Below are 72,089 nucleotides of genomic sequence, written 5' to 3'. Positions count from 1 at the left end.
AAATATTCGTGTTTTAAATGTTAAGAGGTGTGTATTTCGAACGCATCAATGTAGTACAAAAGTCATACCAAAATGGAAACTGCTAATTTGCTATTTATATCATATAAGTACATTTTTTATTTGTCTTTCTTTAACATTGTTTACACTGATTCAGTTTTGCATTTTACTTAAACTGTTCTTCAACTTACGGCATATATTTATACTAGCATGCATCATCATGAGAGTGTCTTATGACTAATGTCCAGTCTTTCCTACACTACAACAACAACAAACAACAGAATAAATTGCATGACCAGACGGGATACGTTTATTTTGAAGAGCAAACGAGTAGCCGGAATACAAACACAATCAATGAAAATTCAAATCATCATACATGAAATACGTACTTTTTCTGTTTGCTAATTTGAAAAATATATATTTGGCCATGCTTAGGTAGTACCATACATCATGCGTAAAACGTCAATGATCACTATAATTTTAATTAATTTTCAGACAGGACAAAAAGCCTCAAACTGCCCTAAGACAGAGCCAAAACTGAAAAATATAAAAATGCGCGATTCGACTCGCCCAGAAAAAAACAGAGATAAAATTTTTTATAAAAAACTCTGGAAACCTGTGTCCGTTTGTCAATGTCGTAACGCTATAATGTTGGACCACATTTTTCATGAATATAATGACTTATGGTACTATTTCGAAAATCAAAATATCGAATGTATATTACAAACAAATCAAAAAAATATTTATAAACAAATGAACATGTATCATACCAAAACGTCATCGCGTTTTTTTGTTTTTTTTTTTTAATCGTTATATAATTCTGATTGTAAACAAAAAGAAAATCGAGATGTGAACAGCTCTGAAACGTCTGGTAGAATGACCAATACACGATATAACTTAAACATTCAATAATTCATTACACGCACGAAAAACCCGTGAACAGCTTAACTTACTTATCACTGTAGTGTATACGAACCGTAAAGACAAACGTTTTACGCTATTCTAAACGAAACGCGTAAAACTAGAAGTCTTTCCTACACTACAACAACAACAAAAAACAGAATAAATTGCATGACCAGACGGGATACGTAGAAACATTAACAAAAGAACGGGCTGGAGTTGCAAAAAATCATAAAAATTGCAAAACAAACTAATGGAGATCGCGCTCCAGCGACAGAAATTTTTACAAGCCTAACTGCTTTGTGACTTCTAACCGGCAGTCTAACGAATCGGCCAAATAGCCATCTTTGCTTCTGTCACCCTTCCATCTGCCATGACGCTTCCAGCATCTATCTCCGACGCCAGCGTTAGCAGCAGCTGTAGCGCCGCCCGATCTGAGAGAATGCAATCCAAAGTCAACATTACCTGCGATTTCACGTAATCTCGAAACTAACGTTTCCCTAGCTCTCGTATAACTAAGCGGCTTATCTTTATAAATCAGTTTTGAAATGCCGCGCGATCTAAAACAAGGTTTAAACAGAAAATGAGAATGAGTTGTAGATAAACCGGATATTTCAAAATAACGTTTGAGCATCAGGTATGGACACCTTTAACAACAACTACGTCACTTCCGTGCCTGTATTGATCAGTCTTACTTTTACAAATGTGAATAGAAAAATGATCATCATAAAAAGTAATGTCATTACAATGTAAATTTCGTATTTCATCGTACCGCAAAAAAGCAGAAAATCCTAATAATATCATACACAAGTCTCTTATTATCAATACATCATTGCTATTTGCATATTTAGAACACAAATCTATTAACAGTTCCGAAGTTACTGGCTGTTTCTTATTCACAGGTTTAGATAAATTCCGTTTAGCTGTATCTAATAAGTTTGTCACAAATGAGTTTTTTGTAGGATCCGGAAAGTTATTTAATGAATGAGCCCATTTAATTCCGTATACAGTTGCAGATATCACGTGATCAGAATATCCTTTATTCATCAAGTCTGTTAAATACAAAGCTACACATACAGGTGATGCTGGTAATGCATGGTCACCTTTAGAAGTTATGAAAGTTTCCCATTTTTTAAAATATGAAAAATACTTGTTTACAGTATTGTCACTTTTCGAATCGACCAGGGTATCCGCCATTTGTGATGCAAGATTCTTCAGCACTGGATCACTGATTCCGGCACTCGTCAGCTCATCATGTATGTCTCAAGCCTGAATAAAATATAATAATAATGTACTCAAATGTTCTCAAATCTGAAAGCAACAAGGCTAAATTTTAAGGATTTGCCGTCAAAGACACCGTTTCTCCCTCTTCCTCGTTTTGTCAATATGCCAGGCTGAAACAGGAAAAAATCAGATATAAAATCAGCTTGTTTTATACCGTCAGGAAACAGTACAGGCCAATACGGAGCAGAACGCCAAGCTGGAACAACAAGCGTACAAGTGCATTTCTCTTTTCTGATTTTATTCAGAGTAGCGAGTATCAACCTCGATGGTGGGACTAGCCAGTTATTTTCACCACTCCATGTGTGTGCAAATGCATCCACTCCTGCTGTACCAGGACACCAGAACCTAGAATTGAATTTCATGCATTTTCTGTTGTAATCATACGCAAAACGATCAAACGAATGTGAGCCCCATTTAACATCAAGTATATCATACACCCAGTCAACGACTGACCAATCGTCACTGTCTGAACATCTACTTAGAAAATCGGCCTCAGAGTTACATGCCCTTGGTATCCAATGAGACACTACTGATATGTCATGCTTGTTGCAATAATAATAAATTTGAACTGAAATATCATGCAATTGTGGCTTTTTGCTACCGATATTCAAAATTGAGCACACATTTTTGTTGTCAGAATTCACAGTAACTCTACGATTTTCTAACGAAGGTACAGTGGAAAACAGAGACTTCGTACAGCTTCAAGCTCACGCCAGGTGGAGCTTAATCTCTTCTCTGATTCGGACCATGAACCTACGACCTGATTATCGTCAAAACCTTCAATAAAACTACCAAACCCAGATCCACTGGCGTCAACAAAGACGTTTGAATTATCATTTCCGTCAACAGAGACGTTTGTGTTAATAACACTTTGAGTTTGTTCAAACTGACAAATATTCAATTTTTCTAAATTTTCTTTCCAAAATAACAGTTCACCGAGTGCATCCGAACACACTCTGACCAGGGCATTCCAGCTTGCCCTAGTTTGAACAGCCTGATAAAGTGATCTCGACTTCAATCGGACAACGGTGCCAAATACACACTGCATTGATAATAAATGACCTATTATACATGCTATTTTTCGAACAGGTATTAATACATGACCGCTGCTAATTTTTGAAACAAGTTCATCTATTAGTTTTTTAGCTCTGTCCAGTCACTCAATTGTAACACTCAAAATACCCAGTTCCATGTCCCAGTTATAACCTAGCCAAACTAAACGTAGACAAGGTTGCCAGTTGCATTTTTCTTCGGCTAGCAGAAACCCGAAATTTATCAAACCTTGTCTCACAAAGACGCTATCTCTTAAAGCGCATTCATAAGAGTTTGCATCGCCTAATCCGTCATCTAAAAATAACACCACCTTTAGCCCCAAACTGCGCCATTTGTCTACAAGTACCTTTAAAACTTTTGTAAAAATATAACCAGCTGTAGAAATACCAAATGGTAAAACGTTAAAAACAAAATATCTTTTCTGACTGTTTTCGGACCATGAAAAACCAAGATAAGTACGGTGTGCAAAATGTATCATAATGTGGTGGTAAGCTCCTTTGATATCAAAGGAGAAGATAAAATCGCCTTTTTCGAAAATTTGCCTGGCGACGGACTGATCCTCAAAACAACATTTGTATTTATATAAATCCAAATTTATATGCCTGCAGTCAAGAACTAGTCTAGGCTTTCCTACACGATTAATAGCAACTGTCAATGGGTTCACCACTTCCGGAGCAGACTGTACCTCGGAAATACACCCTTTGGCTAACAATATTTTTATCTCAGAAGACACAAACTCTAGATTATCTAAAGCAGACTTGTTATTTCTGATTTCAACAGATGAGGGCATGGTTTTAAATGGCAATTTGTACCCCTGAGCAATAACGTCTAGAATATACTCATTTTTACATGTCTTTTCCCAGTGTGCTAAATTATTCTTCAACCTTCCAACCGAACTTGTTATTTCTCTGTTGCTTACCGGACAAGCCACAGACTCGGGCTCAGAGCCCACACTTTTACAACAGTTTGAAAACGCTATACGCTTTTTAACAGTATCTGTGCATTTCATACAAAAAAAGTTACTTATCTGATTAGCATTCCCAGTCTCCGTGCTCTCCACAATGACTTTGCAATCTGCTCGCCAATGACCAGGCTTGCCGCACCTGAAACAGGAACCAGGTTTCCTCGAGCTATTCCATGTTTGCCTGTTCTGTTGTGTAGACTGCCCCGCAGCTGGTGTGCGTTGTACTTCTGGATACGGAAAAAAACGTCTAGACCTGATGCGACGCTCCTGTCTAACTTTTCTATCAGCCTGAATTTGCGCACGTTGAATCTTCTTTTCATCTTCTTCGTTTTCAGCCAACGGGTGCGTCTCGTACTCCTGAACGACTTTCCAGCCATGTTCAGAGGAGTCTGCCAGCTTTATGCATTTCTGTCTATAATTTAAAATGTCAATACCTTCGACAACTTTTTGACGAGCATTCTCAGCAGCTTCTACCGAAGAATCTCTAGCAGCTTCTTGGATGTAGCCGTCAGCTTGGTGTAATTTATCTAGCACTCTGGCGTTCACCTTGTATTGCTGTTCATGCCCTTTCTTCTTAAAAGTGTAACTACCAGCAGCTGCCAGGTTTTCCTGAATTGCAACGATATGCGACTGCGAAAGCTCTCGCTGTGTAGAATTCATGCGTTGTTCAAAAGTCTGAAACTTCGAATCAATTAGTGCCTCCATCCGAGAAAGAAGTTCGTTTTCCCTGGACATATTTTCCGGCTACCACGTGTTCTAAAATTGCTAATAAAATCGAGATGTGAACAGCTCTGAAACGTCTGGTAGAATGACCAATACACGATATAACTTAAACATTTAATAATTCATTACACGCACGAAAAACCCGTGAACAGTTTAACTTACTTATCACTGTAGTGTATACGAACCGTAAAGACAAACGTTTTACGCTATTCTAAACGAAACGCGTAAAACTAGAAGTGTAATCACAAAAGAATGACGGCGCGACGTCTGTAAGCAATCGTACATCAAAACGTTCTGATATTTGTAGCCCCGTTTTGGAAAGCCAATTAACTTCGGTAGAACTATTTATTTCATTTCATTTCATCAAATGCAATCGTTTTAGTACTAATCTGTGTAAAAATGCTTATGTTCATCTTACACATCTGGGTATGAAACATATGGACGTGTTTAGTTTACATATAGTAGTCTTCACACGCGCTTTAAATAAAAATCATTTATTTCATACCAAAATATAAATTTGTAAACCACGATGGTGATGTGTATCTTATAACTACTACTTGAAACATTTAGTCTAATTTTACATATTTTGGGAGTTGCACTTCTCGGGAACCCTACAGCAAATGTATGAATGTGGTGTCACAAAGCATTTTTACCATTGGTCACATCCGGTAACATACACATTTACCATACCGCAATTGTTCCGCCTTTACGTAAACTCGTAGTAATGGTACATAGGTTTATCGTTCATAATGCAGAAGCTATTTTAACATATACTAATGAGGTAGCCTGTCCAAATTGTAATGTACTTTGTTGACTTAGAAAAATATGTAAAAGTACATTTATAAATATTTTGTCTACAGTCATACGAAAGACTAGCACAGTATACCATCTTACTGGTGAAATGCAGTTTGATATAAATATTTTAAAGTCGCCACGCTATAAGAAAACATTAAGCAAGCATACATTTTTTTCTTATTAATTTATATAATAAAATAATGTATCTTTGACGGGTAAAAACACCCCAAAAATGAAATGCAGTAACTTAAAGGAAATCGTTTCAAACATGCGCAAATGTTCATTCATCAGTTAAAAAGTATATTCGAATGAGTAGCTCCCCCCCCCCCACTCCCCGCTTCCCCTCCCCCCCCAAACACACACACAACACACCTTCTTTCCGGATATTTTACCTTATCGGGATGCATTACTTCGTGTCAAAACATTATCTCACATGCCACTTTTAATAATATTCTGCTGCTTAGATGACAGACAAAAAATGCTTCAAAATGGAAAGAAAAAAATGTTGGGGTCACATATAAGAGATATATTTATGAGAAAACTTAAACAAACTGGTGGATTTTGACATGTTTAGTTCTTTATAGTTTTAATTTATACTTTCAAGATAATATAAAGTGCTATGTTGAAAAGTTCTTTTTCAGTTGTACCTTGTCATTATATACGAGGGGTGTTCCAAAAGTAATGTCACTTGCATCGGTTCTCCTATACTGCAAATGTTCTGATCATTTTAACTTGCTCTGCCCTTCAAAATACTCTCCGTCAGCCTGAATACACCTTTTGAGCCGGTCAATCCTCTTTTGGAAGCATTGTTCATACTCTTCTATGGGAACACCCATCAGATACTGATAAACAGCAGATCCAAGGGCATTTCTCGATTTGTATCTCTTTCCAGACAGATGATATTTAAGTTTGGGAAACAGAAAATAGTCGCAGGGGGCCAGGTCTGGCGAAAACGGAGGGTGTGGAAGGACGGTAACCTTGTCTGACTCCAAAAACTCGGTCACAATGCGTGCCTTGTGAGCGAGGTACTTAAGTCCTGTTTTGGGGCGGCGACTTTTGAGTAGTTCTTCAATTGTCTTAGAACAACTTTTTTTTTATAGAATTTTCCTATGACCGTACTGCCTTTTGGTACCGGAATTTGAATGACTAGAATGATTTGAATGATCAGATACTGATAAACAGCAGATTCAAGGGCATTTCTCGATTTGTATCTCTTTCCAGACAGATGATATTTAAGTTTGGGAAACAGAAAATAGTCGCAGGGGGCCAGGTCTTATGAGTGAAAAAATACATACAAAACCTTCTTCACCGTTCGTATTCGTTTGGCAATACTTGGGCGTCTCGCATTTTTGGTGACCCAAATTCGGTTGGAATACTTCCGCTTTGGTTCAAAATAATAAACCCAGGTTTCATTACCAGTAACTATATTATCAAAAACCTTTTTGCTGTATTTTAGGTACATGTTCAGAAGCTTTTTTGCCATTGTTACACGGGTCCTCTTTTGTTCATCTGTTAACAAATGGGGTTTCATTTATTTTTCTAAGTTTTAGGTGTTTCTTCAAAATTCCATGAACTCGTGCTAACGACAAGTTTGTCATTTGGGCCAGTTGCCTTAAGGTGAATCGGGCATCCTTTTTTAGCAAATTGAGGATTTTTTCGATGTTACCTTTCGACGTAGTTGTTGTAGGACGATCTGTGCGAGCAGCATCTTTGAGTTGCTGCTGTCCGGTCCTAAGTTTAGCTACCCACCTACAAATAGTCCTATGAGACATTTGACCCTCCCCATAAATGTCGCACACCTCACGGTGAATATCTACAAGCTTCATGCCGAGTAGCGACCTACATTTTATGTAGGTCCTAATTTCAAGCACAGTTCAGCTTTTTTCCCAGTCATTTTGTGTAAAGTGTAATGAATACGCTATAAAGCAATGTACACTGTACCAAGGCCAGTGAACGTGTGAGCGCGATATTTACCTATGTTACGATTCAGTGATTGTGGCAACGTTAAATGTCGCAACCACCGCTAAATGTCGCAAAATCGCCTGCCGCTAAATGTCGCACCTTTAACGTTAAATGTCGCAAAAATTTTCCCCTCGTTATATGTCGCAACTCCAACGCTAAATGTCGCACAGCAAAATAAGAGTTAAACAGTCTTTACAACTTAGAGATAAGATAAGAGGCAATGCATGCTTGCATGCATCAGTATGCAATGTGTTGATTTGGAAGGGCTGAAATGACCTTTTACTCTAATCTGCACGTTTGCTTTTCAGTGGTCCCGCACCAAACATACGTTATATATTCTATATCTAAAGGTTTGAGCACTAACGTAGTACTCGCCACAGTACCAAATTTATTTCAGGTCTGAACTATGTAATTCTATGGAGTCCTGTTTAGCTCATGAGATATTAAGCTCGCGCTCCGTATTGTCGCGCGTTGTATCACATGTCTTTAGTCGACCTTAATTTCGTTACACAACAGCCCGGGGGCCAGAAATTGTTGATGGAGGAGGGGGTGGGGGTGGAGGGGGGTGGGGGACCAGTTTAAAACAAAAGCGTCATCGGCGACGTGCGGTAGGTACGGGGTTCCTCTATTCGTATTTGTGGGAAAGTTTTTTTATGTACAGGTATGAAATGCTGGCCCGTGGTGCATTTTTGTCTATTTTTTTTTTGAGGTTCCTACTAGAGGGGCACTCCCCTTATTTTAGGTGGTAAGGGTCTTTTCCTATTCACAGTTTTGAAATACAGGTATGGAATGCTGGACTTTTACTGCATTTTTTATTCAAAATTTCGGTGTATGAGAGGGGTTATCCCTGCCATTTCCGAGGGCTCAGCGGCTCTCCCCGGGAACGTTTGAAAAACAGGTATAAAATGGTTGCCTCTGGTGCATTTTTTGTCTTAATTTTAAGGTACTGGAGGGGTATTCCCCTCATTTTAAGGGGTCAAGGGTTCTTCCCCCTGGGGAATTTTGAAATATAAGTATAAAATGTTCGCCTCTGGGGCGGTTTGGGTCTACATTTTGAGAAAATATTATTTCCAAAGTAGTCGGGTGCAACTTAGATGAGTATAAGTCACTACTAAGCCAACAAGGATGGGGTTGGGGGTGGGGGATCGGCTCGGGCCGCGATACGGGCCTGTTACACAACAGGATGTTTAACTACGCGACACGAAGACTGTAACTGTGTTTTGTACCACCTGTAGAAAACGAATATTTTCTATTAATCAGCCATGGATTCTATTTCTTTGTTTGGAGGTTTACATTTCAAATCATAAGGTAACTATCAAGCTTCAATGGCGGAGAAAGATCCTATGTGGCCCTTTGTACATATTTTTAGGTACAGCGGGAATTTTGATATTATTTTACTTTTAGTCTCTTAAAATTGTTTGGTTTAGTCTCATTCCCCTAATTATCCTGCTTTTCCGCCTACCCACACATAACCCCCTCTCTCTCTCCCCCCACCCCCTTCAGAAATGTAAATATTTATATTTTCTATTAATTGTCTTGGTGCTGTGTGTTTGTGTCTTAGATTTCTGTGTCGTTATTCACCCGGTTCCCCACCCATACCCAACCCCCACAAACAAACAGTATCATTACCAAATCGTATTTAGTTAGAAGAAACCTCAGAATATTTCTGTCCTAAAACACTGGTCCTATTACAAACATGGTCAGCTTTTAACGAGAATATTCAAGAATTCTCTCCCTTAATTATTGACTGTGTTAAAGCAATTCCCTTCATATTGGATTGTCTCCCTTAGATTAGCTAAAGCCATGACCCAAGTCAATAATTCTTTGTCATGGATTTTGCATTGATCTAAAATTTTGCTTTGGGTTATACATGGAAATTAAGGTCGCATGTTACTCCATAGAAACTACAAAACATGTAGCCTTTTTTTATAAATCATGTTGTTTATAGATTCATATAGAAACATTATTCTTGTAAAGATATAAAACATTTCTGTAAAAAAAGAAACTATTATGTTAGCTTGTGATATTGCGAAATTCGTGTTGTCATGTAACAGAAAATGAAAACATTATATAATTTCTTTTCCTTTCTTTTCTTATGAAACTCTGAATGTCGCTAAACATTGAAATCCGAGAATTATTTCATAAACGAGCTTTCCCACAAAAACTTGCATAATAGTTTTTCCTCGAGAAAAACGAAACTTGTGTGAAGATACATGTACATGTATTCCGATTTTGTTTGAATGTTCTTGTCCATATAACGGTACTTTTGTTTGACTTTCACGTCTAGAAGTTTACTCTTTAAAACGTGATAAAATAAAGTAATAAACTAAACAATACTGTATTTGACAGGCAATGGCAAAAATTTTTTTTTTTCTTTTTAGAAAACACACATGTTAGTAAAACACGCACACATGTTTTATTAACTGGCCTTGATCCTAGGTTTTCCATAGAAATCAAAGAAAGAAAGAATCTATTAATTATGAATCAAGTTTCTGATTTTCTTATCAGCATTGGTGTATGTGTATCATTGAGATCCGAACTCATCTTTTTTTTTAAATTAGCTCTGATTCACCTTGTTTACTTATCTATAGTGTCTAAGTTACCGTCTTGTATAATCAATGATATACATATATCAAATATGCCATTCAGATATGTGTTTGTACTTACTATACAATGCAATCATGAAATCATATTTATCCGTGAAAACTAAAGTCTTCAGCTGTAAAGGTGGCTATTTTGCATGCTTTCCACGAACAAACTGTGACAAAAATGTAGGTCGTACTAAAGAGATAATCCTACCGTGCAAATTCACGGAAAGCACGCTATTATAATGTTTTTTTTTTTTTTTTTTTTTTTTTCAAGCTTGGTTTTCATTTCTAAAATAGAAATGATATTGCGCGTCTGTTAATTTCATCCTTTCTTTGCAAAGCGTGGAAACCATGCTGTGTCTTTTGTTTAAATAAATGTACACATTCTCTCCCCCACTCACCAGCTTTCAAGGAGCGCCTAATTTGCAAATTACACCATTTCATAAGAAAACTATTCCTTGGCGTAGTTTTTCTCCTGTCGTCGAATGTTTCAATATTCCAAAGATTTTAGCTTTCAGTCAGAAAAACTGTAATCTATGTTGATTCGTATTGTTCTCATAAACAGTTTGGTTAAAAATCAAAGCTCTGTTCTATTCTGTTCTGTTCATTTCTTTTCTATTTTTTGACTATGAGACAATTATGAACATTATTATTTCAAAAGACTATATTGAATCGTACGTCAATTGTTGGTATATGCAGTTCCGTAACTCGTTACATCGTTTAAGTTACATCAGAACTTTAAGAAATCCACAAGTTTTTATTTCTTGATACACTTTGAAGTTAAATGGAAGCAAGAAGCCTTTACCATATTACACTTTTAATTATACTATTGTATTGTTTATAAAGTCACGAATACCTACATATGTGATAATAAATTGTCATACTTTGTAAAATATAATTTATTTGCCTCTAAAGTAAAAGAAATTGAAAAATTTAGTGATTTTCACTATATGTTTAATATAAGTGTGGTGATACTTTTAAACACAATTGGAAGCAAGAAGATGTTAAGTCAGAATAAATATTTTCACATCAAATTGAAGAGAAGAAATTGATGTATACTGTCATATCTGGTAAAATATTCACAAACCAAAACACATATTTGAAATTAATCATTGAATATAAATTTCCTATATAATCTATTGCTCAAAGTAATATCAGCAGGGAAACCAATATTGAATATCGGATAATTTTCAAGGGGGACAACCTACTACGATAAGCCAGTGGAATATAATAAAAGCTGGGGATGATAATAAATATTTTTCTTGCGTGACTGTTCAAACAAGGTGGAACTCAGGTGAACGATCTAGGGCCAACAAGGCCCGCTTGTTGCTATACGTAACAACACTTATCATTAAGATAATTATTTGTATTACATAACCCTGTTAATCTTTCTTCCCTCAAAAAAGTAAATATACACAAGGAATTGATAGTCATAGTGTCATAGTGCGACATTTAGCGTTGGTGTTGCGACATATAACGGTGGGCAAATTTTTGCGACATTTAACGTTAAAGGTGCGACATTTAGCGGCAGACGATTTTGCGACATTTAGCGGTGGTTGCGACATTTAACGTCAACCTTGCGACATATAACGGTGGTTGCGACATTTAGCGGCGTTGCGACATTTAACGTTGCCACAGTGATCATTCTATCGACACGAGGTGGTTTTGTGTACACATGACACGATTTCCGCGAAAAAGAACACAAATGACATTATTTTTGGAACATCCCTCGTATATCAGTCAAAATATATCAGAACCAAACCTGATCTGCTTTAATAGATATTTGAAATTACCGACCACTACACCATTGTACAGTTTACATCAATTTTAGGCAAATGCCACCCAAAACTAAAGGTAAAACAAGTAGGCTTCTTTTAAACAAGAATACCAGGAGAGGTCCAGTGCTGCTTCTTTTAATAAAGTTATATCAGATACATTGTTATCTATGTCTCTGGTTATATGATGGATAAGATAAGATAAGATAAGATAAGATAATATTTATTTTTAGTCGGCAAGACAATTATAAGTAACATAAGCTCTGATGAGCTTTTTAACCGACTATATAACAAGTGTAGGTTAACAAAAGTAAATAGGCTACGAATAAGAAAGGATAATTTACAATATAAAATATATGAGAAACATGCTAATCCTACCAACTTTGGTTTTAAAAATGCTTAAAAGAAGAATTAAGTACAAGGTGACCAGGACTATGGGGCAAAAATGTCATAGTTAAAAAATATCTTAAAAAAATCAGAATATCACTCAAATCCGATTTGAAATGGCCTGATTAGCATCTTTTTCATAGAGTAATTCAATAATCATTAACTGAAGGGCAAATAAGAATTACAGATTTATATATCATGGTTAAAAAGTATTAAAGTTTAATAAATAAACATATAAACACAATCACATATTTAAGCTCTATCATTAGATTTTCAACAGATAGGCAGGGTTGCTTAGCATAAAAGTACTTCACATTCAATGTAAATAGCACACAGTACACAGTTACATGTTAGATTGACTCTATCAAGGTACATGCATATAATCATAATAAACATAAATTAGGCACAGCATGAACTAAAGCAATATATAACATCTAAATGCAAATGAGAGCAGGTGAATACTGGAAGACAAAATCTACATACAGCAAACACAACAGCAGCAAGCAGACTTGCAAAAGTAAAATCAATAGCTTGTATATAAAGCATCTGAACAAAAACAAAATGCTAAGATAAATATAAAAATTAAAAAAAGGCTGTGCTATGGACGAAAAACAGTTTCCCTGTTGCAGGTCACTATGGCCTATTGAGGGTCATCATTCTGCCGGTGATGGCCAACCTTCGTATCAAGTTTAGAGATCCTAGGCCCAAGGTTTCTTTGGTTAAAGTCTGGAAACTGTTTTCCTGGTCCAGGTCACTGTGACCATGACCTAATGACCTCAGAATCAATGCGACCATTTTGCGAGAACCTCACTTGACAGGCTTGTTTGTCAACTGCCCCGTTTGTTTAGGCCCAAGAGAATAACTTCCGAGAAGCTTTAGAAAAACTTGGAAGAAAATCCCAATCAACGGACGTCTGCCGGAAGTGAAAAAATATATCATTCTTTTTTTAAATGTATTTTTTTATTCCGACTATCGGGTGGAAGCCACAGATCTTCTAAAAACCTAAGACGCACAATCGAACATCTCGGAAGAGTAGATTAGTCTAAATCCTCCTAGTTTGAAAGCCAACACTTTGGAGATGTCGTGATAAACCTCTCTAATAAATCGCAACATATAGAATCTATGTGGTTAAATGGTACATCATTAGCTTTATTTTAAATGGCGGATATCCTGAATAAAAAAAACAACAACTCCCGTATGAAAACCTTGTTGTAGTTCCGTCCAGGAATTCCACCAGTTTCCTTACTGTGAATTTGTTGAATAATACCCGAATCTTAATTGACTGGTTTTTCGGAAAGCACCTTTCTCAACCTTTATAGCGTCAGCATTCGTAGTTCTTAAAAGCGGCAAATTGCAACATGCGATTAGACATCAAGTTTTATGTATCATAATGTGAAATTAACGCAAAGCGTTTGAAGCGAACAGTTGAAACACTTTTAGAGTGTGAATACATTTACAATTTTACTAAACTGTTTCCATGAAGCCTTTATGCCATAACAGTATACATTTATTGGATTATTGTTTAGGGAAATGTAAATATTTTGATTATGCAAAATAACAATTTATTATTAAAGGAAAAGGCAACATTATTCTTACATTAATTTAGGATGTCTTAAATCATTTAAAGAAGTGAAAGAATTTTTAAAATATGAGTAAAAAATGAGAAAGTTATGACCATTTAAATATTTGATCAAAATGGCGGCCATTTTTTTCCCGCGGCAACAAAAAACAAAATGGCGGATTTATTTAACCGGTATATACACATTTTAACTGTATTATTTCTTTAAAAAAATAGTTACTAACTGAATAACACTTTAAAGTACATCTGGACTTCTATTTTAAACAAACTTATTGTGTACATTTTTTTGGTTACATAGAAAATTAGACAAAATCCCCAGTGCCCAATGAAAACAGAAATATGCATCAGAGACAACTTCCTATGGGTGAGGGGGCTGGTGGGAGAGAGCTATTATATTAGCGGCGTACACGTCATTTGCAACTATTCATTGCAATTTCCGAAATCGAAACATATTTATATACAGATTTACAATTAATAGAAAAAATAATTTGTGTCGAAAATAAGCTCTCTAACTAATAATAATCCATTTTGTTTTGCAAACGTAAATCTTATAGTACCGTGTGGTGGCTGATCATATCATCCCCATACTTGAAAAAAGTGATGTTCTATTTTCTGGTGATTGTGATCAAGTATATTCATTGAAAACGTACAACAGATTATTTATTCCGTTTACAAGGTGGGGGGGAGGGGGGTGGGGGGAGGCAGAGGTAGGTCGGCTTTAGGTTTATCACTCCTCAGTACCTCTCATCAACTGCTTCATCAACCAGAGTCTGCTATTTTGTTTGGTCAGAGCGATCTTCTTCTTACAGATCACAACATGGGCCTCTTAGTTCCGTGTGGCTGCCGTTTAACTGTTTAAAGTCTCCATGTACTTGGACCTACTGCCTTTATATTCTCAGGTCATTTTGAACCACGGAGCCCATTCAACATTCTTTTTCATACAGTTCCGCTAAAGCCGGTGCTAGGGGGAGTGGGGGTGAGGTGGGGGTGGGGGTTGGGGTAAAGGGTGTTAATCATATGCTTTTACCGGATTTCTTCTAAAGCTGATCTTGTAATGAATATATTTTTGATTGCACCAATGTCACAACATTTATCTGTAATTTGATAGGTGATTATTTAAAGCTTTAAGAAATATCTCAGCGATGTTGTCTGTGTCTACCTCAGATATAAAGATACACTTTTATACAACAACTCAAACATAGAAGTGTCAAGGGACTATTTGATTTTTGTGGTTTCTTATATGAGAGAGAGAGAGAGAGAGAGGGGAGAGAGAGAGAGAGAGAGAGAGAGAGAGAGATTAAATGACAATGTATGTTTATTGTTGATACAATAAGAATGATGCCGGATGACATAACAAAGGGTTCATTACACGTATGTCAACGTCTTCAAATGCCCTTTTAAACAACATAATTAGTTACATCTAAAAGCTTCATTTATTTAAAACACATTTAACTAACAATATATATCAGAACATCAAAACATACTTGTAAATATAAATAGAATATATTGAATGACAATGTATGTTAATTGTTAACAATTATGGCGAATGGCATAACAAAGGGCTCATGGGAAGGGCATTCTCGCATACCAGAGGTCTACCGTGGTTCCCCGGATGAACCTCTGGCACATTTCGCCGATATTTATGGTTTGGTTACATTACAGGTAAAACGTTTCAGCCAATCAGCGTCGTTTCGCGACAAATCGTAGCGAACCAATCAAAATCGTCCGTGAAAAGCGTGACCGCGTCCTGTCCATATACGATGTCCATTTACGACAAATATTATTATTTCTTGATGTAAATCTCTTAACGTCGAATTACAGGAATAAATCTTTATTTATCGCAATCATGGAATACAGCCTTTATTCACCGTAAGCAAGTATCTTGTTTACATATTTTTTGAAGTTTCAATTCGGAGTTCCAAATAATGGCGAACAGTGATTGGCTGAAACCACTCCCGCTAGTAATTACGAGTGCGCATGCTCACCAAGTAAACGATGGAAATAAATCAGAGGTTCGTCTCGGGATTTTGACGAACCTCTGATGGATGAGAATGGGAAGGGCGAAGGGAGATAATTAGTTTAACTCTGGGTTAGTGCAAGTGATATGACATAAGATATATGAACTGTATACTGACTACTACTTACTACATGCTACGTGACTCAACGAGTTTCACGCAAACAGGCCTTTTACCACAGTTATAAATGGAATACACTGGATTATATCTAGGATTCAAGAAGTTTGAAATCAGTTTACATTGTAGTTACATGCTATACTAAAGAGAGAAGATTAGATCATTACATTGTCTGCGATGTCTTTGCTAAACGTTATTCAACCATGTATAGTATGCTAAGATTACGATACATGTGTCCAGAGAAAGTTAGAACAGAAAATGTTTATATTTTCAGCAGTGCTACTTTTTAACAATTTATTTCACTTATATCAACATAAGGTAACACTAGAATCTGTGATAACATTGGACACATAACGCAATCGCCTGTAAACAATTCTTGTTTTATACACGTTAAAATTAACGAATTGTACCAAAATAAATCAAATTTGTATTCAAAAAAGTTGATTGCACTGGCTTGAAAATATGTAATCAGTTTTTTAGGATGATTATTTTAGAAATATCAAAATTAGCTTTCCAAAGGTTTATCTCTCTTCACTAAGAAGACAGATGCTAAACACATGTTATTACTAAGTTAATTTTGCAAACCTGAGTTAATAATGAATTAACTCTCATGAATGTGTAAAGTGTGCACAAAAACGGGTGATTAAAATGATGAAATACACTTGCATTTTTTTTTAAAAGCCAATTTCGTGCGCAAAAACAAATGTTTAAAATTTAATTTTACAACATGTTTTGCTCTTACAAAACGACTGAAAATCATGTTGAGTAAAACTTGCTTTTAAGTTAACAACATTTAATATGCATCTTGAATGTCAACTCTGTCGTGATGTAAGAAGATTTAATTAAGATAAAAGGCACTAATCTTTAGATACATAATACAGGTGTGAAAATATATATTTGGAATTTTTGCATGGAGGTACCGGTGCATGTACTAGTGTGTTATTGTAAACACATGTCAAATACTATTCATTCTGGAAATTTATCAAATAAAGGTTTTATATCTTAACTTTAAATTCGACTTTTTTGGTATTTGACAGAGGAAAGTATGGTGAATTTATATAAAATAAAAACAAAGAATGTCCATAAAATGTTAATTGACCCCCTAGAGTATCCTTAAAATGTCTCCTTAAAATATTAAGATACACATAAAAATAGTGTTTTAATAAAATAAGTAAGTATCTTTCATCAGGCCACAGAGGAATGGAGACTGATCTTAAACCGATACAAGCTAATGTTTTTTTGTGATGATTTTTCAGCATTATAACTAAATTCCCTCGTTTGTTAATTGTAGACATTTATTTGCATTTTGTGACTTAAAATTGCGGTGAGGCCGTAAAATGAATAAGCTGATATCACAGCATCACTAGATGTGTAGCTAAAACAGCCTTCGGTATTTCTAAATATGTGAGCAATTTCAAAAATATGCTGTAGGTAATATGAAAAATAAAATACAAGATATCGAGAAAGCGTAAGAAGTTTCGTTAGCCCTTACCCTGCTAAATTTCTGAAATTGACTTGTCCAATTCAATTTGGGCAGCATCATTAATTATTCAAAGGAGTGTTCACTGAAAATTTACTGACTGAATAGCGAACAGTGCAGACCATGATCAGCTATGGTCTGCACTGGTCGCAAAGGCAAAACCACTTGCCACCAGCAGGCTAAGGGTTAAATTTATACAATACAGCAGAGTAAAAGTACAAAATAATCCACAGGGGCTTACTTGAACCTGGCACACGGGCCCCTGCAGTCTTCAGCGATCTATTCTTTCTTACATACAGTAATAGAATAAAGATTTTGGCTTGCGTTGTTTTATTTACCAAATGAGCCAATTCTTGTTTTTCATGTTAAACTAATTATTATTAATCTTATTTGATTTTTTTTTCAGATTTCACCATTTAGTTTCCTTTTTCGTTATTCTGTTTTCAAGTTTTGGAGTGATTGGTGATTCAATGCGCTTCTTATTTTTATTTATCCTTGTATAACATTGAATACTTTCTGTGGAGTATGGAATAAGGAGATTGATTAGATTTCAGTTGAAATAACTTGTAAGATATTCAATTTGTGAATGCATTGATTTGTAATGTATGCATTTTATACCTTTTTATGTGCACATATGAGACAAAAATAAATTATTAGTCCCCTACTGGTTGAAAACCAGTTTCGGGGACTATAGGAATGCACTTTTTCGTCCGTCATTCCGTCCGTCCGTCCGTCAGTCCGCAATTTCGTGTCCGGTCCATAACTCTGCCATCCATGAAGGGATTTCAATATTACTTGGCACAAATGTTCCCCATGATGAGACGACGTGTCATGCGCAAAACCCCGACGCCTACCTCAAAGGTCAAGATCACAGTTTGAGGTCAAAGGTCAACAGGGCTTTTTTCCTGTCCGGTCCACAACTCTGCCATCCATGAAGGGAACTTGGCACAAATGTCGATGTGTCATGCAAAACTTTTAGACCCCTAGCACAAAGGTCAAGGTCACACTTGGCATTCAAATATTAACATGGCATGAACAGGGTTTCGTGTCCGGTCCATAACTCTGTGATTCATGAAGGGATTTTAATATCACTTGGCAAAGTCACAAATGGGGGTCAAAGGTCAACGGGGCTTTTTTCCTGTCCGATCCATAACTCTGTCATTTATGAAGGGATTTTAATATCATTTGGCACAAATGTTCCCCGTGATGAGACGACATGTCAAGCACAAAACCTGGACCCCTAGCTCAAAGGTCAAGGTCACCGTTGGAGGTCAAAGGTCAATAGGTTTTTTTCCTGTCAGGTCCAGAACTCTGTCATGCATCTAGTTATTACATTATTACTTGGCATAAAAGTTCCCCATGATGAGACGACATGTCATGCCCAACACCCAGGACCCTAGCTTAAAGGTCAAGGTCACACTTGGAGATCAAAGGTCAAATTCGGGAATGACTTTGTCCGGAGCATTTCTTCTTCATGCATGGAGAAATTTTGGTGTAACTTTGCACAAATGTGCACCACCATGAGGCAGCCATTTTTTTTTTAGAATTATCTCCCTTTGTTTTACTATAAATAGATTATATTGTAACATTTTTATTACTGGCCGTAGGGAAAAATCGAGACCACTTTTCCGTGGTACAACATGCATTTAGGTGTTTTTGGACCTATCCGTCTACCTGGTAAAGAGTTTCTTGTGGTCTTGTGGACTTATATTATATAGAATTTTTTTTTTAGGATTAATTTCCCTTTGTTGTTTCTATAAATAACTTATATGATAACTTTTTTATAATCGGCCGAAAAATTCCATACGGAAACAACTGTAGGTTTTTATATATGCAAATTTTAATCCAATTGTTTTGTTATAACATATTGTATATATAGTACAATATTGTTTATACATCATTGACAGATATCAGTTCATTATGTTATACTGCAGTAGAGAAAATTAGGTGCCTTCCAGTAGGGGACTTTGTATTGCATGGCAATACTTCATTCACTTGTTTTAAAAGTTCTAACATAAATTACTGTCTGTGTGACCGTTACATATAAAAGAAATCGAACTTTGAAAAGGTAAAAACCGTATGAATTTAAAGAAAACACGGTTACTAAAAATTTAGCATGTTCTTTAAATCTCATTTTCCTTCATTGATATCTAGATATTTACAATAAATTTAGGATACATTTGCCTACATACAGAATCTCCGCCGTTCTAATTAAGAAAACGTTCTTTTCTTTCAGCTTCATTCTAAATTAAATATCAATTACAGATCGTTTGATAATCTGTTCCTACTATTTAGTGCAGGGGTGTACATGGGCATACGCCGATACGCCTGTGCGTACAATTAAATTCGACACCGGGTAAATGAAAAAGTGTGAAAACATGCAATACCCTTTTTATGTTTTTTTTTTATCTTTCTAATCCATTCATTTTTTTTGTCAGTAGCTTTGTTGTGTTTTTTTTTCAGGAAAACGTTTTTGAGGTCCATTTCCAAAAAAAAAAATCCTTTTATCTGAGGAAATCCCCATATATATATTTAAATATCAAGTAGACTAAGTACATGTTTTTGCTGGAATTCAAAATACGCATTGTTGTATATTATATAAATTTATATTGTAAGGTAGTAGTTGGATGGCTCTCCGACCCCTATTATACCATTTACGGTGATAATAAACGGGGTTGCCATCTGAGCCTTAAAAAAGAAATGCAATTAAAGTAAAGCCTAAAGGGAGTTAGGCAGCTATTTCAAGTTCTTCGTTTAACAATATCACATGCATGAGATTTATCAAATTCGTTTTTGAAATAGATTTATTTGTTCCTGTAATTGTCTTGAAAAAGGTAATGGTATATTCTTTGCAAGCATAAGGCACAGCAAATACAGCCAGAGCCACACATCACCAAATAGGCCCGCCTTAAATAGAAACACAGACACACACATGCACGTACGCACGTACACAAACAGACGGTGATGACAAAAAGAACACTGTTGGCACCGCCAAGGAACGGGCAGTGGTAACAACTTCGATATTTTTCTTTATTCTAAATTATATAAAGAAACAATTATATTCATGAAAGCTGGCCCTAGAGGCCCCGAGTAAAACATTGGTATTCAAACATGCAAAGGAAGAACAAAAAAGGCGCTTAATGTAACGTCAATATCGATGTGCAATTCAGTCTAGATCAGGAAGCAATTTACGCAGTATGACTTTTCGTTTGCAAAAATTAGATGTGGTTAACATTTTGTAGGAAAAGTTTACTTTCGTGTGAGAAAGATATATCAATGGTTATTTGATTAAAACAGATACATTCGCAATTTATGGGTAGACGCAAATATTAAAAAAAAAACCTGTCAAAATGCAGAGGCAGAAGTCATGCACGAAAATTAAACATTGCGATGATTTCAAAATCGGTAACAACAAAAACTAGAACATCCTTACACAATCCAATCGAGACTATCTCTCTCTCTCTCTCTCTCTCTCTCTCTCTCCCCCCCTGTCTCTCTCTCGCTTACCCCTTACTCGCATTTTCGCTGTTTGGCTTATAGTTATACCGGTCGTCTATCTAGCGTACAGTTCAAAATCATCCAGGTACGCCCCTGTAGTGTGACTCTAGAAGACGACAGTTTAGAAAATGTTTATCGGTACTCTAGTCAGTGCCTTACCTGAAATCCAAATAGAATGCACATATACCAAGGGGGTGACTCCTCAACAGTGTACAAAAGTCTAGAATTAGTCCTTGACTCCTTTTTTCTTTCCTGGTGTATATTAGTATTTATTCCAGATGGCTGGTCATTCATATTTTTTTTATGTTAATAGCAAATAATAGAAATGTATTTATTAATCAAATTCACACCCACAAACCCGTTCCGTTAAAATTTATATGTTTCGCTCGATCAACGAAAAAGCAAACGTTTTCAGTAAAACGAAATAGTATTAAAACACGCGTTTACCAATATACTACAAGTTAAATATACACTGTACGATATTCTTTATAATGATTTATTTTATATCGACAGTCACTTATATCAGAACTCCTTGTGAACTGTCAGCCAACGTCAATTAGCAAAGTTCTGGATCATAAATATATACTGTGACAATTAATATCCGTTAACTATCCATGCTTTATTAAATATAAATTGTTTTAGGTAGTTCGTCACCTTCTTCAAAGATGCATTTTAATAATAGGACTTTAACAGGCTGAAAAAAAATCACATTCGAATTTTCAGCAAGGAAGTATATATGACATTCAGACTCAATCCAATATTGCCACCACGCTGTCCTTTATAATTATCAGGATCAGGGCCAACATCTTAATAGGACTAAAATACATTTCTGAAATAAAGTATGTCTCTTTTAATAGAAAAATAGTCGATAGTTGATAACGGAATACATAGTTTTGTATACTGAATTTTGACTGGAAAAGGGGAAAATATCATACAAATATGAATTACTGACAAGACAGAACAAAAATAATATTTTCATTTTTGTTATCATTTTCTTATCGTTCGAATGTAGATTGTAGGAATTCTATTTTATTTTGCAACTATTCTAAATGGATGCATCCGCGCAGTCTGGTCAGGATCCATGCTGTTCGCTTTCAAAGCTTATAGCAATTAGAAAAACCGTTAGCGAACAGCATGGATCCTAACCAGACTGCGCGGATGTGCAGGCAGGTCTGGATCCATGCTGATCGCAAAGCCACTAAGTTGGTTTTCCCATGGCACGGCTCAAATGTGTAACTACTCTCAGGCCCACAAGCACCGGCTTAAGCGGACTTCTGTCACAGTAAAAATAATGTATTCAAGGAACCCAAAGGACTAGAAAAAATAACAGCACTGGGTCCAACAATTGTTGCAACGGACAAATAGAAGAGAATGAAGATTATCAAAAGGTGTTCACGAGCGCAGAGTATCAGAAAAAGTTCGTGCAGAGTTGATGCTTTGGATCCAACAATGTCTTGTCGTCGTAAAAAGTCTTTCATTGGAAGTCGATGATTTATCTACCTACATATCACTCGTTTTATATCATCGCAGACAATTTAGAGATTTAATTATTGTAAAGTGAACAGATGTATGGTAAAGTGACATTAAATATATGCCAACAATGAGAATAACTAACCATTGCTCAAAATAATGTCGAAATTATCATCTGTACCAGAATCACGGAAAAAAGAAAGATATTTGTTCTTCAACACAAATGTGCAGTGACATCGGTAAAAAAGAAAAAAATGAACTGAAATAAATAATGCCGAAAAAGCAAAAAACTAAGAAATGAAATCAAAAGTGACAGACAGCAATTGGAGCTAAAGGGTAAAAGTCCAAAGGAAATGATAAGACCACTGCTGCTGCATATCAGATCCAATTTCCTTGCACAGCTGGACCGTCATCGACAAGTACATTGATATATTTTGGAAGAATCACATATAGACATTACCTTGCCGATCGGTTGAGAAACAAAACATCACTCTTATAGATTTTACATTTATTTTAGTCTCATCTATACAGATTACAATAATAACACATATGTTATAGGTTCTTCTTTAAGTTGAATTTACTATCCAACAATGAATAAAAAGAATGCATAAAATCATGAATTTTACTAAATAAATCATCATATGAAACAAATATGTATATAGATAGATAGATTTTATTCGTACAAAGGCAATATATCAGTACATTATATATGTATACAGTCATTAATATGAAAACATGTCAATGGCATAACATACACATATTATACACATTGTTATAAAAAATTTACCAAATAGTGAGAGGACTTGGTTACTGTTGGTAATGTAACACCTCTTTTTTCGAAACTTTTAAATATATACTTTGCTAGATTTTGACTATCTATATGTTATCAGATTGAAACAAAGTTTAGGGTATTTGGGTTTTTCCAGTAGTATTTTTTTCATATGCATATGTCGAATGTCTTGATACAGTGGGCATTCATATAAAAATGGAATTCGTCTTCCAGTGTATTGCAAAACTTACCTTTTCTCTGGTCAGATGTTTTTTTTTATCTGTCTTATGCCATCTGCCTGATTCTACTTCTAAATAATGTGCAGATACTCTCAGTCTTGTAAAAACATTTCTAAACCTTTTAATATTAACAATATCTAAAGAAGGTATATATCTAAAACATGAAAATAATTTATGTTCTTGCCCTGGTCGAGATGTCTAGCTGGGCGTTCCATTGCTGCAGTCCAGTATCGTGCAGTCTTTGTTTAAATACTTTAAAAAACATTTTTTTGGCAAAACCTTGAAACAGCCACACATAGATAAAACCTAAAGATTTAAATAAATATTTAGTGTGATATACCCATGATTTCTTGGTAGGTAACATCATATTGTACACATTATTTATTTATTTTGTAGTATCACATTCTTATAACTTAAAGCAGTATCTTAATACACATAGCAACCTTTAATTAAGTAAACCTGTACGACCTAACTCTCCATATACAAAACTATTTTGTGTCTGTGTACGTACACCAAGAAGTTGTTAATCCCCCGCCCCTTCCGTCCGTCTGTCCGTAACACTTTCGTGTCCGCTCCATGTCTCCTAAACCTCTTGAAGGATTTTCATGAAACTTAGATCAAATAATCACCTCATCAAGACGATGTGCAGAACTTATGAGCCAGCCTTGTCTGCTAAAAGTCAAGATCACAACTCAAGGTCAAAGGTTTAAGCCTTCCATTTTGTGTCCGCTCTATATCTCCTAAACCCCATGAAGGAATTTTATAAAACTTGGGTCAAATGATCACCTTATCAAAACAATATGCAAAACCTATGAGTCAGCCATGCCAGCTCAAGGTCAAGGTCACAACTTAGGGTCAAAGGTTTGAGCCTTCCAATTTTGTCCGCTCTGTATCTCCTAAACCCCTTGAAGGACTTTTATCAAACTTGGAACAAATGATCACCTCATCAAGGCAATGTGCAGAACTTATAAGTTAGCTATGCCGGCTCAATGTCAAGGTCACAGTTCAGGGTCAAATGTTTGAGCCTTCCATTTTCTGTCCGCTCTGTATCTCCTAATTCCATTGAAGGATTCATATGAAACTTGGGTCAAATGATCACCTATCTAAAACGATATGAACAGTCATGCCGGCTCAAGGTCAAGGTCACAACTCAAGGTCAAAGGTTTTCATTTCGTGTCCGCTCTATATCTCCTAAACCTCTGGAAGGATTTTCATCAAACTTGTGTCAAATAATCACCTCATCAAGACAATTTGCAGAACTTATGTGTCAACCTTGCTAGCTCAAGGTCAATGTCACAACTTAGAGTGAAAGGTTTGAGTCTATCATTTTGTGTCCGCTCTGTATCTCCTAAACCTCTTCAAGGATTTTCATCAAACTTGGGTCAAATGATCACCTCATCAAGAAATCATGAGTCAGCCGTGTCAACTCAAGGTCAAGGTCACAACTCAAGGTCAAAGTTCTGAGCTCCGTATCTCCTTAACCCCTTGAAGAATTTTCATGTAACTTAAATCAAATGATCACCTCATAAATACGTGCAGAATTTATGAGTCAGTCATGGCAGATCAAGGTCAAGGTCACAGCTAAAGGTCAAAGGTTTACCCTTTCACTAGCCATAAATAGCGGGGGATCTAGCTGTCTTTCAGACTACCATGTTTACAATACTGTGGTGTATTCCTTCTTTAACATTTATTTCCCTAAATCCCTATATTTCACACCCGTAACATAAAATAGGGACATTTAACTTGTCAAAAAGTCTAGGGAATGGAAATCACCAATATTAGTGAATTTTACTAAATAGTATCTTAGTTTGTATATAACCTTTAACGCCCGCCAGTGCCTCGTGAATTGCACAGTAAATGAGCCACCTGTGGTAAATGTAACTCATAAATATGTATAACATTTAACAATATCTACAATTTTACCATTCTATGTAAAATTAAAATTTCTGCTGTTTGTTCAACCTTTTCTGAAAACCGTCACTTTAGTTTTGCCTACATTAACCGTTAGCTTCAATTCTATACAGAAATCAAATTACATATCAAAACCCATTTGTAAGCTAGATTCCGTTCCAGAAAGAATAACAGTATCATCAGCGTACAGTAAAAGAAAAAGTTTAAACATGTCTAAGTTTACGCCCTCCAATCCATTTAAGATAAAATGTTCTTCAATGTCATTTAAGTACATTGTAAATAAAAAGGTGAAAGACACTCACCTTGACGTACGCCTAACATTCACATGAAATCTTCACTTATTGTATTCATATGCTTAACTCTAGTCTTTACATTACTATACATTTATCTAATAACATTTAACAATTTACCTCTTACTCCTTACTTCAGCAGCTTATACGAAATTATGTCAAGTACAACAAAATCAAAAGCCTTCATAAAATCAATAAAGGCTAACATTTTTTAGTTTTTTATTTGCATTAAGCATAATTATGGTTAATACGTCCATAAAAAGTATTATAAAGGTGAAAAACTAGGTTTAGATTTGTGAAACTAAAGCAACCATTGATTTTATTAGCTCATGTTTTAATAAATGTATTGATTAAATCATAATAGAGCTGTGTTGTCAATACCGTTTTGATAAGAACAGTGCGTAACTGATGCAAGCTCTTTCTCCTAATTGCTGGTCTGAGCTTTATTTTCCCTTGCCTTTAAAAATGACGGACATATTGGAAAATATCTTAACGTGGAAATGTTATTTAGTCTTTCCTGTATAAATGGAAGCCAATACACATTTTGTTTGGTAATTTGTGTTTCCGTGGTTGTAATATCTTTCCTCAGCAAGGCGATGATACCCCTCTCTTCAAGTGTGCCTATACACAAAGCAACAATGCATTTAGTGATACATGGAGGCAAAACAAGACTTGACTGAAATCACGAAAGTATCGTGTATTTACAAATATATATGACAATTAATTGTTGGATGTACACTTGGTTTGTTGTCTTATCATGCAATCAATAAATGCGGATAATTTCCAACAACAGATACATGTGACAAATGATATGTTTACCAAAGTTGTCATCAATAAAATTTTGTTGATACAATAACAAACTTGCGTTTTACAAAGAATACGTCATCACAATAACTTGAGCTGATAACGCCAAGGAAATACCTCCATACAAATCGGGTGTTTTACGTTAATTATATGTTTTTATGATGGTTTAATTAATATATATTCTCTCTTTATAATTTCAGAATCATTATCATTAAGTTCTGCTTCAGATTTTCGAACTAAGTCTTGTGTATTTTACAATTACGCTCTGAGGTATATTCAAAACACAACGAACTTTTGTAGCAATAAAAAGGGCTGGTCTACCGTACATACCTTGAATAGTGTTGTCAAGTACAAAAGCGACAAGAGCACCAACCAACATGTTTGTTCCAAGCAACACAGACAATATCTGATCTGCAACTTCACTACCTGGAATAACCGTGATACATAAAGATATAGTACTAGAGATAAACCAGACACAAATAAGAATCCTACCTTGTATTTATCAATACACCTGTATGAGACAAATTGAAAAGAACAACGAAGGAACTGTATGGTTAAAACTTAGTGATAACTTATTTCATTGTTATATCAATTTTCATGTTAAATAATGAAGAGGTTATTTCTTGTTTTCATATAATGATGTGTGATAGTGGATCTGAATTTTAGCATATATTTGACAACTGTTTTTGCATCGAGAAATAAATAAAATAAATAAATTCCACCCATAATAATCCAGTTATAATTGTTTAAAATGACTGAATAGGTAGGATTATCTGCATGGACGTCTACAGGGAAACTTAATAAGACATTTCAGACTTCTTAAACACAATGCTTCAAAACGATTAAGTCAAAACTGACATTTTATACATGGTCTTAAATGTTATATATAAGCAATGAACATTGTTTTAAATTGTGTTTTCACAGTTAAAATTTTTAGATACTATCTGTAATACATCTATACTTTCGGCCGTTTAAATTCTTGACTCTTTTGAAATGTACTCTGTATATATTTGATTATCAGATAACAATGTCGTTTTATTAAGAATTTGCAAATTTTTATTTTACAAAATGTTTAAATGTGTCGAAGATATTAAACAAGAGAGTCATTAATCGTGAAGGGCTTGTATAAGAGGCTTCAAGCGTGTATCAGATGTTTGTATAAAGAAACGTTTCGAGATAAAATACAGAGTTACATGCCACACTCAGGGGCGTTGCCACTTTTGAATCTAGGGCAATAAATTGAAGAATTAAACTACAGGGTCAAACCTTTACATCAAATGCCAAGTATCGAGACTCTACCTATTATGGAGATTTTCAAAGTGTCTTATATATAAGCCTATATTAATTTCATGTCACACACATGGGCGCAGAAATTTTTGATCCCGGGACAATAATTTTAATACATACGGTAGAGAATTAAACCCTTATATTTTATGCCAAATATCAAAGTGCTAGCTATTATGTCTTCAGAGGAAGATTTTTAAAAGTTTCTTATATATAAGTTTATAGTATTACATGCCTCACACAGGGGTTTGCTCTTTGTGACCCTAGGGCAATAATTTGAACAATTACGATAGAGTCAAACCCTTATATCACAAACCAATTACAAAGGCTCTAGACTAGCAATTATAATTAAAGAAGAAGAGAAGAAGCTTCTTTTTTAAATTTTGATAGCCTAAAACCCATTCAAACCATAGTGATCCATATGTGAAATGAACCGAAACCATTTGAACAAATTTAAAAGAGGGCTACCTAGAGATCATTTGTGTAAAGTTTTATCAAAATGCATTAAGTGGTTTTAGGGGATATGTTGATTTTTTTCACTGACGCACGTGCGACGGTCGAAGGACACAGCGTGATCACAGTAGATCACCTTGAACACGAAGCTTAGGTGAGCTTAAACAGAGAGAAAAAGAAGCGAAATCAAATCACGGGTTTAGCGCAAAACGGTTGTAACCCCTTCTTCGTTTCATATACAACCGTTTTGCGCTAAGCCCACTTAGTATGTAACGGAATATTATTTCATATTTTACGAAAGATGGATTTGGATTTGACATAAATCAAATATGTTTATAAAGTCAACAAATAAACGTTTTTTGTCCCACCTGTATTGATGGCGTTCGGATTCTCCTTCATCCAGACAGGTATACTCAGACCAAGGAATAAAGACACACCGACGATAAAGATATTCCGAGGTGAATTCAAGTCTACATGCTGCAGATTGGAAAGCCCTACTCCCGTTATCATACCTAGGCATTGAGAAATTTAGGGATTAATCGGCAGCTCCTTTATCATACCTTAATATAGATAAATACATGTAAATTACTTAATTATTATTATAACACATTGAAGTCTTCTTCTCTTGTTAAATTACCTAAATATAGGGACATATAGGGTTTAATTAGCATAGAGAAAACTCCTGCTCCTGTTATACCTAAATACATGTATAGATAAATGTATGGTTTGACTAAGTGTTGTTATATTTTCTGATCCTTTATTATCATGGAGTGCATTCATTTTAACTGTAATAGAATTCCTTTTAAGGCATTGGCTAGGGGATGGAAGGGTGCTGCTCATTCCATTACCTCTCATGAACAGTCTCAATCAAATCAAGTCTGCTAATATGTTGCTTGGTGGTTGACTTCTATGCTTCCACAGGATCTTTTCACCAATTTTATTAATTAGCAAAAAAAATGGGTTAATTTGAAAACAGGAGAATACTGCCCATGTCATCATACATTAATGTAGATAAATAATTAAGTTATTGGCAAAAGGAAACATTGGTTGAAAATTCAAACAAGTATAAATTATGTGAAATGTTGTTACTGAATGTTGGGGGATTGGTTGAAAAATGTGTAGGGAAACCTGTAAGTTTGAGTTAGGCATTAGCTTTTTGGTTAAAAGTAGGTTTCCTTAGATCACGATCATACGCCCATATAGTAATGGTATTTCTTTGTGTCTGAAAGGCTATTTGACAGGGGAAATGACACCTCATGAGTCAACGAATTTTTTTAAGGGGACCTACAGTCATCTCTTTTCAGTTACTCATGGGGTACCTTTTGTGCAATATATAGTTAAATTCGATTATAAAATGTTTATATATACTTGGTTGTTTAAACTGGAATTGAATGAGGCACGGCACAAGACCTTATTTTTACGGACTTTGTTTATGAAGTATAGAGGTTTTTATATAAATTGTTTTTAGAAAATTACAAAAAAGTCGAAAGACAGACAGAAAAACATTCACATATAAATGCTGATATTTTAAAAAAATACTGCTTCACCTGCAATATCTCATTACAGTATGGTATACATCTGCAATACTGACGTCACGTTACATTATTTGGAACCATGCAGGCTCCCGAAAAGAGTGGTGACATATTTGATCTGCTATAATAATTAATCCGTGGGACGTGTAACCCCCTCTCCCTGTAATAATATTATTTAAACGCAGTCTAGCTGACGTCACATCGACCAACATTTTAGCGCTGTAGATGAGCCAGAATTGTGCTTCTTTATTCCATCCTCTTTTTTACGCAAAACAAATGTTATTCGAATCGAGATAATTCAATATAGGTCATTAACAAGCATTAATTTACGAGAAATTAGTTACGTACCAAATGTTACCATGAACAGTCCACCAACGATAGGTTCTGGTATAGAAGCAAACACAGCACCAAACTTTCCAAGACAGCCAAGTGCTATCATGATACATGCTGCAACCTGGAACACGAGTCTGCTACCAACCTGAAATATATTGTGGACTTTCTTTCCTAGGTACCAAAGTCTATTCTAACACGATCCGATTCATTTTCCTATTAAACAAAGAAGGAAGAAAGCAATGAATTATCATACAACAAATCACTGTTCTGACGTCACATTTATTAGGCCTACGTCACGGCGTCAAGCGGCATAGCGGCGCGCTGGAAAAGAAACCGATTGAAAACGGGCAAATATTTAATGCATGTCTTCAAGGATGTACTTTAAAATCCTTTATAATGTGTTAGAATCGAAATAATATATCTCATTTAGTGATTTGCTCTTGAATAAATCACTGCTTGTCGTTCAGATGCGTATTATTATATCACTCGGGCTACGCCCTCGTGATATAATTCCTTCGCATCTGAACTCCAAGCAGTGATTTATTCAACGACAAATCACTGGATGAGATATATAATTTCTTAAGTAAATAAACGTTGATGCAATTGTTTGTTCAATTATCAGACCGTTGTAGATATACGCTTCTACTTCCACTGTCGGGCTTTGCAATAAATGTTTACTTAAGCCTACCTTTCAGAGTCGCGCAATTATAGTATACCACGTTATGGTATTTATTTATTTAAATCAGAAATATAAAATAATAACTTGTAGACGTACGAACAGCAATGTCACAAAGGACAAAAGTAAAAATAGTAATAAGGACAACGATTGTCCGATACATAACACCATTCCGAGAAAAGGAAATATTCTTTACCTTAGTGATACCAATAACTCCAATATTTTGACTAAACGAAGATGTGCCTTGTCCTGTTCCCCATAGTCCAGCTAAAAGGTTTCCTAGCCCCTCCACTAGAATAGCCCTATTAATTGCATACGCAGGAGGAGGTGGAGCTCCCGATACATTTGCACACGCGTAATAATCACCAATTGATTTAAACATGGCTGCTAGAACTCCTGCAAGAACTCCAAATACGCTTGCAACGGTAACTGTAGGTAAGCCCCATTGACCTTTAAAATGTGATTTGATGTCGATTTGTTTAAAGTGTAGACTTTTATTTTGCACATATCGATTAAACTGGCTAAAGCAATGTATTACCCAAAACAATGTAACAGGCCAACGTAATATAAATAATATTTAACATTGTGTCCATTCAACATTTAACACCGTAACTCAGACACTGACTTTGTCACATACTGATTTTTATATGTGTTCCCCTTTGTTTCTTTCAACATTGACTTTTAGTACATTTAAAACATAACCTGCTACATATATGTCTGTTACCTTCATTTAATATCTGCCTCTTACCTGGATAAGGAAACCGAAAGAATTTAGCATTTCTCAAAACATGTAATCTTATATCAATCCTTGCAGCATAGCCCCACTCTCCGGGATTTTCTGACAGAGCACCTGCGGCTGTCAAAACAGCACAGACACCCCATGATATCAAGGTCGCTAACATCACCTAAACGATACTAAATCATATACATTTTATACTTGTGGATTTTCTATCATATGTGAAAAGCTAAGTTTTAGACTGATATGTTATTTACGTATCCGTTAGATAATGACTCGGTTTAAAAAAAAAAGATGTTAAAAAAGAAAAAATGAATAAAAAAAAGAAACAGAACGGACAAACTAGCGTGGAGTAGAGTCATCTATCAAATGCTTAAAATACTAATATGTTGGTAACTGATGGAATAGGCTGTTATTTTGTTGTTTTAGCTGTTAACTTCAAATTTGTGTAAGTTGTTATTGCTTAAAGATTTCATGATAAAAATATATTTTTGATTAAATGGAAAATATTGTATTGTGAGCTTCATCTGCATTTTAAGGATTGTGAAAGGAAAACGTGCATAAGCAACTCGTGAAGTTTGGTCCAAGGAACGTCAGCTCTAAAAGGCATTCGTTAGTATACCATGTATTAGGGACCCATGAACCAGATATTTACAAAAATAACGTTTATAAATTTTAATTTGACGTCAGAACACCTGGTTTTGTAGTTGATTGAGAAAGTTATGTATATAGACTTAAATACACTGAACTAATTTTAAAATGCGTCAATAGTTAAATTTAGAAAACAATTCTTAAATTTAAGTAGCTTTCACTTGTCACACAAAGCATAAATATCGCCCGTGAAGTTTTATATTCCGATATGCAGAGATGAAATATCTATTAAAGCTGTGACACCATTAAAGGGTACCTAGTTATTCTGGTAAAAGAATGTACTAAACGGTAAAACAAGAGGGCCAAGATGGCCCTAGGTCGCTCACCTGAGAAACACACCATAACACAAAATAACAGTGTAAACATGTTCGACCTAGTGACTTCATGGAAATAAATATTCTGACCAATTATCATTAAAATGGGAGCTAAAATCTTCAGTATAAGTGAGTATTTACTGTGATTTGTACGGTGCCCCTAAAGTGACATGTTACACACATTTTTTCCAATTAGGTAATGTGAGACTTTTTTTATTTCGTTTAAACGAAATCATTTCGTTTAAACGAAATAATCATTTCGTTTAAACGAAATAAGTTATTTCGTTTAAACGAAATAAAAAAAGTCTCACATTACCTAATTGGAAAAAAAGTGTGTAACATGTCACTTTAGGGGCACCGTAGATTTGACCTAGTGATCTAGTATTTGACCCCAAATGAAATTTGGTCAGAATAATTGCATTGATGAAATATAGGTCAAATTCAAATATAGGTTATCTGGGATGAAGATCAAATGAAAAATACAGCCTCTATCGCATACACAAGGTTTTTCTTTGATTTGACCTAGTGACCTAATTTTTGACCCAAGATGACCCTTTTTCCAAATCGGCCTAGATTTCATCAAAGATATCATTCTGACCAAAATTCATGATGATTAGTTGAAAAATACAGCTTCTATCACATATACAAGCTTTTTCTTTGATCTGACCTAGTGACCTACTTTTTAACCCAAAATGATCCATATTCAAACTCGACCTAGATTTCATCAAGGCAATCATTCTGACCAAAATTCATGAAGATTAATTGAAAAATACAGCCTATATGGCATACACAAGGTTTTCCTATGATCTGACCTAGTGACCTACTTTTTAACCCCAGATGACCCATATTCAAACTCGACCTAGATTTCATCAAGACAATCATCCTGACCAAAATTCATGAAGATTAATTGAAAAATACAGCCTCTGGCGCATACACAAGGTTTTTCTTTAATTTGACCTAGTGACCTAGTTTTTGACCCCTGATGACCCTTTTTCGAACTCGGCCTAGATTTCATCAAGATAATCATTCTGACCAAAATTCATGAAGATTAAATGGAAAATACAGCCTCTATCGTATACACAAGGTTTTTCTTTGATTTGACCTAGTGACCTAGTTTTTGACCCCAGATGACCCATTTTCGAACTCGACCTAGATTTCATCAAGGTAATCATTCTGACCAAAATTCATGAAGATTAATTGAAAAATACAGCCTCTATCGCATACAAAATGTTTTTCTTTGATTTGACCTAGTGACCTACTTTTTGACCCCAAATGACCCATATTCAAACTCGACCTAGATTTTATTAAGGCAATCATTCTGACTAAAATTCATGAAGATTAATTGAAAAATACAGCCTCTAGTGCATACACAAGGTTTTTCTTTGATTTGATCTAGTGACCTACTTTTTGATCCCAGATAACCCATATTCGAACTTGATCTAGATTTCATCAAGTCAATCATTCTGATCAAAATTCATGAAGATTAATTGAAAAATACAGCCTCTAGAGCATACACAATGTTTTTCTTTGATTTGACCTAGTGACCTAGTTTTTGACTCCAGCTAGCCCCTTTTCGAACTTGGCCTAGATTCTATCAAGATAATCATTCTGACCAAAATTCATGAAGATTAATTGGAAAATACAGCCTCTAGCGCATACACAAGGTTTTTCTTTGATTTGACCTTGTGACCTAGTTTTTGATTCCAGATGACCCCTTTTCGAACTCGGCCTAGATGTCATCTAGGTAATCATTCTGACCAAAATTCATGAAGATTAATTGAAAAATTCAGCCTCTATAGCATACAAAATGTTTTTCTTTGATTTGACCTAGTGACCTAGTTTTTGACCCCAGATGATCCCTTTTCAAACTCAGCCTAGATTTCATCAAGATAATCATTCTGATCAAGTTTCATGAAGATCAGTTGAAAAATACAGCCTCTATCGCATACACAAGCTAAATGTTGACAGACAGACGACAGACGACAGACGACGGACGCCGGACATCGAGCGATCAGAAAAACTCACCTGAGCATTGCTCAGGTGAGCTAAAAACGTACCAAATCATGGCAGCCATTAAGGAAAACGTATTTATTCGTAGTAAAAGCGTCACACTAATCGATCTGCTTAATGCTAGACCTGACAGTACGTAGTAAAACGTTTTGGAAACTTACAAGAACCCTAGGTAAATAGTAAAATCTCCAAAACGGTACAAAACGTTTGCAATCTGTAGCGATATGAAACGTAGTAATACTTAGCCGAAATACCTGAAAGTGCGACTGGGGCTTTAAGCAATACAATATTTTGTTTCATTATACATACCGGGAACAGTGTGAATAGTGGCAACTTGAAACGCGTCTCGCTGTTTTCATTCCCACAGGAAAAGCAAGGCATCTTGGCATTTGTGAAATACTGACTGAATATGGTTATAAGCAGGATCGTCCTAATATAATGTTTGAATGATCAATCACGTATAATATATGTTTACATGTTGATGTGATATAAAAAACAAAAATGAATGTGTGCCAACTAGCATTTACAATGTACAAATTCCATTTATCAGTAGTTTTGTTTTGGGTTTAACGCCGCTTTTCAACAGTATTTCAGTTAGGTAACGGCGGGCAGTTAACCTAAACTGTGATCCCTGATTTTGTACCAGTACAAACCTGTTCTTCGCAAGTACCTCGACTTCCCCACAGAAACTAAAATGAATCAGAGGTGGAAGACGAATGATTTCAGACACACATTATCAAATCGTCAGGGAGGACATACGCCTCACCCGAGGATCAAACTCACGACCCCGCGAGTCGTAGATCTGCGCTCTCTCTATTGAGCTAAGTTGGCTGGAACTACAGGAAAAAGTAATACGGTCATTGGATCTTGAAAAAAATATGTAAAATATTAGCTGTAACAGCAAACACGACAGCTTAATGGAATATTTAGCTTAGACAATAACTGATTATTTCTAAATATGTTTTACAAAACCAACATAAAAATGATCAGGCTTCGAGTTTTACAGGCTTTCTTGTAATTGTTAGACTCGTTATTTTGAAATCCATTTGAATAGAGACCATTACAGGCGAGAAGTACTTGAGCTAACATTTCTTTTAAACTGACTAAAATGTTACTGAAATAGTATTGTTTAGTCTGTTATTAAGGAACATATATACTGTCGGAAGTCGCAACATTAAACATTAGAAGCATGTACTCGAATCCTATCTTACATTAAAGCTATCCACCACTGCTGCGATGCCATTTCAACTCCAGTTCGGAAAAGTGATAAACCAACCAAAGTCACTGTCGGTGTTATAACTAGAGGACCGATGTATCGCAGTACGAACCCCATAACACCGGTGAATCCGATGACCATTTGAAACAATGAAGCGACAATTAAGGCTCCTTGGATCTAAAAAAGAAAAAATGGAAACTCCACAGGTCACTCAAGACGACAAAAATGAAAATGTTATTGAAAAGCGAAACCATAGAAACAACAAAACATAATAATGAGACACTGTAATCAGAAAACGTGAAAGCTCTGTTTTTTTGTTTACACATCTTCTAGGTGCCTGAAAGTGTAAAATAAAACAGTTTTTAAATGTATAAATCAGTATCAGCCTGGTTTCTTAGCCTGCTGGCGGCAAGTGACTCTGCCTTTGCGACCAGTGCAGTGCACTCTCCGCTATTCAGTCAGTAATTTTCAGTGAAGACCCCTTCGAATAATAGATGGTATTGCCCAGCTTGAATGATGGACCAGTGCATTTTATAAATTTATCAGGATAAAGGTTAACAAATTAAATATGTATTGCTTTCACCTCTCGAATTCGTTTATGCCAGATTTCTTGATGCTCCGGACTGCCAACGGCTGGTAATCCTGCGTCAGTAAATGTCACGTTCTCACCATCTGAAAAAAAAATCCAACACCGTTAGAAGATTTTAAATTGTTCATAAATAGTTGAAAAAGGTAACAAGTGAATTGTAAAGGTGTATCCAACTTTAAGTTTAACAAAATTAAAAGCACCGATGCATTAGGCCCTGACGCTTTAAACATCATTTTGAATTCCCATTGTACAAAGTTTCTTTTCAAGTTCATGGGCAAATTTCTTATAACCTTATCATGCAACATGTGTATGTAATGATGATTAAAACGTTTTTTTTTCTATCCTACAAACAGGTTTATGAATCTGTTTCTGGAAAAATGAATCATAATATATGATAAAATCTATAAGCAGATTTGCAAGCATATATTAATGCAAAGAAGCCAAACAGTGAGAGACACAGTTTGAACGAATATTTTCTTGAGAAGAAATGAAATATGCAAGAACCCTCAAATCCTAGCACAGTATTAGGCGGACCTCTATAAAAGATTACAGAAGGCAATAAATAACAGCAAAAACTTCCCAAATAGGAGATGCATTTTTACAGCTGCCACATGGTACTTAAATATAGTTGTTACAGTAAATAAAACAACAAAGATGATCATTCGGAAGCATATAATTCAGAAAGGAAAATAATACAAGACTAAGTTGGACTGAGTCTGTTAACGAGATGTAATCTTAAAAACTTCTGTAGTAATATTAGTATGCTCATTTACATGCAAACACCTTTTTATTTAGACATATTTGAAAAGTCCAGGCATACTTTTTCTAAATATAATAGACGCAAGGCCGCTACAGCAAATTATGTACATAACTTTATTTGCACTTGACTATAAAGCATAATCAAATACACGCCTTTTCACTTTAGATGTAGCTTACATTTGTTCCTCGCTTCTGTGTATGGACATTTCCATTGTGGGTGGCTCAGTATAGAAATAACAGAAGTCAAAACACTTATAGAGGTACCCTGTAGTATTGGTAATCTAAAATTAAAAATCCAATACATTGTATTTACAAATCAAATAAACAATGTGCACAGAACATAAAGTTTGAGATGAAATGCAAAGTAAACGTTACAAGATAAGTCGTAGCTGCAATTAGTTGATGTTTCGTCTGTTAAGGTACATTTTAAGTGATGCATATAATAAAAACGAATATTTACCTGATACCAAAAGTAGTTTGCATGAAAGTAACAATGCCAGAGACGAAGAAGACTGTACAAAGAATTTCACTGAGAGCAACATAGTCATTGTCCATACAGTAAAATTTGCTCAGTAGAATTGGCAGTGAAATAAGACTTCCAAGAGCAGTTAAAAGGTGCTGAAAAAATAACATTTTAAGTAATTTGTATTAATATATTCATTCATTAACGAAGAGCTGAAAAACAAGCTCTGATACATGTTAAACAACATTTCCTATTTTGCAACTAGGTTAAAAGTTACTGAAAGCGCATTTCTTAAATTAAGGGGACAGTTTTAATGTATTTTTGTGACTTTTCAAAGATGGGTTGAAGTCGTAAAAGGCGCGAATTTATATGACCACGGTGAGTGTGCGTACACCGGATATTGCCATTTTGTGATAAGGTATTTTTCGAAAAGGTGACAAGGTAAATAAAAATCTAATTTACTATAGTGGACGCAACTTGACACCGATGGTTGACCTTTGTATTATAATACATAATGAGGCACAACCTATTATTGAAAAGGAGTGTACGTAAAACACGAGCTGCATGAGAAAGTGGAAATATAAATTTGTGCAATTATAAATTAGTGTATTGGAAAGTTTTAACTGATCAAATGCAAGTATACATACTTTGATACTGCACTGGATACAAACATATACATGGCTACCCTCATCACCCTTTATTTCTACAATGAAATATTCGATATGAATAATCAGCCGAAGGTCAACCATCGCGGTCAAGTTGCGACTACTATACACAGAAAAAAGGGATTTTATTTTTAGATACCAACTTCTGTGTATATGTTCTCACAAGCGTAAAATGAATACAAAGAAAACATGTACAAAATTTCAGCTTTGTAAATATTCAATGGAGAAATCGGTCATAAATGAGCGTCGTTGGTGTACTGTGTATTGCAAATATATGTACTGTGTATTGACCTGTATCACATTTTACTGTACTGTGTAATGTTGACATTATCACTGTGTTTTATAGAATAAATCTTACAAAATGTACATTATCATTTCCTTTTCAAAGTTCAAAACAGTAATTTCTTTAGCCCTGAAGATACGTACTGATTTTACATTGATATTTATAACGTTTACTCTGTTGTAATTTATGTAATAAACTCTAAATCGTAACTCACAGTCACAATAGTGCAAGAGTGGGCAATAATGTTTGTTATGCTTACCAGTTGTAAATGTATATTCTATTCTTACACTACGTGATGTTGAGCATTGTGTAAGTTGGTATTACACGAATTATCACAAAAACAGTTAAAGGCATCTTTTTAAATTCGGCATTGGTATGTCACTGAAGTCTTACTCTCAATGTCTTGCAGAAAGCCCCTCCTTACTAATAAATACTATATTGTGAGTTTGTTTCGCTGTAGATTCAAATTATTTATGTGTGTTTATAGGTTGAAGAACGAGTTTAAGATCATTGTATGTCATTTTGTTGAACATCACCCAAATGACGAAAATACTATAGCACCCTAACGACCAAAATCGCAAAAAAATAAATTACAAGATAACACCAGAAATATGCAGAGAAAAAAGCGGAAAAAGTACTGTTGATTCAGAAACTATTTAAATACAATTAAAAAAAAAAAGAGAACCCGCTTACAAAAGGGACCAATTTCCAACAAAAAGGTTGTAAAGACAAATTTGTGAGGGGCCTGTTCACGTACGGCAGTGGAAATGCATGCTACCTACCTCGTCCTCTAGTAGAAATCAACATCTACACATGCTGCCAGTACCAAAATATAAATTTAGAGACACCAAATCGGCGGTGTACATGGAACGTTCAATGATACACAGAGTGCAATTCCAAGGAAAGTTTCCTTTAAATGATATAAATTTCTGTATTTCTTGACGTCGCAAGATGTTTTCCATCGACAACCTGGTTAATATAAGGTTTAGTGAAGACTGCAAGTTGTTTTGAAGAACAGGCTTAAAAGTCTTCCGGGGATTTTACAATTATACAACTGATTGCATAACAGATACGACATTTCGGACGCTCAATTAGGAGGAAAGAGAAAAACAAGACAGACGGATACTTAATGACATTAAAAGAAGCAGGTAGGTACTGCATAAATGTGAAGAGAGTACATTACTCCCACATAAAAAACTGGGCATTGATACTGAAATAGGTTCTCTTGTGACAGATATGTTTTACCAAACATTATTTGATAAGCAATATTTTAAAAGCCATGTTTTACTTTGATAAAGAACAAATAGTCTTGTTCATTGAAATATTTATTAAACAAACTTAAACGTAAATGCAAACTCATAAAATAACACAGATCATAAACATTTTACATTTAAGAGTATGAATACATACAAAATTCGGAATGATCTCCAAGTCAGTTCTTTATCTTTTGTTATTGTTCAAAATTGACCTTGACAAAAATATACTAGTACTATTTTAACCATTTGAACAGGAAAATTGATCACATAAAAGTAATACCGAACTGTTTTAAAAAACAAATTGCTCAGTGCATTTGACACCTAATTTATTTCGTATGAAGCAAGTGGTGAGCTTATTACCTTTCAGAACATTACACTTAAAGCATTAAAAATAGCATGGACTATATTATTTTAAGAAATTTTCCAGTAGAACTAGTTCGAAGGTTCTATGTCAGATGAGTCATATAATATTGAGGAGAAACCAGTTTAAAAGTTCGAAACCCCTACGACCATGACCTTTGAACTATTGACACCAAAATCAATAGGGGTCATCTATTGACCAAGGTTTATGTCTCTTTGAAGTTTAAAGGCAACAGGATTACATGTTCAATTTCATGTTTGCTCTTCTTATAAGGGAAACCTTTTCCACAGTTATCGTCATCATATCGTGTGTTACATTATAATAAAACTTCACGGGTGTACTTGTGACCGGGCCTGTACTCGGAAATGGCTAGTCTTTAGACAGTTACTCGGAGTGACTATTAGCGTGCCGCTGTAATTGTAAGTTGTAATTTCAGTGTTTAAACTGGTGCTTGTTATTTTCGCTGTGAAGTCTAATGTCAGCTGCAAACAGAAAAAGACATTCCATCATTTGGGCCAATGCCATTACATGCCTTGACTATTTAATGACCATCAATGCTGAAAATATGCACAATTTTCAAAATCAATACTCAGTACACGAAACTGCAATACACAATACAAATATTACTTTGAAAAACTCAATACACAGTACACCATCGACGCTTATTTATCACCGATTTCTCCCTCATTTGATTATTTACAAAGCTGAAATTTTGCACATTTTTATTTTGTATGTAACTAAATAAATCTTACGATTCTGATTTCCAAAGAATGCAAATAGGTGATGTTATCGGGACAAATGTGTCCACGACGTGCATTAATCAAATTATTAACTTGTCATTTTATCACGAATTTTAGAGTTTCTACTTAAGATTGACTCATTTTACGCTTGTGAGGGCATATAAACGGTATCTGGTTATTAAAAATAATGCTCTTTTCTTTTTTTCTATAGCAGTATAATTCAATAGTAAATCGGGGTTTTACTTACCTTGTTGACGAAAAATAATCACGTTTTCGGAAAATATCTTATCACTAAATGGCAGCATCCGGTGTACGCATCCTCATCACGATGACAGCATAATCTGATTTTGTTGAAATTGTGAAAACTTATCAAAAGCATATCTTTTAAGCGTAGACTAAATTTCAAAATTGTACGTTTACCCGTTTGAAATAACTGGCAAAAGAACTAACTGCGGTTTAGCTGCTACATTCAGTACAGTATAAAGCGATACATGCAAAAGTAAGGAAAATATTCATAGTTTACAACAATGATGTAACAAGAAATTGATGAACCCCTGCGTAAGGACATTTTCAAAAATTAAACGGATTGCAAGCCAATACAATGTCCTCTTCAAATAACGGGGCAACATACTAAAAACAAGAGCACCGCCTTGCTGATGCAGACGCTCATCTGATTTTTTTTGTCTCTGTATAATAGAAATATTGTCCTACCCATGATTTTCTATGTCCAGAAAGAGCCATAATTCTTGCAAAAAGCAATGTAGAGTTATGGTACTTTCTGTGCAGAGTCAGCTTTAAATGGCGAATAACTGCTCCAAGTTTTAAAGCAATAGCTTTGATAGTTTAGGAGAAAAGCTGACCTAAACACAAAACTTAACCAAGAAATCTGTTTTCTTAAGTCTAAGAGGGGCCACAATTCTTACAAAAAGCAGGATGGAGATATGTTTCTTGCTGTACAGAGTCAGGTATTGATGTTGAATAAGACAAGAAGTGTTCCAAGTATTAAGGCAATAGCTTTGATAGTTTCGGAGAAAAGCTGACCTAAACATAAATCTTAACCAGGCAACGCCGACGCAGACGCCGACGACGACGACGATCAAGTGATGACAATAACTGTTCTTTTTTCTTTCAAATATGCAGGTGAGCTAATGACTCTGAAAACATCTGAAAATCTTTCTAATATTAATATCTGTATTTTAAAGACTTGATGTGATTTTGTTTCAAAACTGGTTAAACATAGAACAAAATGTAATGAAATACTTTATATGTATTATATTTCAGAGAAGTAATAAATAAAAAAATTAACATTTATTTGAGCCGCACCATGAGAAAACCAACATAGTACATTTGCGATCAGCATGGATCCAGACCAGCCTGTGCATCCGCGCAGTCTGGTCAGAATCCATGCTGTTCGCTAACGGTTTCTTTAATTGCAGTAGGCTTTGAAAGCGAACAGCATGGATCCTGACCAGACTGCGCAGACTGGTCTGGATCCATGCCGGTCGCAAACGCATTATGTTGGTTTTCTCATGGTGCGGCTCATTTGTATATTGAGCTAACTAATGCATTAAAATCATGATAAGTTATATCTATAGGTCGACCACGTCTTTTGAGCCATGACTAATTTATGCAGGACAGTTGTTATTATTATACCAGATTTGTTGAGCGCCCTTTTCATATGAAATATACCTTCAAGGGCGCTTTACAATTAAACATGTGACATTTCGCAGATATGTAGAAAAATCACAAAACATGACATATGCAATCATAAAACTGAAACTGAAACTGAATGATTTGATTAAACGCCTAATTTTATAAATGATATATTCAGTGGCGTTGTACATAATAATAATAATAGTTATGATAACAATATTAATAATGACAATGATAATAATTACAGTCTTATTGTAACAAACAGTCATGACCGCACCCCTCCCCTTCAGGTCATTTTTACCCCTATTGCCAATACCAGTACTTAAAGCATCTGGTACGCCGAGAAGAGCTGCATATAGAGGTTCAAAGTCCCCGGCTAATGAAGCCATCATATACTGTATTAGAAAGAAATACCAAACACTTCAAGTGAAACTCAAGTCTTGCAAAACACACACATAGAATGTTATAACCCTTAAAATGTGACATGATGAAATAAATTTTGAATGAATTTAGTGATGAGTCTTTTCTGAGATTGTCAGGGTGAGAATTCCATAGTTTTGCGGCGGCAACTCTGAAATTTCTATCACCATAGGAAACCAGTCGACTTTTTTGTGGCACAAGGGTTGTTGCTGCACTTGCTGATCTCAGATTTCTAGTTGGCACGTAAACCTCAAGTAAGTCTCTCATATACACTGGCGACTGTCCATGCAAGGCCTTGAATGTTTAAATGAGAATTTTGTATTTGATTCTTTCTTGTATTTGAAGCCAATGAAGATCTTTAAGGATTGGTGTTATATGTTCAAAACGGGTTGTTTTCGTAATAAGACGTGCAGCTGTGTTTTGAGCATTTTGCAGTTTGCTTGTTGTTGATTTTGGCACGCCATACAAAAGAGCATTGCAGTAATCTAATCGTGAGGTCACAAGCGAGTTATAAGGGTTTTGGTGGCATCAGTTTCAAATATGGTCGAATGTAACCAATTTGTCGTATTTGGCCATAGCATGTTCGAGTCACAGAATTAACATGATGGTCCATGTGCATGTTCGAATCAAGCGTAGCACCAAGGTTTCGAACAGATTTTGATGGCCTTATGCACGAATCGCCAACTTTCAGTTCTAGATTTTCAACATGCTTGGAGTGTTTTTGACTCGAAAAAGAAATTACTTCAGTTTTGTCTTCATTCAATTTTAACCTTGTTTGAATTCATCCATGAGAGGATTTCTGTTAGGCATTGTTCAACTCGCGTGATTGTGGCTGCCTTTGATGATTGGTCAACTGGTTTAAACGATAGATAGAGTTGGGAGTCATCTGCATAAAAATGGTGGTTTAGACCGTGGTTACTACAGATGGACCCGACTGGCTTTGTGTACATCGTGTAGAATTTTGGGCCTAGAACAGATCCTTGAGGAACACTGAATTTCATAAGGACTGGTTCAGAGAGTTTGCCATCGATGCATACTGTTTGGAAGCGGTCTGTTAGATATGATGCCACCCATTGAAGAGGTTTATCGGCGAATCCAAAGTTAAATTCGAGTCTGAGAAGAAGGGTGTTATGGTCAATGGTGTCGAATGCAGCCGACAGGTCCAACATCACAAGTATTGTGACGTCACCTTTGTCTAGGGATTCGAGAAAGTCGTTCTGAACTTTTAACAATGCGGTTTCAGTTGAATGAAAAATTCTGTATGCTGACTGGTTTATTTCATGTAATTGGATGTGTGTCAAATGTTCCTTAATTCTTCTGTTTACCACTTTTTCGAGGATTTTTGAGAGGAATGGCAGATTGGAAACAGGTCTGTAATTCTTGAGTGTGCTCTGGTCAAAACTTAGGCTTTTTTAACAATGGTCTTATTCGTGATGTTTTAAATGATTTTGACACGATTGCACTTTGTAGAGAGATGTTAACAATTTTCGTCAATATTGGGAGAAGTTCCTTTATACACGATTTCAAGAGTCATGTAGGAAGTGGGTCTAAATCACATGACTTATTAGCTGACTGTTGAACAAGCTTTTTCACCTCCTCCTCTGTTGCTGGACTGAAGCTAGCCAAACGCGCAGTATCACATAGTTCTATGCGTCCGTCTTCTGGAGTTACTGATTCACTCTGATCCTGGGATGCAATATTAGTTCTGATTGTTTCTATTTTATCTATGAAGAAATCGCTGAACTCCTGTGCTAGTACTTCTGGGTTCTTGCCTGATGGAAGTGCAACTTTGCTTGGACCGTTCAATAAATGTTATTTTGAACAAACGTTTTTGGTCTCGTTCACTTGATTCTACTTTTTCTGAGTAATAATCAATTCATTTGCTAACGATTGCGCATTGGTTCCTATACATTAAGTGGTCAACGGTGAGTCCTGAAGTCTGCCATTTACGTTCTAGTTTACGCTTCAAATGTTTGGCATCGTGGAGCTCCTCCGAGAACCAGGGACAAGATGGTTTTTAAAAAGAGTCTTCAATAAAGGATTCTTGAATAAAATAAAATAGAAATAATGTTTACTAGAGAAAAAATACGGCAGTAATCTGTGCGCTTGAACCCGCACCTCACGATTTGTAATAATTACGCTCTACCAATTGCGCCAGCAATATAATCAAGTTCATGGTAAACATAAACTCGCGGTCGAACTATACCTTTATACACAATAATTCGCAACTTATGCCTTCGTTTGCATTTCAGAAAACATACAACTATTATGGCTTGTTTAATCTACTAATATAACTACGTACTTTTAACAGTATTATAAGTCGGAAAAATGATGAAAAACGCAGATGTAATGTATTTTATCATACAAAAGGGGGAAAAGTACCAACAAAACAGTTAACTTGCGTACCTTCCGTTGCCATTGACCTGTTATGCAAAGTAAGTTACAGACCAGACAAAACAATACATTTGTATTACCAAATCTCTTTGTGACATGAATCTTTGAGCCAGGGGTCTGCTGCACTTACAAATGATATATCATCTTGTTATGGTGACTGTTAGTGCCATCCATCCGTCCATCCAAGTTTTAGACCGGATGAAAAAATATCTATTGTCTTTGTCTAATGTCATACACATTCTTTTTAATTTTAATAAGTGAGTGTCAACGTGGTTTTTAAATAGTATTTTTTATATATAGCTATAACACCTAAGCTACTGGTCCAATTTGTTCGCATGAGATCTTTTAGTATACAAACAGCGTAAAACCTTGGAAGCACAAAACGCAAGCAAGCAACGTAATAGAAGACTCGGTTAATAGTTTGTTTTTGATTGCTTCGGAATTGTGGGTGGTAGTGTGTAAAAATAATTAAATACCGACAAAGCCAACCAACGGGTACCTTTAACACTCCTAAACGCTAAGGTATAAGAAAACTGGGTCACTAAACACCACTTTTATAAATCTGCAATAAAAGCGAACCAGTCCTTACCTGAAATCCGATGAGAATGCACAAATACCAAGGTGGCGACTCCTGAACTGTGTACAGTAGTACAGAATTGGTCCTTGAATAAGTATTTCTCTCCCTATTTAATTCAGAATTTACTACACCTTGTTTATCATCCATATTTGTCGTTATGCTACGTGGATTATATATTGATTACTTTAATATATCAGACGAAGTGAGAATGTCATATGCTTTCATGCAATAAGCGCTGACGATGTGCAAATCATCATCATCTTCTTAAGTCATGAACAAACAAAAAATAATGGTGGGGGGGGGGGGGGGGGTTGATATAAATCATAATTAATATGTTAGAAACGGGACAGTTAGTTTTGATTATACATACACACTTTTTCTCAGAAAGTATATATTACTTAACCAGTTTTATATTGGTAGAGGTTATGTTTCCCACTGAAGTCATGTCACAAAGTCTCAACTAGAAAGTATCATGCTACTTGTTTTTGTTCTTGTTGGGTTTAAAGTCGCACCGACACAAATATAGGTCATATGACGACTTTCCAGCTTTAATGGTGGCGGAAGATCCCAGGTGCCCCTCCGTGCATTATTTCATCACGAGCGGGCACCTGGGTAGAACCACCGACCTTCCGTCAGCCAACTGGATGGCTTCCTCACTTGAAGAATTCAACGCCTCGAATGAGGCTCGAACCCACATCGGTGAGGGGCAAGTGATTTAAAGTCACTTTAACCACTCGGCCACGGAGGCCCCTGTATCATGCTACACCACTAAAACTGTTATCTACGCCAAATAATGTGTTAAACTACATTTGCTAGGTACTGTTCAAGTGTTTCTTACAATAAAAAATTTGCAATATATTTTCTAGATTTTTTGTATTGTTTTAACTCGTCCAGAAGTAAACGCCCACACAGTCTACATTGCGACTATAACTGGATCAGGACAAGGCCAAAACCAAAGGTCAGATTTTAACGATCCGTTCAATATATTTAGCTGTCTTGGTATTTCTTGTAAAAACTGATAAATGATATTGATTTATATACCCCTTTTTCAGACTTTAAGATAATTATTGGTTTTAAAAATTAGTATAGAGAGAAGAAATGGAAGAAGCGTGGAATTTGGTCTTGAACTCTCATTTTGACACAATAAGTGCCTATAAAAAAAGGGAAGAATGCAATAGTAATAACTTTATCTTTTATGATATTTGATTAATGTCAGTGGATATGAATTCTGATGAGGTACACAGTAGAGTAGTGGTTAGCAGGTCGGACTACCCCACCAACAATATGAGGTCGATTTTCAGTCGCAACTATATCCTAACTAATGTTCAGTGTTGAATAATTTACTTAGATTAGGATTGTTTCCAGCAGTACCGGCAGAGATGGGATGCTGGGGTGTTAAACATGACATCTGTTCCTGAGGACTTTCTTCGACAAGAAAAGAACCATTTACATGATAGCATACCACACCGTAAATGCTTGTTAAATTCTATAAAACGTATCAGTCAGTATATAATTAATCGATTTCCTTATACTGCAAAACACCGATGAGTATTATATACAAAGTCTTAAATTTCTAATACCTTCGGTTATAGTTTGTAAGATCGCCTTAACACATCCCAGTTGTTCGCTAATTTATTTGATATTGATATCATATATGTACTGTTTAATAAACATAATCAGAAATACGCATGCCAACGCGTGAGGTTTTGAATTAATGACATGAGATATGGACGGTGAGATTTTAAAGTGATCTTAGAGACCTCAAATGTTACAATTTGATAAATATATGTTTTCATTGTCATGATAAAGATTATAATGTAAACGAACTATATTTTGAGGATGCGGTAGGAAATGATGTGGATGCTCATGCTAACGATAGTAGATTGTTATATTATGATGTTATTTGATGAAGACGTGTTTATTTACACCAATACATGTTTCTAGTCATCTCCCCTAACATTTTTTCTAGAGAGTCACATTCCACATCTTTTAAAATCGTCGTAGGTAGTCATGGTATTTCTAAGAGAACGAGTACAATTGTCGGACTGAGTTATTTCTTCTGTTTCCAACAATGTACATGTACAAATCTTTTCACTAACCTTCTTTTTATAGAGCACATATCTATTAACAGAGTCCGCTTTCAAGCCAATGTATTACTACAAGAGTTATTAAAAAGAAACTGCCAAATGTGGTTATTACGTACCTTACCGTTAAACTGGTTACTAGTCACATTCGAAGGTTATTCCGTGTGTATATTTATATTAACTTAAGACGGCCCCCAAAATATCTCCAGTATTTTACTTCTATTCTGATTTGGTTAAAGTGATTCTTTTCAGGCATATGTCACCATTTTGTCGTTATGCTACGCCAATTAATCAAACATATTTGTTGCTAGTTCAATATTTTCTTCATTCGATATGTGTATGATGCAACTAATTTATAGATAGTATAGTTGCACGTATTTTCTTCTTTGTCGTGCGTTCGAAGAAATGACGATATCACTCTAAAACAACAACATAAAAGGTCGCCAAACCGACAGATTCTTTTTGTAGCGGTTATAAAAAAATTGTGTTGGTGCCCTTTATTTGCCCAGCTGTCGTGTTGTCGTCATTTGTCCCGCAAAAATGTTAGTACAACAGAACAACACTTTGAGTGTATATGGAGTTGCCGTGTTGGCTTGTTGTCAAGACAGTTCTATAACCCGACAGATTACATACGACATTACGATAATGAGATCACAAACTGCTGTCACGATTTCGAGATGATTGGTATAAACATGTATTTATTGCGTCTCTATATTGACCTTTCCATGACGAAACCTGTTTTAGTGACAAAAAATTCAAAATTGAGATAACAAAATATCTATGAATGATATTCTTTTACCTTTCAAATCTAAAAAGTTGAAGAAATTATCTTCACTGTTTCAAAAAAGAAAGGTAAGGGTAGATTTCTCGGAAGCACAGAGCACCACAAACACAGCCACAGAGCCACGCATTTGAAAAGTTGACCCACAACAAAAAGAAGCTGTAATGGAAACGTATTATACACGAGTTGCTTCAAAAATCCAACAAGTACATTTTAATTGTATGCTAAATATAGAAAAAGGGGGAGGAAGGGGTAGGAAAAGGATAGGATGGGATAGAAGGGGAAAGTGGAACATGGATGAATATTCAAATGGGAATGCTATGTTCCTTAATCACAGTTACCCTACAACGTAAACCACAACATCGCAGACACTCACGTACAAAAGACACACACCCACCCACCCACAAAACTAACTTACAAAGATAAACAAACAGACAAGTAAGATATAACAACACTGTAGAGTACTGCCTTAGACACACAAGCACACACATAAGCAGGAAAAGATCAACAATAAGGCACCGCCTAAGGATTAAGGCAGCCAAAATTAAGATGGACACGATAACTTGCTCATATTTAAAGGAGAGGGGATGCAAATGCAGGAGAAAGGATGAGAGGGGGTGATTTGGGGAGAGAGAAGAAGAGGAGCAACATACGCAACACAAAATACAAGACGGACAGAAAACAAGTTGAAAATAGGGACACCGCCTTGGAACGGTCAGTTATCTATATAAAGGAAACTGGGGGTTTAAACGCTTTTAGGGCATACCAACCTCGCACTTACCCTATTTTGAACAAGTTAGACAGCACAATGTAAATAAAATCAATCCCCGCTGAGAAAGGCTCTAACTTTAGTGAAAAAATACCAGATCATATTAAGTAAAACATGAAATTATGGTCAATCTTAGGTATAATTACACCAATGTACTTCAAAGCTTTTAAGTTAGTCACCGAACTTATGACCGAAGACATTAAGAGACGTGATGTTCGGAAAGCCATGAAAGCAGTATGAAAAACAAAATAACCGTATATATTCGATTTCATCACGGACCATTTAGTTATACACCTATATACTATCATCGTGCATGAATGCATGGCATTTTCGGTTGTTATGAAAAAAAAAAACCATTTATTTTTGTGAAATATGGTAGAATCTTATATACCTTAGGTAATTGAATTGCAATATACTAGTTTCTACTTTCTGCATGAACATAAAAAACTTTGATTCCCCGATTATTTTAAAGTGTTTATTTATATCATGTCACTAATACACGTTTTCTCAAGAAGTAGCACATTTGTCAAGCTGCGATATCGTCGTGTCTTCGTCCCGCCGATATGATAGAGCAACACTTCCAATATTTTTTCGTGTCGTCGGTCCTACTGTCGTTAAGTCGTGCATTCTCCCTACCGGAGACAATGGAAATGATAGTTAAAGTACTTAAGTAAATTAGATAAAGTTCTATCAGCTTGTCCTGTCAGGAAAAATAATTCCTTGTTAATAAAAATAAATGATTTTTTTTTATGAAATTAACAGATCATGAACGGCGAAATCATTCTACACCATTTGAACTTCTAAATGGAATAGAAATTAATGGGGTGATAAATCAAAATATATAGTCAACTATATATTTGTCTGTCCTGCGTGTTTCTAACCAGAAACCTTGCCAGACTGACTGAGGGTTCAAGTGTTATGGAGTTCATGCATTCATACCGAGAGTTGAGCTTGTTTTAGACTTTGCACAGCCGAATCAAGGAAGGTTTACAAAACCTAACCGAAGGTTAAGCGTGCTACGGAGTCAACACAACCTACCTGGGTTGGCGTGTTATGGACTTTACACAGAAACACCGAGTGTTGAGCGTGCACAGACATACCGAGCTGTGATCGTGCCATGTAATTTACACAGCCATACTCGTGCAAGGCTTCAATTTTATTTGAGATCACGTTGTGATACGTTCATGAAAAGCACGGGCAAAATGTTCCTTTAACTACTAGTATATGTCTAAGATTTTTTCACGGAATTTTTCCTGAAATGCTTAGAGAATGCACAAATACCAAGGTGGCGATTCCTCATTATTTAAAGTTTATTTAACTCAAGAACCTCTCCCCGAATGATTGTTTCTTTCCTTATTCGAGTATATAAAAAGCAAAGACAAATATCAAACAGGGAATGCCACGCACCAAAAACGCAGCCTCCTCAAAACGAAACCCACAGCACGCAGACGCGTGCACCACACACACACACACACACACACACACACAGCCAACACATTAGGACAAAACGAACAAATAAAGGAACACACACACACACAAAGCCAACACATCAGGACAAAACGAACAAACAAAGGAACACAGTGGGGCACCGCCTTGGAACGGTCAGTGGCAAAAACACCACTGGGGAGCTTAAACCGGTTTATTGTGCGCACCCACCGCACTCTTATCCCCACCATGTTCCAAAGACACGGGACAGTGTAAATAAAAGTAATCCCCTCCAGGTGAATTTCTTACAAACGTAATGGAAACAAAAAGGCATGGCATGTAAAACACAAAAATGCTCGTGTATAAATATACAAGAGGGCCATGATGGCCCTATATCGCTCACCTGTTATCATTGCACTTAAGGACAAGTCTTCAAGGTCAAAAGATCATAATAGAAATCAATCAAAAGAATTATGAGAAAATATAGTTGAAATTTTCTTTAAGTAACTTTAAAAACAAGATTTGAAAACTTTTTGTAGAGGTCCACTAGGCAATGCTACATGTCAAATATCTAAGCTCTTCTGGTTTATTTTTAGAAAATTTTGAAGATTTTTCTATGTACAATCAAGTAACCCCATGGGGTAGGGTCAATTTGACCCCAGGGGTCATGATTTGAATAAACTTTGTAAAAGTCTACTAGGCAATGCTACATGTCAAATATCTAAGATCTAGGCCTTCTGGTTTATTTTTAGATTTTTTTTTTAAGATTTTCCTATGTAAAATCAAGTGACCCCTAGGGCGGAGTCAATTTTGACCCCGGGGGACAAGGTTTGAAAAATTTTTTGTAGAGGTCCACTAGGCAATGCTACATGTCAAATATCTAAGATCTAGGCCTTCTGGTTTATTTTCAGATTTTTTTTTTAAGATTTTCCTATGTAAAATCAAGTGACCCCTAGGGCGGAGTCAATTTTGACCCCGGGGGACAAGGTTTGAACAAATTTTGTAGAGGTCCACTAGGCAATGCTACATGTCAAATATCTAGTCTCTAGTCCTTCTAGTTTATTTTTAGAAATTTTTTGAACATTTTCCTATGTAAAATCAAGTGACCCCTGGGGCGGGGTCAATTTTGACCCAGGGGGGGTCATGGTATGAACAAATTTTGTAGAGGTCCACTAGGTAATGCTACATGTGAAATATCTAAGCCCTAGGCCTTCTGGTTTATTTTTAGAAAACTTTTGAAGATTTTCCTATGTAAAGTTAAGTGACCCCTAGGGCGGGGTCAATTTTGACCCCCGGGTCATAATTTGAAAAACTTTACTAGAGGTCCACTAGGCAATGCTACATGTCAAATATCTAATCTCTAGGGCTTCTGGTTTTTGAGAAGAAGATTTTTTAAATATTTTCCTATGTAAAATCAAGTGACCCCTGGGGCGGGGTCAATTTTGACCCCTGGGGGCCATGGTTTGAACAAATTTTGTAGAGGTCCACTAGGCAATGCTACATGTGAAATATCTAAGCTCTAGGTCTTCTGGTTTATTTTTAGAAATTTTTTGAAGATTTTCCTATGTAAAATCAAGTGACCCCTGGGGAGGGGTCAATTTTGACCCCGGGGTCATGATTTGAACAATTTTAGTAGAGGTCCACTAGGCAATGCTACATGTCAAATATCTAAGCTCTAAGGCTTCTTGTTTTTGAGAAGAAGATTTTTTAAGATTTTCTTATGTAAAATCAAGTGACCCCTGGGGCGGGGTCAATTTTAACCCCGGGGTGATGATTTGAACAAACTTAGTAGAGGTCTACTAGGCAATGCTTCACACCAAATATCTAAGCTCTAGGGCTTCTGGTTTTTGAGAAGAAGATTTTTAAAGTTTTTCCTTTCGGTTGCCATGGCAACCAGTGTTCTGCATGGAATTCAATTCTTTGAATAATTTTGAAAGGGGGCCATCCAAGGAACATCCCTGTGAAGTTTCATCAAAATTGGCCTGTTGGTTTAGGAGGAGATGTTGTTTAAAGGAAAGTGTGGACGGACGGACGGACGGACGGAAGGACGCCGGACGGTGAGCGATCACAATACCTCACCCTGAGCACTTCGTGCTCAGGTGAGCTAATAAAAAGCAAACCTTAAGAACCAAAAACGTATGTACTCAATGCCTTTTCAGAAGACAGAGCAACAAGAGAAACACCCTTAAGGGCCCGACGGAACAGGCCAGAAGACAAATATCAAAACAGTTCAGTCCTGGTAGGATTTATAAACTGCTTATCATAGAGTCCTCCCCCTCTTCCGTCAGACACAATCAAAGAGGGAAGCGTAGTGTCCAACTGTAAACGGATTGAACACTAAACATGCGGTATGTCTCAAAAGAGTTGGGTCGTAACCTCTTTTAATAAAACGTTTTATAATTTTACCAAATACATTTGGAAAATTACCATGACCCAATATCTTACGAAGTTGGTAAACCACATCCCCATAAAAAACGGGTTTAGAAATACCTTCTCGCAGAAGTGTCTTTAAATTACTATTGAATTTTAAAACTAAATCAGAATTACGATTGTAAAATTTAGCAAAATATTTACGCAATTTGTAATAACGGTAGCCTTGCTAAAGAAGTTTACTGGTAATATATTGATTACGTTCATTGAAATGCTTGACACAACTATAATCCAATGTTTTTGTCGTCCATTTTTATCCTATTGAACCTCCTACATTCCATTGCAAATACGTCATCTGATAAGAATTGCTTCTCTCCTAGGTATCTCTTGTAGACGCGTGCGTGTATTTGTTATATTTTAACAGTATTCTCGAGACAAAATTTATCGAGAATCAGTAGGAAAAAGACTGCATCTAAAATACATTTTGCTTTCAAATCAGCTACAATTATTTAGTTTGATTTAGTTAATTAAAATGTAAATGTATATCATACATGCATATAACGAACTGCTAATTAATAAAATTATTTCATGTTCTGTTCAGAAACATTGAAATATATTTCAGAGAAGATTTCATTATTAGTTTTATCTACTGAACATTAATGATAGTGAATTTGTCTTTTGGGAGATCCAACGGTTATACTCTCCGCCGACGAAATACATACAGGTAGGAAAAACTCTCTTTGAAGGTGCTTTGTTCAAACTCTCCACCTGCCCTCCTCCCTATCTAAAAGGCAAGGTAAGTTCATAATCTATGTCATTTGTAATAGAAATGCAGTAACGTCTTTTCAATGAACAGAATATAAAAATCTTCAAAATTATAAGCACAATTGTGCGTACAAAAATCACCCATTTGGTTGTACTGAAATTAAGTGTTTGCAAACGGTAGAATAAAAATAGATTACCTTTAGTCATCTTTAATTTACTATGATAGGATCATACACTGGCCATAATTTTTAAAAGGCCACCTCAGTTTTAGTAATACATTTCAAAAGATTTTAAAGATAGCGGAACCATCTTCTTGCACAATGTAAGTGATATCTCCTGAAAAGTCCGCTGCAGAATACGAGACAAAACCAGAATTATACTGTTTAGAAATAATCTCAAAACCAGCACAATACTTTTAATTAAAAACGTATAAGATATAATCAAAATAACAAATGATAAGTTACTGTTATGCTCAGGAGTGAGAGCGAATTAAATGATTTCTAACATGAATGTTTGTACCGCAATGTTTATTTAATCATCCCAACAAACACAAGTATATGCGGGTTACCGTCCACGAACAGGCTCAATCAAACCGAGCCTGCAACATTTTCGTTTCTGTCGTGTTGAGAGACCTGTGAAGTTTCCACTTTTCTCTATTTTACGGACATTTCTTTGATTTATGGAGATGTGTTTTATTGAAATATCTTTGGGTATGTGTTTTCAATCACATTCGTGTATCAAGATCTATGTCCAAATCAAAAGTTTTATTGTCAACACCACTGAGATCGGAATCTCGCATGTCTGACACGGACTGTTTTTGTTCAATACTACTTTGAGTTGTACTTTCCTTTTCTTTTGAAAATGACGGACATATTGGAAAATATTTTAAAGCAGAAATATTATCAAGTCCTTTCTGTATCAGTGGAAGTCCATACACTCTTTTCCTATTCACGATGGTCTCTGTGTTTGTAGTACCTTCTTGAAGCCAGGCGATGATACCTCGCTCTTCAAGTGTACCTATATTCCAAAACAACACTGTAATTAGCATAAAAAGCAAGCAAGCGGTTATGACTAACATAAAACGTATTGTCAAATAAGAGGGAATCTCCATAAAACAATATATGACGATTGTTACACATATATATATGTAATACGTTTATATACGTATATCTTGCAAAGAAAGAAACGCATATCTTTATACATTATGCATTTAAATGGTACACTCTTGTAGCAGGTGAAATATTTATCACATAATATGCCGATGCGTTTTTTTCTGTAAGTTACGAAATCATATCGTATATCATACTCGATTTATATAGCACTTTTTTCATGATAAACATGTTCAGATGTACTTTACATGAAACGGCAGCAGTTACACAGGGCGCCAAATTCATCCTACAGAGCAATCTGACCAAAGGGAAATGGCGAGAAAAAACCCATGAACAGAGAGAAAATTTTTTTAGAGACATATCCGATAACGTAGCTTAACTCCTTGCAAATCGATAGTCTGTGTCTTTAACGTATCCGGTGTACAATACAGATAGATATACGCAAAGCCCCTTTTCCTGGGAAGAACCAGAACACTCAACTTAAAGCATCTCAGAAATATCAGGTGCCTGGACAGGGATCCGAACCCTTACGTAAGGATGCATAGTTAAGTGTGTTACTACTAATCACCGCGCCACCTAAAAAGGCATTAGAAACAATTTATACGTGGATGTTTTCTGGTTTAGATTATTTTTGTTGGGTTTAACGTCACACCGATAGAGTTATAGATCATATGGCAACTTTCCAGCTTATCATGGTTGTGGAAGATTTCAGGTGCCACTCGGAATTATTTCAGGGAACGACAGGTACCTGGGAAAACCACCGATCTTCCAGGGGCGTTCTCAGATGAAACAATTCTTCACCTCAAGCGAGGGGATGAACCTATAACAACGAGGGGTAATTGATTTGAAGCAAACAGCTGTAACAATAAGGCTTTTGGCTCGGAATATCATTTACAATAAGTGTGAGTAATACAAAATATGCTAACATGTACCAACTTGTAGACAACCGAAAACGAAGGAACCACTTTCGTCTTTCCTTTCAATACAATTTTACAAACACTGATTTGATTGCAACTTGCTAGGATCCGAACACATTTTGAAATTTGCAGATATTGTAACATTATTTAGTGAGCATAACAGTCCACAAGCTCAGTTTGAAAACCTTAATTCTTACTTAATAAAAAGGGAACTTGAGATGATAACAATAAAGCTAGAAAAAAAACTGCCTAATTTTAATCATGAATGATGTTGAAATGACACACTTCTGAAAAAGTTAACAACTAAAGTGATCTTGGAAACTTTCATCGAGTGGATCCTTAGAGTCATATTTCCATAGATTTAGAATCGAGAAGTTCTGGTTTTATTATAAATTAGAGATTTGAATTAAGCATCATAAACAATTACGTACTCGAGAAATATAACTGACCACAGAACTATCATGATGTATATTCGGTAACACCATAGTGCGGCAAATAGGATAATGTGTTCATCATTAAAAGATAGAAAGCATAAAAATATCAACGCCGCAGTACATACCTGGAACAGTATTATCAAGTATAAAGGCAACAGTAGCACCAACAAACATGTTTGTACCGAGTAACACAGACAGAATCTGGTCTGCAACATCGCTCCCTGCAATAGCAAAATATACCACCTTCGCAATTGCATGTAATATGCGAAAATCCATAACATTGACCTTTCAGTGCTCAGCGCTTTCATACTTGATTTTTTTTCCGTTTTTGATTTATACGTTTTCGCTTTACTAGAGAACAGGGTAATCTTTTTTACAGTATATCTTTCATTAGACTGTTCTTCAAATTATCTAAAATTTCGCACCACATATACATAAGTTTACCTTGTAAGGATCTTATTCCTACAACATACCTTCATAACACAAGTTTCTACATGTACTATAAAAATATGAATAACTAATATAGAACTTCGCTTCATGTTTTTACAGAGGAATAATTTTGATGTATTAAACATTCAAACGATTTTTTTATTATGACAATAAGTAGAACTTGTTTTATGTCTTACCTGTGTTAATGGCGTCAGGGTGTCCCTTCATCCAGACAGGTAAACTGAGACCAAAGAATATAGACAGACCCACAATGTAGATATTCCGAGGTGAATTCAAGTTTACATACTGCAGATTGGAAAGTCCTACCCCTGTTATCATACCTGAATACAGAATTGATAATAAAGATATTAGATTTATATGTTTCATATACATAAATATGATATAAACTTTCCTCCTTGTCTTGCGTAAAAGAGATGCAGTTAAGGTAAAGAAACGTGCAATGCCCCTGACGCTCACTAGCTTCGGTTTAAGTGGAAATCTATTATAGTAAAAGCGAATGTACCCCATGGTTTCAAAGAACCAAACAATATACCAAAAATGAGTCCAAGTAAGGGGAGACTTTTTACAGCCACCAGATGGCACTTTAATACTACTGTTATAGTACATAGAATCTGTGAAAGATCGTTTGGAAACATAGAACGTAATCAATCATCATAATAACAGACTCGGTTTGAATGAGTCTGTTTATTAGATAGAGAATGAATGAAATGTGCAACACCCCTCATGCACTTCCCCCCGCCCCTACTCCCCCCCCCCGTCAAACACCGATTTAAGTAGTATTTTAAACCCTATGCTTTCTAACTAGAACCAGTTCAACATTAAGTGCTTCAAACTACGTAATTTATCTACAGTTATCTTTTTCTACTTATTCTATAGCTAACAAATAGATAAGAGTATTGGAAACTTTCTTCTGTTCACACAAATTATTTATTTCAATAAAGCCGTGAAGCCATGATACAATATTACATAGAAACATATGTAAATTGGGCATCAGCACTAGACTTATATTGGCATAAGTAGAGATGAATTGTAAATCTGAAAGTCTTTTAATCATTATAACATTCTTTAACACATTCACGGCCTGGTGACCATTGGCAACCTCTGTGATCATAACGTAATGTTATACACGATGATATATAATTTATTTGCAAAATGGAAAATGTCTCCTCATATTATCGTAGTTGAGAATGCTGCGACACTTCAGTATAAATAACAATGTAACTTGTTTTAGCTCGACTATTTATGGAATAGGTAGACCTGTTGTACTCGTCCAGTCGTCGGCGTGTGGGAATGAATTGAAACTTCACACATTTATTCACTGTGATAATCTGACATGCAGAGCACTTGACCCATAACTCTACTTTGCATGTTTTACAAAATCATGCCCCTTTATTACTTAGAATTTTTTTGCTAAGCTTTTGTAGGTAAGCTGGTATCTCAGGACCAACTAAAGATAATGACTTGAAACTTCATACACTTGTCCTGTGTGGTGACCTGACTCACACTGTACATGATCTAAAACTCTTTTTTGTATATTAGAAAATTATGCCCATTCTATAGTTACGCTTTTGTATGTAAGCTACTTTTTCAGTACTCACTAATAGACATTTCTAACGTAAACGTAAATCGGAAACGGATTACTGAATCCGTAAATGTTATTTGCAAATAATGGTCTAAGGGAGATACTATTGCATTACTATTGGATGAAATTGTCTCCCATAGACCACAAATTAGCCTAAAATTTTACGGATTCAGTATTCCGTTTCGTAATTACGTTTACGTTAGAAAGGTCTAATGGGAATGAATTAAAACAGATATATTTGTATGCTGAAATAACGATGAAATATCATCAACCTACCAAATGTTACCATAAACACTCCTCCAACAATTGGCTGTGGTATAGAAGCAAATACTGCCCCAAATTTCCCGAAACAACCAAGTACTATCATTATGCAGGCTGCAATCTGAACAACAATTCTGCTTCCGACCTAAAACAAACGCCCAAAACCACATAATTTATATAAACAAGGAAAATACCTTATCGGTTGTAATTTCAATGAAAACATTATCCTTGTTTATATTGACAACATGATGAGGATTGTGTAGTGTAACATTTTATAGATACACAGACTTTTGGAGTTCTGTAATGTCTTTTGGGGGTTTTAAGGTAGTTTGATCAAAGCCTTTACATTTCTTGGTCTTCATTTTTCTTTATCTTCCCTTACACACCTATATATCAGTTTTATTATCATTGTGTATCGATGTTATGGTATTTAAAGCATACTTTCTGTTATATCTTTCCGCTGAAGGTGGAAACATTTCAAAAGGATTCGAAGATAATAAAGAAAATGGTATTTGCCTTAGTGATACCAATAGTTCCAGTATTCTGTCCAAATGATGTTGTTCCTTGTCCTGTACCCCATATTCCAGCAAGAAAACACCCGAATCCCTCTACCAGAATGGCCCTGATTATTGCATGGGCTGGAGGAGGTGGGGCTCCAGATAATTTTGCGCATGCGTAATAGTCCCCAATGGACTCCAACATAGCTGCCAAAACTCCTGCTAAGACTCCAAATACACTTGCAACGGTAACTGTTGGTAAGCCCCATTGACCTAACCGGATATTTAATTTGAAATAGAGCTGTTAAATGTATACACTTTCCAAATTTTATAGACTAACTACAAGACCATATGCAAATAAATACATAACCTGTTACCCTGATAAATCGCAAATAAAACAATATTGATCATATAAACAGCGTTTTCAATCATTCAATAACATTCATAAATAATACCAACGTTTTTACAGATGAAGTATTATAATTTCGAGCGTTAGAATATTAACAGCTTTGCATAAACATCAATTCGTCAATATACTAACATACTGTTTCCAAAACGGAACGGACATTCGCTTTTGCATATTGTCTAAACATATTCATTATTAATGCAATATTGACATCTGTTTAATGTTTGTCTTTTACCTGGATATGGGAACCTAAAAAAATCAGCGTTTCTCAAAACTTGTAAACTTCTATCAGTCCTGGCAGCGTAGCCCCATTCCCCGGGGTTTTCTGGTAGAACCCCTGTCGCTGTTAATATAGCACATACTCCCCACGATATCAACATCGCCATCAATACCTAGAAATGTCGTTAATAGTACTGCGATTTAAGTTATAACTCAGTTTGTGATTTTCTTTCTTATTTCAAAGGTATATTAAATGTGAATTTAATGCGTCTTAATGCTAGTAATTACCATAAACTCAACCAAGAAATTTACACGACTTTTGTACATGACGTTTGATTGGGCGTACGATCATTTTCAAAAAATGTATCGCAGACAAGCTTGCGCCGAAACTTCTGAGTATCAGTCAAATAAACTGCTTTTTTAAAGACAAAACGTTAGATTTTATCTACTGTTATACGAACTGTATTCCGATCTAGAAGGCTGAGTAGATATTAAAGATTTTTTATCATAATCTCTTGTTTATTTTGATAGAAAATTGTTGTCTCCAAGCACTAAACTCACATTACCGGTGTTAAATCATTTAACTATCAGTCTTGAGTAGTTTCATCTACCTTTTGTTGATATCTTCAAAATGTTGACTATTGTCAGACTGAGACCAAATACAAGAGTTTAGGTTGAGATATCATATTAGCAAAGTTGCAAACAAACCGCAGTTAACATTTTATTATACACAATGTTCAGTTTACCAAGAACAATAAGATTACTTTTCTGATATTTCATTATAATTACCGGGAACAATGTAAACACCGGCAACTTCAAAGGTGTTTCATTCCTCTTATTCCAGCAGGGAAAGCAAGGCATTTCGACTTTCCTAAGATACTGGCTAAATATGGTAATGAGCAGCATTGTCCTAGTAAAATGTTAAAATCATTAATCGCGTGCCTTTATACATGTATGCTGACATAATTATGGAACAATAATTGTAATATATTTGGTTAAATAGTATTCACAAAATATGAGTAATATTGAGAATATGTGAAACTATATGGAATAAAGAAGTATTGGCCATGTATTCAAACTGTATAGAACTTAATTATTTACGTGGAGCATATATGTGTTGAAAAAAGATACATGAAAATCAGGATGAACTCGGAAGCAAAAGTCTTCAAGCATGAACTAACACCTAACCTTGTAAACCATTTTAATATACTGTATATGATGTTCAACCTTTTTCATTCAAGTATTCTTGACAACCTTCATTTTAAACTTGATAATACCTCCATAGAAATGGAGTTCTGATATTATAATCAGGAAATGAGCCGTGCCATGAGAAAACCAACATAGTGGGTTTGCGACCAGCATGGATCCAGACCAGCCTGCGCATCCGCGCAGTCTGGTCAGGATCCATGCTGTTCGCTAACAGTTTCTCTAATTGCTATAGGCTTTGAAAGCGAACAGCATGGATCCTGACCAGACTGCGCGGATGCGCAGGCTGGTCTGGATCCATGCTGGTCGCAAACCCACTATGTTGGTTTTCTCATGGCACGGCTCAAATATCTCTATAAGAGTAAAGGTTAGCACTTACATTAAAGCAATCCACCATTGTTGGGATGCCAGGACAGCCCCAGTTTGGAAAAGGGATAAACCAACCAAAACCAGTGTCGGTGTTATAACCAGAGGACCGAAGAAACGCAGAGCAAAACCCATCACACCGGTGAAGCCGATTACGATTTGAAACAAAGACGCTACTATTATAGCTCCTTGGACCTTGGACAATGCAATAATAAAATCAAACCGATAATATTTTTTAACCATAAAGCACAATGTAGCACGTAACAGTAAATTCTGTTTAATTAAGTCTTTATAAATAGCCGCCGGTTTCTTTTTGCCACGCCGGTATTTGGCAAATTCAGCCCATATTTATACGCGCTTTACAAAAATGAAAATTGCCTTAAATTGTTACATTAACCCACCTATTTTAAAGTTAGTATGTTTTGATATGATATCATTACTAGTTTTTTGTAAATCAGTACGAGAAAATTACATTTGCCATGGCAAAAGCGGTTTTGCCATTGCAAATCGGTCTTTTGCCATGGCAAAATAATGGCAAATTCGTGATTTTGCCATGGCAATTTTTTTTTTCATTTTTCTTAAAAACTGATTTTAACTATTTTCAAACAAATGTATTGGTAGAAATATGTTGTTTCATATCGATAACTCAGTTTTTTTTTATTTTGCCATGGCAAAAACATATTTCTACCAATACCTTCGTTTGCAGATAGTTAAAATCACTTTTTATGAAAAATTAAAAAACAAATGTAGCAGTGAGCACAATGCCCAACTTTATAGTGCTGCCTCACTAGAATATCACTCCGTAAAAACGTGATTTGATACCCCACCCAGTAACATTATACTGACACCGGGCTGACAAGTCCTAGGACTACCGTCTTGAGTGCCAAGTGAGGAAACTTCTTGTACCATTGTTACGTCTTTGGTATGACGCGACCGGGTATCGAACCTATAACCGGTTCCGCTGGTGTGTGACTTTCTACGGGTTTTGCAAAATGCTCATTTTTGTAACATAGCATATGTTGCACAAACCTATGTGCAAGGGAAAATCTGATACACACTTTTCCTATTCTTCATTAAAATCGCTGTATTCACAACCATGTCTTGAATGCTTAAGTACCTTAATGCAGAACAAGAATATAAAATCATTAAAGCGCTAAACATTTTTGTTCGGATATTTTTTTCTATTTTTGCGCGGCTTACAAGTCCTAAGACTACCGTCTTGAGCGCCGAGTGAGGAAGTTTCTAGTACCATTTTTACGTCTTTGGTATGACGCGACCGGCATCGAACCTATAACCGGTTCCGCTGGTGTGGGACTTTCTATGGGTTTTTGTTACATAGCATATGTTGCACAAACCTATGTGCAAGGGAAAATCTGATACACATTTTTCCTATTCGTCATTAAAATCGCTGTATGATGTCTTGAATGCTTAAGTACCTCAATGCAGATCAAGAATATAAAAAAACCTTAAAGCGCTAAACAGTTTTGTTCGGATATTTTTTTTTTCTATTTTTGCGCGGCTTAGATTATCCAAGCCTGATAAAATTCTCGAGTCATATATAACATCAAAGATCAAGATACTATGATAATAAGTAATATCGTATTTCATAAACGAAAAAAACTTACTTATTTGATGAATAGGTATGTTCTGTAATTTAAGTAATATTTGTATTGTTCTAAATAGAAAAATATATGGCACACGAGGACCGTTATGTAATATTACAAATACATTTCACACATTTTCATTCATTAAAACAAGGATATAAAAACTACTTCTTGCCGCTGAAAATCAATCAGCATTTATCCCAGTAATGGTGAAACAATCTATATAGCAAGATTCTGTGCTTGCTGATTTAAATGTGCCAACACAAGAAATCTAAAATCTTCTCTTTTCCTGCCAGTATTGTATTTCATAATCACTAAAATTATCAAACTTCCTTTAAAATATTTGAAAAAATAAATTAATTGCCATGGCAAAATCTTGCCATGGCAAACTTACCATGGTAAAATCTTGCCATGGCAAAGTTGCCATGGCAGAATCTTGCCATGGCAAAGTTGCCATTGCAGAAACTTGCCCTGGCAAAATTGCCATGGCCAGTTTTTGCCATGGCAAAATAAAAAATACCGAGTTATCGATATGAAACAACATATTTCTACCAATACATTCGTTTGGAAATAGTTAAAATCACTTTTTAAGAAAAATGAAAAAAAAATTGCCATGGCAATTTTGCCATGGTAAAATCACGAATTTTCTTGCCATGGCAAAATTATTTGCCATGGCAAAAGACCGATTTGCAATGGCAAAACCGCTTTTGCAATGGCAAATGTAATTTTCTCGTACTGATTTACAAAAAAATAGTAATGATATCATATCAAAACATACTAACTTTAAAATAGGTGGGTTAATGTAACAATTTAAGGCAATTTTCATTTTTGTAAAGCGCGTATAAATATGGGCTGAATTTGCCAAATACCGGCGTGGCAAAAAGAAACCGGCGGCTATTTATATAAAATTTGCAACACCCCATACACCCTCTAACATCGGCTGGAACCTTATAAAACGGTTATATTAAATGGATTCCTTGATCCAAAATGATCATAAGATATGACAGCGTCGAGTCCAAGACTGTTGTTACGGTAGTAAATAAAATACTTAAGAATATTCTTTGAAAGTATGAACGCAAAGGAGCAGACGAATAGCAAACTCCGTTAAGTCCAGTCTGTTCATTGAAGGTTTGAACATGTCGAAAATTATCATGCCTCGGCTTGATCCATGTACGATGAGACATTAATGCAAGATTAATGCAATTTGAATTCAGAATGTCCCAGAACACTTTCATATGACATTGTCTTTGCAGGAAGAACCACTTAATATCTTTATAGGTTGCAAGTAAACTGTATGCAGCTGTGGAAATTAATAATAACTTTGTAGACATCTTATTATAGATAAATGTTACACCTTTTACTAATCGATCTGATCCCATATCATAACACCTGTATATAAATTCGACATTTTAATACGACTGTATATCTAATTTTATTTGTAAATTGAAAGCAGTCAAAGATCAATTTCTCAGCTTTAAAAAATCAAAGGAGCTTTATTTTAATCCTGATAGACTTTACCTCTCGAATTCGTTTATGCCAGATTTCTTGATGTCCAGTACTACCAACAGCTGGCAATCCTACGTCTGTGAATGTCACATTTGCCCCATCTGAAAAATAAAGTATATTTAAAAAGAGGAACTGAGTCGTAAATGTTGAAAGACACAGAAAGCTTAATTCATATGCTGCATTTAAGGGTGAAGAACATTGACTATAGATTTTTTTCCAGTCCATGGTCGTTTAAAGTTACAGTTTGATCCTGCCTTTCGGTAATATGGCTTTCGTTGATTCCTCTTTAAAGGTAAGATAATACCATTAATTTCATACTTCATTCAAATGAACTCTGAGGTCCGTAATACATGCAGGAACCTTTTAAATTTTCGTGATTAGAATTTTCTATTGTAACTTTCAGCTCTTCAGACACCAAAACAATGACAAAATTCAATGTGAATAAATTAAAACAACTTTTCATAAAAGAAATTGTAAAATTTCTAATCTTGTTTTCAGAATTGTGATTTTATCCGACTTTTACACAGGGGAAAAATTACATTACTGGCCATAAGATTGAAATTATGAAAGATATTTTCAGTTTATAAAATATCCTACTATCACCTTCAAAAACAATTTTAGAACGATGTTTTGATTATATTTCAATCTTGCAAAATTAAGCCACAGTTTACAAACCCCTTGTTACATTAAAGGTGGATCAAAGTGAAGATAAGTGGAGTTTTCATGAAAGATTGACTAGGGGAAATAATTTTACTGGGGTCTGACATCAAGTTTTATATCTCAGTCATGCCATTGGCATAATTTAAGAAGCCAGAACAGCCACAAACTCTAAAATACAAGAAGAAATAAGATTTCTAAAATCTTGCTAAATTAATCAGACAATTCTAGACAAACTATGACAATGATAAGACATCTAATGACACTAAAACTTGGTCGTCATATATCAGTGACCTTCTTCTGTTTTTTCTAATTTTCATTGCAGGCTTACATTTTTCCCTCGCTTCTGTGTATGGACATTTCCACTGCGGCTGATTCAGTATTGAAATAATTGGAGTCAAAAAACTTGCAGACACACCCTGTAGTATTGGTAACCTGAATGAAGAAAAGGTTAAAGATAAGAAAACAACGTTAATAAAAAATAACCTTTGACTAAATAGTTGTTGTAAGTATTTATAAGGAAGCCACAACTGCAATTATATGAAAAAGTTAATTTCAGTAAATTCATTTAAAGTATGGCTTTTTTCCTCGAAGGTTAACATGCTATGGACTTTACAGCGAAAAAAAAAAGAAATTCTCTGTACTGGAAAATAATATTTTGTAAAATGAGTTTCAGATTTCAATTTGTGTTATGGACGAGACAATTACAGTGCACGCTATGATAGGATACATGTCTCTCATTTAGTGTAATACTACGATATCGGTTGCAAGTAAAGCGTTGTAAAGTCAAATACTTACCTGATACCAAACGTAGTTTGCAGGAGTGTTACGATACCAGAGACAAAAAAGACAGTACTGATTATTTCACTGAGAGCATTGTAGTCATTATCCATACAGTAAAATTTGCTTAGTAGAATGGGCAGTGATATAAGACTTCCAGAAGCTGTCAGAAAATGCTGCAAAATCACAATAGTTTAAGACGATTTGTATCGATTTAAATATTCATTTAAAATATAAACAAGACTTCTTGCATGTAAAAATTACCATAACTTGACGTTTTTTTTGTGAATGATCAGCATTCATTTACTGCCAAACACACTAATTTTGTACTTTAAGTACCTATTATGCGATGCAGTCTCAATTCACACGGATTAACTGCTTTAGGTTGTTTCTTCGGTAATGGCACGAGAAAATTAAGATGTAAAATAACCTAACGCTTTTAACCTTTACCATGCTAAATTTCTAAAATGAACTAGTTCATCTTTCAATTTAGGCAGTACCACATACTATTCAAAGGGGTGTTCACTGAAAATTTACTGACTGAATAACGAACAGTGCAGACCATGATTAGCCTGCACGGATGATCTTGGTCTGCACTGGTTGCAAAGGCAGAATCACTTGCCACCAGCAGGCTAAAAACAGGGGTACAAAACACATGTTGAGGAAAGGGGTTCTCTGTTTTCAAAAGCATTGTTTGCATTGAAATAATACCGTCCTCATCTTTTATTTACGTAACTCTTTAAATATTAACCTTTTCGTTTTTTGCTTCATTATAACTCGTCCATAAAAGAGTTTAGATGCAAGTTTGTTGATAAATGTGATTTAATTAAACATTTACATACGAGTTGAAATTGTGAAAAATATATTAGTCACAGATTATAACACTTTTAGATTACATTTATCAATTTACATAGATCAGTAACTCCCTCTTAATCCGCTTGACTGGTAAAATGTACATACATCGTTTGCATAGTGATTTGGTAGCGTGGGAAAGAAATGTTTTGCAGCTAATACAAAAATAAAAATACGTATATCATTTTCAATGGATTTATATGTCAGTTATTTATTTTTCATTCATTTCGCTGTCGTCACTGAAGCTGATACAAAATGATAAAAATATTTGTATGTAAATTGGCTATAAAATGTATGTTTGTTCTGTGTGAAGATTCTGTCATATTTGAATCTTAACCAAGGAGAAAAAGTCCCTGTGCATACTTTTCAAGCAATTCATATCATATACAGTTGAACCTCTCCGGAGCGGCCCTCTCTTAAACAAGAGGGCCATGATGGCCCTATATCGCTCACCTGTTATCATTGCACTTAAGGACAAGTCTTCAAGGTCAAAAGATCATATTAATAGAAATCAATCAAAAGAATTATGAGAAAATATAGTTGAAATTTTCTTTAAGTAACTTTAAAAACAAGATTTGAAAACTTGTTGTAGAGGTCCACTAGGCAATGCTACATGTCAAATATCTAAGCTCTTCTGGTTTATTTTTAGAAAGTTTTGAAGATTTTTCTATGTACAATCAAGTAACCCCATGGGGCAGGGTCAATTTGACCCCAGGGTCATGATTTGAATAAACTTTGTAAAAGTCTAATAGGCAATGCTACATGTCAAATATCTAAGATCTAGGCCTTCTGGTTTATTTTTAGAATTTTTTTTAAAGATTTTCCTATGTAAAACCAAGTGACCCCTGGGGCGGGGTCAATTTTGACCCAGGGGGTCATGATATGAACAAATTTTGTAGAGGTCCACTAGGTAATGCTACATGTGAAATATCTAAGCTCTAGGCCTTCTGGTTTATTTTTAGATTTTTTTTGAAGATTTTCCTATGTTAAGTCAAGTGACCCCTAGGGCGGGGTCAATTTTGACTCCCGGGTAATAATTTGAATAACTTTACTAAAGGTCCACTAGGCAATGCTACATGTCAAATATCTAAGCTCTAGGACTTCTGGTTTTTGAGAAGAAGATTTTTTAAATATTTTCCTATGTAAAATCAAGTGACCCCTGGGGCGGCGTCAATTTTGACCCCGGGGGCCATGATTTGAACAAATTTTGTAAAGGTCCACTAGGCAATGGTACATGTGAAATATCTAAGCTCAAGGTCTTCTGGTTTATTTTTAGATTTTTTTTGAAGATTTTCCTATGTAAAATCAAGTGACCCCTGGGGCGGGGTCAATTTAGACCCCGGGGTCATGATTTGAACAATTTTAGTAGAGGTCCACTAGGCAATGCCACATGTCAAATATCTAAGCTCTAAGGCTTCTGGTTTTTGAGAAGATTTTTTAAGATTTTCTTATGTAAAATAAAGTGACCCTTGGGGCGGGGTCAATTTTGATCCCAGGGTCATGATTTGAACAAATTTGGTAGAGGTCTACTAGGCAATGCTTCACACCAAATATCTAAGCTCTAGGGCTTCTGGTTTTTGAGAAGAAGATTTTTAAAGTTTTTCCTTTTGGTTGCCATGGCAACCAGTGTTCTGCATGGAATTCAATTCTTTGAATAATTTTGAAAGAGGGCCATCCAAGGAACATCCCTGTGAAGTTTCATCAAAATTGGCCTGTTGGTTTAGGAGGAGATGTTGTTTAAAGGAAAGTGTGGACGGACGGACGGACGGACAGACGGACAGACGGACGGACGGACGGACGGACGCCGGACGGTGAGCGATCACAATACCTCACCCTGAGCACTTTGTGCTCAGGTGAGCTAAAAACCCTCTCTATAACAACATCATCATCAAAATTTCCCTAAACTAAAATAAACAACCTCTACATAACAGTCATTATATTTGTATTTTCGAAAGGGTGTTGCTCTACAGAGATTGTGCTGTACGTGTAGTTACCTTCTGTATAGTGTTTCAAACAGATCCAGTGTTGTTACATTTAGGCGAGAAAGAAAGACCAAATCGTCAAATTCTGGCGGTTATTGAGATATTGAATGTTCAAGAACTGTATGTATGTGACCTTTGTATATAACAGTACATTTAGAATTTAGATATTCAATTACAAACCTATGTTATAATTCTTAAAAGATGTACAATAATATTAAAACGTATCTATCCTTATGTCGTGCCGTTTTATAAGCCAGTCTACTATTTTGTTCTACTTATATATTATTTCATGACACTTTAAAACCGATTAAAAGGGACATCCCATCCAGACACCATTCATAGTACAAAACGCGACTGTTTTTTGCCATATTAAGTTTGCTGGTATGTTTAATTTAAACGTAATTTGAACGGTTTGGTATCTAGAAATCTTAAGTATGGTAGGTGATGCAGCAAAAGTTATATACCTAAGCTATGGGTTTAATGTAACTCGTATGCATAGCTAGGGGATTTCCTGCCTTCAAGGCTAAATAGTTTTCTATTTTCATCATGAAATATTTTAACCCCAGATAAACACTAATCGAACCTGACCTAGATCTCATAAAAGCAACTATTCTGGTCAAAAAGCAATCATTCTGGTCAAATTTCATGAATATCCAGTAAAAACGCTTCCACTATTGCATGAACAAGGTTTGTCTTTGATTTTACCAGGAAAGCTAGGTCTTAAACCCAGACGACCTATATTTAAACTTGACCTAGATCTCATCAAGACAAACAAACTGAACAAATTTCATAAATATCAAGTGTATATTACAGCCGCTATTGTATACAAAAGGTTTTTCTTTGCCCTAGTTACCTATTTGTTTGTTCCAGTGACCTATTTTTTTATATCGCAGTTGACCCATAATCAAACTTCATTCAGACTTTATCGTGGCAATTATTCTGATTAAATTTCATGAATATCGAATGAAAATTGAAGCCCCTAGGTTTACTTTGATTTGATTGAGTAACCTAGTTTTAGACCACAGATAACCTATATTCAAACTTGACCAAGACTTGATCAAGGCAAACAATCAGATCGAATTCCACGAATTACCAGTGAAAATGCAACCCCTATTGCATACACAAGAGTTCTTTTTATTTGACCAGGTGACCTAGGTTTTGCTCCTAGATAATCAATATTCAAACTTGACATAGAATTCATCAAAAGATCATTATAATTAAATTGCACGAATATCTAGTGAAATGCAGCCCCCATGGCACGTTTTTGACCCTAGATAACCCATATTCGAAACTGACTTCGGTATCATCAAGACAAATATTATGATCAAAGTCCACGAATATTCAGTGAAAAATACAGCTCATACCCGCCCGCATAGCTCAGTAGGTAGAGCCTTGGTCTACGGATCGCGGGGTCGCGAGTTCGATCCTCGGGCGGGACATATGTTCTCCGTGACTATTTGATAAACGACATTAAACCCAAATCAAACAAAACAAAAAATACAGCTCCTACTGCATACACAAGGGTTTTCTTTGATTCGGCAAAGTGACCTCATTTTTTGACCTAAGATGACCTATATTCAAACTTGACCTTGATTTTATGAAGGCAAACATTCTTATCAAATTTCATGAAGATCCCGTGAAAATGCAGCCCCTATTGCATATACAAAGGTTTTTCTTTGATTTGACCAAGTGACCTAGATTTTGATCCCAGATAACCGATATTCAAAATTGACCTAGATTTTGTCAAGGCGATCATTCTGATCAAACTTCATAAAGATAAAGTAAAAATGCAGTCTTAATTACATACACAAGCTAAGTGTGAACAGACGACGGACGACGGACATCGAGCGATCGCAATCACTCGCCTGATTTAAAAAAAATAAATGAGAGTCAACTGAACGAAATGCATTTCAGGTATTTGCAATTATTAAAGAAGTCTGTATTTAGAATATAAAATGTATGCACATTCACTCTCCACACACAGTATAAATAACACTACTTAAATAGTTCATACCGAACTAAAATGTATGAAACAACAATTAAATTTTTAAGTCAGTCTACCTGAAATCCAAAGAGAATGCACAAATACCAAGGCGGCGACTCCTGAACTGTATACAAAACTCCAGACTTGGTTTTATTATCACTTTCTCTTTTCCTGTTTACTTCGGTTTTCATTCTAGATTGTTTGTCTTCCATCTTTCTACTTTATGTAAAGTACAATTTTGATAATAAATGATAAAACGTGAAGCGAGACCACAATGTGTTTTCAAGCAATAAATACAAACGATGTGTAAAAACCTCATGCAAAGTAAAACAGGAAATAAATGGCTGAACAGAATGTATTTTTTTTAGGTTTAGAAGGAAGACACTTTTTCAAACTAAGATAAATGAGAATTAATTCTCTGAAAATATTGCCTACCACACCAATTTCGATTTTTTTGACCCACCTTCTTCTAAAGCAATAAGGATACAAAACGTTAATAGTCCGGCTTATAAATCCTAAAATATGGCCGAACCTTGCACATTTTAGAAGAGACTTAAGGTAATACATTTCTTAAAGAATAATACCAGAAGATAAATTCTGGATATGGAACACTCGAATCAGTCAACCATGAAAGCCAGGGCAAACTGTTTTATGACGTCATCGTTAGGAATATTGAATTCGTAAAAATTATTTGATCATGTTAAGCAACGTTTAAAATGTTATCGCACTTTTCGAAATTTCTAATAACCTAGTGATAAAACCATTGGGCTATGTAGAGCTTCTCAAAGTTACATTACTTTAAGAAATATCAAAGAAAGGTTACTTTTGGAATAATTTGTATGAACAGGGATAAATTATCAAAAACGAAGTATCACATTTCTTAAACTTTACATCCTGTTTTCAAACAAAGACAAATTTTTTATAAAAAGTGTTATAAAAAAGAGGAAACATGTGTTCATAATTAGATTATATCGCTTTAGAATTCTTCCGACAATAAATGCCTTTCGGGTCATTTTAAACTTGTCCACACATACGGGAGAGATGCCTCATATTTTGCTCATTCAAAATGTGGTATATTTCTTGCTTGTCTTGTGGATACGAGCTAAACCTCGTAATTT

At 35.4% G+C, this 72,089-nt stretch overlaps 2 protein-coding genes and 1 pseudogene across 3 annotated transcripts; all 3 read right to left on the bottom strand.

Annotated features, from left to right (window-relative positions):
• LOC128556988 (solute carrier family 23 member 1-like) overlaps positions 1-21,689 on the bottom strand; it is a 62,458-nt pseudogene extending 40,769 nt beyond the window's left edge.
• A 4,387-nt stretch (positions 21,690-26,076) lies between these two features.
• Positions 26,077-46,137, bottom strand: LOC128556987 (solute carrier family 23 member 2-like). Of its 2 annotated transcripts, XM_053543289.1 has the most exons (13): positions 45,978-46,107; positions 41,169-41,262; positions 37,614-37,771; positions 37,331-37,434; positions 36,389-36,477; positions 35,801-35,982; positions 34,899-35,019; positions 31,627-31,783; positions 31,075-31,328; positions 30,218-30,347; positions 28,706-28,849; positions 26,931-27,026; positions 26,077-26,417 (listed from the first exon to the last, which is right to left on the bottom strand). In XM_053543289.1, the coding sequence occupies exons 3-13, from the start codon at positions 37,706-37,708 to the stop codon at positions 26,221-26,223; spliced, it is 1,569 nt and encodes a 522-aa protein (XP_053399264.1). In that variant the 5' UTR covers positions 37,709-37,771; positions 41,169-41,262; positions 45,978-46,107; the 3' UTR covers positions 26,077-26,220. The 2 variants fall into 2 exon arrangements, with proteins under 2 accessions (XP_053399264.1, XP_053399262.1); XM_053543287.1 differs by lacking the exon at positions 41,169-41,262 and having other exon boundaries at positions 45,978-46,137.
• An 8,422-nt stretch (positions 46,138-54,559) lies between these two features.
• On the bottom strand, positions 54,560-71,327 carry LOC128556985 (solute carrier family 23 member 1-like). Its single transcript, XM_053543286.1, has 12 exons — positions 71,049-71,327; positions 66,172-66,329; positions 65,705-65,808; positions 64,729-64,817; positions 61,620-61,801; positions 60,824-60,944; positions 60,051-60,207; positions 59,429-59,682; positions 58,928-59,057; positions 57,246-57,389; positions 56,745-56,840; positions 54,560-55,176 (listed from the first exon to the last, which is right to left on the bottom strand). Exons 1-12 carry the CDS (start codon positions 71,181-71,183, stop codon positions 54,884-54,886), a joined length of 1,863 nt encoding a protein of 620 aa, XP_053399261.1. The 5' UTR covers positions 71,184-71,327; the 3' UTR covers positions 54,560-54,883.
• Between the last annotated feature and the right edge of the window lie 762 nt (positions 71,328-72,089).

This window comes from Mercenaria mercenaria, chromosome 1, assembly GCF_021730395.1.
Source record: "Mercenaria mercenaria strain notata chromosome 1, MADL_Memer_1, whole genome shotgun sequence".
Taxonomy (NCBI): domain Eukaryota; kingdom Metazoa; phylum Mollusca; class Bivalvia; order Venerida; family Veneridae; genus Mercenaria; species Mercenaria mercenaria.
This window is presented reverse-complemented; position numbering and strand designations above follow the sequence as displayed.

Excerpts from the sequence above, each read along its gene's own strand:
- LOC128556985 (XM_053543286.1), bottom strand. The coding sequence starts at position 71,183 with ATGGAAGACAAACAATCTAGAATGAAAACCGAAGTAAACAGGAAAAGA. Across the intron at positions 64,818-65,704 it reads CACAGAAGCGAGGGAAAAAT|ATGGGGCAAATGTGACATTC; the intron begins GTAAGCCTGCAA and ends TTTATTTTTCAG. Across the intron at positions 61,802-64,728 it reads GGCATAAACGAATTCGAGAG|GTCCAAGGAGCTATAATAGT; the intron begins GTAAAGTCTATC and ends GCATTGTCCAAG.
- LOC128556987 (XM_053543287.1), bottom strand. The coding sequence starts at position 46,112 with ATGGATGATAAACAAGGTGTAGTAAATTCTGAATTAAATAGGGAGAGA. Across the intron at positions 37,435-37,613 it reads CAAACTACTTTTGGTATCAG|ATTACCAATACTACAGGGTA; the intron begins GTAAATATTCGT and ends TTTTAATTTTAG. Across the intron at positions 31,784-34,898 it reads CACTATTCACACTGTTCCCG|GTGATGTTAGCGACCTTGAT; the intron begins GTATGTATAATG and ends AGTATCGTTTAG.